This window comes from Mercenaria mercenaria, chromosome 19, assembly GCF_021730395.1.
Source record: "Mercenaria mercenaria strain notata chromosome 19, MADL_Memer_1, whole genome shotgun sequence".
NCBI classification, from domain to species: domain Eukaryota; kingdom Metazoa; phylum Mollusca; class Bivalvia; order Venerida; family Veneridae; genus Mercenaria; species Mercenaria mercenaria.
Genome location: NC_069379.1, coordinates 38,460,618 through 38,532,706, shown reverse-complemented (window position 1 = coordinate 38,532,706; position 72,089 = coordinate 38,460,618). Strand labels below are relative to the sequence as shown.

Below are 72,089 nucleotides of genomic sequence, written 5' to 3'. Positions count from 1 at the left end.
ATATTAAAAATAATACTATACAGTTATAATATTTAAGCTGTAGGGATATTATGAAAGTGTTAGTATATAAAACCCCTATAAAATATTAATCGGCAACTGTATTCACACAGTAAACAATACGCTAGTGTTCATGCCAGATGGATGCACGGTATGCACGGTATTAAAGCCGTGAATCAGGACGTTTCACGTAATAATCTATCCATATCATTATCAACAGTGTGAATTGGTAAAAAACTGAAATCATCTAAACTGTGATCAGTACTGTTGAAATGTGTAGTTAAACTACTAGAATATGCAGGATCGCTGAAATTGTTAAAGTCAAATTTATGACTGTTCATACGTTTAGAAACCGGTTGTCGTGTTTGACCCACATATTGCATGTTACACTTTTTACAAGTTATGACATAAATGACATTTGATGATGAGCAGTCTGTGTTAAATCTAAGTTTATACATAGAAGAATTTGGAGAACTAACGAATTCATCAGTTTCTACTATCTTGCTACAATGTGTACATCTAGGTCGGTAGCATTTGCTGGAACGGGCGCTGATGGGGGTAGGAGGCATTACAGAATATCTAGACTTTAAGATTTTTACCACGTTTATATGCTTACATGGGTTTAGAGGAATGCAACTGTTGGAGTGAGACATTTGGCGATAGTTTAAATAAATCCCGGTATTTATGTATGATACTGCCAAAGTTAGGGAGGGAGGGATTATATTCAGTAAGCAATATCAATCAGGTTGATATTGTGCTTTTTGTGCTTACTAAATTACTATATTACAAGACGAAGTAGAGAAAAACTAAAACCCAACATAGCTACATGACAAATTTTGAAGTATACATGTGAAGCATAAGCGAGATCATTACGTGAAACGTCCTGGATTCACCGTTTAAATACCGTGCACCCATCTGTTATATTACAATACGACAATGAAGATCCTATATCGCTCACCTGAATTTACAGCGCGAACAGTTATAAGAAGAAACAATGCTTAAAAAATCACCTGTTTTACAAAGTTGTCCATAAGGCCTTTTAGGAAGTTTTTACCTCAACAGCAGCCTAAAATAACAACATGTTTTAACTAATTCAATAGAGGGTCACCCAAGAAAAAAGTCTATGATTTTATTAAAATATATGGCCAGCGGTTTAAAGGAAGAATGTATATGAAGATCATGATATTTTTTTTTAGCTTTTGATGTAATATATTGTTTGACGAATCGCAATAACGTTTGTGTAAAATCTTTTTTTCCGGACAAATACGGCCTGGCAAAAAGATATTTTTAAAGGTTTCCACAATATACTCTTAGCGTAAAACGACCATGCCCTCTGTTTGCAAAACGTTTCGGCAATTCAAAATCATTATTTATGTGTAATTATTTCAAACCACACCCTTTTTGAAAATAAGACTCGGTTCAATACTGGCCGATAACCACGAATGTATTGAATCGCGAAATGTACGTTGTGTGGTTATTTTTTATCTTTTTTTAGAACTCATATCAACGATGTTTGGAAGTACCAGCAGTAACCTTATTATTATCATTATTAATCATCATTATTATTATTATCGTTATTATTATTATTATTATTATTATTATCATTATTGTTATTATCAATATTTTTATTATTATTATTATTACAATGTATTATTATTATTTATAAAGCGCCCTCTTCATCATAAACACGTTCAAAGGCGGTTTTCATATATCAAACGCAGCCACACAGAGCGCGACATTTATCATCTACTAGTACAGAGCGATCTGACCAGAGGGACAGAGTGAGATAAAGCCCCCAGAACAGATAGAGAGAAATCCTTTTTAGATACAGGCCTGTCAGGCTTACTTAGCCTAGCTCATTACGAATAGGCAGTCTGGGTCTTTAGCGTGCCTGATGTATAGCATCGACACACGCGAAGGACAAAATTCACTATTTAGACTCTTAATATATCAGTCACAATACACCGTATGCATTAACGGACGCCAAACGAATAGAAAAATTGACAGAAAGTTATCCGGTGACGAAAGGCATCCCCCGCTGCTGGTCGGTGCTCTCGCGACATCCGTTGCATGTTCGGTAGTAGTTCGGCCGTGAATCAGGTCCAACGGACAAGAACGAATGCGAACCTGACAAGAACGGATGCGAAGCGGTCAAGTACAGAACAGGGAAAGCACGAGTAACGAACAAAACGCATATCAGCACATTGCTACCGCACATCTAACGGACAACTTTGTCCGGTGGTGTACGTTCTACATTTTGAACATGCTCAAAACCTTCCACCGGATGGAACGAACATCGCCGGACAAGGAGCGCAGGCACCGCATGAGAAACGGGAAAAAAACGCATGCGAACTGACACGAACAGATTGAAAATTTTGTTATACGTTGGACGTCCGTTAACCCTACGCGATGTAGTGTGACTGAGACTTATGGCAGGTCAAAAGCATCATATTTATCAGTACTCAAATAACTCTTTGTACTAAACATAACCCGTATGTAAAAATATTTTACCAATTTTAAGTGATACGCAAAAATGTGGTTAATGTCATGTTAAATAAACAGAAATAGAAGCGTATTTTAAACATCAAAATTTTTAATGTCGAATACATTCTTTTGACATTGTTGCTGATTTATGCGCACCGGGTTTTGTATGTTTTAAAATGTTGACCATTTCTAAAAGCAACAAAATTGTAATTGAAAATTATCCAGTCGTAAAGTCATCATGCTACTGTGAAAACAATAATTTAGCCTTTTTTTTTGGGCATATTATATTTTGTTATGCAAAAACACCCGCTATATAAACATTTGTTTCGTGTATTAACGTCTGCAGAAGCCCTTGATTGGTGACCTCGATCTTCAGTCTCGGTCAACAACAAAGTCCTTGCGCTTCTGCATACGTTAATACAAAAACGTGTATTATCCATATAGTATTTATGCACTAATTAAACACGAAAATGGATTTTTATTATATCTTCCTCTAGACAGTCTACAAAATCAGCATCAACATATTGTAAAAGACGTTTCGGGGGTGCTATCTAGATCAGATAATACAGTTTTAATGTGATTGAATATATACAAATACGTTTAAAATAATATGATTATTTCGTGTTGCCACATGTAGATAGATCAACTGATTGTACCGTCTCAGCGAAACAGACATCTTTTTTCTTTTTGTTATTTATTTATTTTTCATTTCTCTCTTCCGCCCCCCCCCCCCCCCCACCCCCAGTTTATGTTTTTGCTTAGACAAAACAATTACGGCCTATACTACTTCATTGATATTATCGTCCATAATAAGATATAACTAACTTCATGCAAACATTTGTCTAGAAATGATACTTTTAATGTCCCATACCTATGTTAAGTCGCATGAATAGTGAGAAAACACATTGCACCTGCTGTAACCTAGTTCTAATTTTATACATACTATGTATAAAATTAGAACTAGTTAAATATAGGGTGGTTTTTCATATGTATTTAATTATTACAATCATAATTCGTATTTAAGAAATGGTCGCAATTTTTGTTGTAAATTTGATTACGTGAATATGAATGTAAATTTCTAAGTTGCTTTGACAAGAACATATTTTGCCAAAATTCATTAGAAACGCAAGCTTATAAAATTATTATTATCTCCCTTTGTCTAGCGTGGTTGCGCAACTAAGATTGAAGTAAAAGAAATTAATTCCGGAGCTACAATTTGTTTCAAAACTTGCCTTTTGTTTAAGTTACTTGAAATACTCCAATAAAATATCAAATGCAAATATAAAACTAGAAATTATAATGTTTTTTTTTTTTAATGCACTTTTTTAAACACTTTTATATTATACGGATATATAGGGACAAAATTCCATAAACAGTAATAAATCATACATTTCCAATTGGGGGGATCTAACTCTATGTAATGGGTCTTTTTGTTCCTTAAATAAATCTCTAACAGAGTATATGAAAACTGAAAAATGTCACAAGAACAGATTATTACAGATTATTCATAGGAAATGATAAATCACACATTTCTTTTTGTCCCTTACAGAAAAGTGGAATAGAATATATATGAAAACTGAAAAATGTCCGAAAATGTTCCTCAAACGTGAATGATCACCTTAACTCCGCTCTTTTACTGTAAGAAATTGATATTTTCCCATTGATTTCGTCTTTACGAAAATATTAATCTTTTTTATTTTTAGCTCAAATAGTCGAATGATAAGAAGGACTATTGCACTCATCCCAGCACCAGCGTTTACGTTTTCGTCAGTAAATATTTTTATAAAGTCCAAAATATTCTTCCTTATTTACTAAAGATATTCTATGGAAATTTGCAGTACCTCCTAATAATGCAAAACATTTATATATTACCTTAACAAATTATGTATCTCTATCTAAAGCATATTCGGAATTATGCTTAACGTAAAATTTTGGTTAGAATTGATAAAGATGAGAATCTTCTTCAAAACGTAAGAGTATTCGATCAGCAGAGCTTTTCTACTGGTTTGAGCGTAAATGTTACAAGTTTATACGTTTTTCCGACGTTCAATAAAATTTATCTAATTAGCTTACTAGTAATTTAAACCACGAACCATGAAAGAATTAACTATACGCAAATTTACATCACTGTCCGCTGTTTAGCATAACTGGAACTGTATCGTCTTTTGTATCATGTACTATCCATTTACTCGAAATGACTTTTATGTCCTGTGAATACTTTGTAAATAAGCGCTCTTCTCAGCGGCTTAACACAGTATCCCATGAGCTACATGTAAAAGCATTAAAGCCCTGCTCCCGTCCTACCTTTTAACCTTGAATTGCCGCTAAAAAACATGAAAATCCTGACTATGAACAGTGACGCCTGTTAAAATAGTGTCTATTTTATATAAAATTCTATATGAAATATCTGTGGTTTTGCGTGCTAAAGTGTGGCACGTGGCCGTTAACCTATTGTAATCATGGGTTGCATACACACAAAAGAATTTGAATAGCCGCGGAGCAGGGCTTTAAGCTTATATTTTACACACAACTAGCAATAACCGTAATCGACCTAGTTCTAATTATATTACAGATCAATGAAATTAAATTCAATAAGGAAACAATATGCTTCATGCATATTTAATCACCGCGAGTGTAATTTCTTAAATAACGTCAAAATAATTATTGATACTGAATTTATCGCTATAATGTGCATGTATAAATGTAAATATGAATATAAATTCCTTCAATATTGGTAAGATATTTTGATTAAGAACAAAAACAAAATTCATAAATATAAGTTTACAAACTGTTTTAAGTGGATCAGTGCTCTATATAATGCGCTTATCTACGTAATAATATCGAGGTCCGGTTTGTATGTTGGGCAAATATCCCGTTAAAGAACAAAGCTGAAAGCTCAAAATACGAAGGGCGAGTGCGGCTTCGGCCGCAATGTCTACATACGTGCCATTGACCTTTTTAGTGATCATATTGGTCTTTATCATGTAGCATTTCATACGCTGTGTGGAAGGTTGATTTTCGATACATGTATGTGTACGTGTATCCGGAGTATATCATGACAGTAGTACGCGTCTGCTGTACTTTCCAGAATAGTGTCATACTTAAAATATAAAATAAACTAGCTTTAGTCTTTACGTAATCAGAAATTTTCGCTAAAGTTTTACACCTGAGACACAATAATCTGAATATAGGGAAAAATTTTATCCGTACAATTAAGAACTATTCAAGAATTAATATTTGATGTCATATCGTATGAAATTGTATCTTTATATAATCCTACTTTAACATAGTTTCTTTCAATAAAATAAGTAATTGAAAACTTGTAGCATTAATATAAAACTGATTTGGCCCTTAATAATAACAGTAGTTGTTATAATGCACATAACTATAACATTAATTGCTATTACAACTTTACTTGTGGAAAACATGTGTAGTTACGCTGAGTGGATTTTGTCTTTTCGTACTTTTTCCTTTAAAGAACCGTCACATCCTATTGATTTATCTCTCGCGTGTTAACTGCATGAACATCTTTTGTTGTTTTTTGTTGTTGTTGGATTTAACGTCGCACCGGGTAGAACCACCGGCCTTCCGTAAGCCAGCTGGATGGCTTCCTCACATGAAGAATTCAACGTCAGTTTTTGAAGATGGGTAGCAGTCACATCATTACCACTTGTTGAAGTCAGCAATACGGTCTACAAGACTCCTGACGTTTAGACAACACTTTGTTTCTACAGTGTAAGGTAGTCGATTTGTATTATTATATATAAAAATATATTATATATATATATATATATATATATATATATAATACAAATCGACTACCTTACACTGTAGAAACAAAGTGTTGTCTAAACGTCAGGAGTCTTGTAAGGTAGTCGATTTGTATTATTATATATAAAAATATATTATATATATATATATATATATATATATATATATATATATATATATATATATATATATAATACAAATCGACTACCTTACACTGTAGAAACAAAGTGTTGTCTAAACGTCAGGAGTCTTGTAGACCGTATTGCTGACTTCAACAAGTGGTAATGATGTGACTGCTACCCATCTTCAAAAACTGGTAAAAGCTCAAGTAAAAACGTAAACACTATGTACGTAATGACAATGACTAGAAGATATAGGCGACCTTTTTAAAGTTAGTCAAACCATTCTGGGTCTTAACAGCAAGATGAGACGATGCTGCCTGCGTCTCCCGGTGACTGGAAATCACTGGTGTTCTCGTATGATTTTTGTAACACTGCCTAATGTTCGGCGATGGTAATTGTCTGTGACAAACCTTTCTCTTAATTTTACGCCAGATCCGCTCAAAACGGATGCGTGCTTTTCCAGTCTGCATCAAAGTTTTGAAAAGTTGGGACCAAAAGTATTGAGTAGGTAGTTTGTCTGGTTTCCTTGGTGATTGTGTACAGGTTGAGTAGCAAGAAACCTAGGGTCATAGATGCTCTGGAGCTAATGCCATCTAATCGTAATTAAGTACTGTACAAACTGATACATTTATTTGGAATCAGACACATCGCCTTTGCCAAATTCAAGTCACTGTAAATTTCTAACTACTAGTAGATGTTTGTTACTCTTAATGTTAATGCAAATAATATGTTATATATAATACTTACTATTATCGTATCAAGATACATAAAAATAGTTTTATTTACCTTGTTTGGAGTCTTTAAGTTGAAATCACGACTGGGCTGGCGACGAAATCACAAACAATTGGTATAATCGTTCGTCTGTACTATCACTCTGTATGGGCGGCGGCTGAATCCGCCAAAAGTAGTAAATATACAATCCATTCAAAAACAAGTCAGTCAGTGCAGTGCATTTCAACGCCGTCTAGTCTAAAATTCCATCCTGTCCAATATATTTGCATTCAACGCATTGTATATTGAAACCATTTAATGCAAAACTTCTTTCTATCATGGATCTAAACATGGAACGATGCATTGAAACACTTTTTACGATTCATGTAATCATCCAACAAAACATGATACCATGCAGCTCAATGTGCAGCCGTTTTATGGGTACGTGCAGTGTAAAAGAAAATTATCTGAAACCGCTTTGTGTAATTAAAAGCGTTGTATAAAAACTTGATTAAAGCTTGGTGCCGTCTAATGCATACTGAAACCGTGTTGTGTGATTGGGAACAACGTATCAACATTTGATGCCATACAGCCAATGTGAAGCCGTTTAACGAAACATGAGTACGTGCATTGTAAAAGGTTAATAAGACTATCAGTTCACAAGTTTGCCCTGTTATAAATATAAATTCTGGATCTTTTTTTTCATATTAATATCTTAAAATTTGTCCTAAGACCGACATATGGTAAAATGGTAACATTTAATTTTACACTGTTCATGCGATTAATCTGATTATTAAACAGGGACCTTATTGTCGTGAAACATATTTCTTCTTAGTCATCACTCACTGTAAATGCCGATTTACATTGTGTAGGAATCTTAAATCATTTGCTTAAAACAGGATGAAAATTGTAGCCGCATTTTGTTCTTTATAGTATATTTCTTGATTCAAATTATTTTACTTAACGAGAATTTCAAAACAATATTCAGCAAAAAGATAAAATGAAATAAAACTTTACGTTTTGTGCGTCTTTCTAACGTCACAGCACGTCTGACGTCATGTCTGTTTACGCGCGTCTGTTTCCCAACCTGAGGTTAAAATTAATTGCAAAATGCAAATATCAACGTAATTAAATATGCATAAAATAAAAAGAGAATTTGTTTGTTTTGAGTGAATATGGAATATATCTCACCTCGAAGTGAGGACATTTTTTTTTACATTTTCACTTGCGCTACGCGCTCGAGAAAATATTTGAAATTTTCTGCTTTCTTAGAGAGATATATAATTCAAATTCATTTAAAACAAACAACTATCCGCTATATATTACTACCCGTTTGGCTTGATTAAATCTTGCATAGCCTTTTATTTGTATTGACATATTCAAAACTATTTATATCCATGTATTAAATTTCACTTAATAGTATAAATAAATTTACGAACAAACAAACAGCCAATCATTGCATCTGCAAGTACAATGAGAATGTTATGGATCAACAAATTTGATAATTATGAATTGTTGCAACAGCATTTAGGATCATATGAATTTAAAATATGACAAAATAATTTACTGACATAATCTATTATATTGTCCAGAATCTAATAACTAATCATGAATTTGTTCGATGTCATCAGGTAGAGACGCTAATATCTAAATATCATAACATTACTTCCTTGAGTTCATATTCAAATATTAAAGTTCGTGTTTTGCGTTACGCTTTGCAAGATAATATATAAACTTGAAATGCTAGTAGTGATGGATAAGGTCCGTTGCACATGCTGGATACTAAAACCCGAATAAAGAATATTGAAATAAAAATGAACAAAAAGTAGTAAAAGAAATTTATAGCTGAAAAAAAAATCTGTTATCAGGTTATAGAGGCTGTAGCTGGGGCCGATCCGGGAGACAGTTTGTTCACTGACCTGGCTACAATGTCTTTTTTGACTAAAGTAGACATTTACCTTATTTAATATGTCCTTACGTTTTTGTCCGAACAAACTTTATTTGCACATAACTTCAATCCATTCTAGGTAGGGAATTTTATCTACTGCCTACCCTAAACAAGAAAATTTACCCTTCCAATGCCATCAGTTGTATCGTTATTGAAGAAACATATATTTTATCAATTGTGATCTAAATATAAAATAGAAACGTTTTGAATCTAATAGCTTCAAAATTTTATTTTTATACCTTTTTTTCAATTCAGTTTTATTATTGCACTTTATTTGTCATTAAAGCTACTCGCCCAACATGATATGAGCGTGACGTAGACACAGGTTAAGACTCAGCCAATCATTGCTTGCTGAAACCTCTAGAGCAGTCGTTGATTTATTCATAGGGATAAGTTCTTTATACATTTTTCCTATTTTCCTAAAACTGCTCCTTTTGAAATGATAAAAATCTTCTGCAGTTTTCAGCTCCTAATTCCTTAATGTAAGCATTTCAATAACTGCCATATATATATTTTTTTTATTTACATTATCATTTTTTCATTGTCACATTTTAATAATTTCTCTATACCAGTGGCAAAATCCTAAAGCGTATCAAATATAGTCGCCGGTTCCAGCCGGTCCAACCGGCGACTAATAAGCTTCTGTGCGTTATGGGATATCCTAGTTTAAATGCATTTAATCCTTAGTATTAAATGTCTTTAAACATGTATTCAGTACTAATGTTTAGTATTTTACAAGGTTTGAAGTGTCTGTATGCTAAAACAACGATTCTTGCTATAAATATGTAAAGAAATAATTGTATATAATTATATAATATAAATGTTATTCTAATGGATAATAGGGTTATTATAGCAGTAGCTTGATCTGGGATGCAGTATTCGACTCGAGTGGATTTTGCCAGGTCGGATCTCACGAGGCGCGCAAGCGCCGAGTATGATCCGCCATTGCAAAATCCACTCGAGCCGAATACAAAGTCCCAGAACCAGCTACTGTTATAATGACCCTTTTATTATATACCTTTACCATTTTGATTCTTGTTTTGTTCTTGAAAGAAATCTTCAATGCTTATCGATATTAAATGGAACTTAGTGAAGTTTTATGTGCGCTATTGATAGAACTGAATCAGGTCATGCATATTAATAAAAATAGTTCGGCAGCATACAATACGAAATGTACAATACGGAATGTTTGTCTGTCTGTTCATATTTATTGTGAAATACAAGCAGATTTATTACAGAATTGATACAGGTATATAATAAATGTAGTTATTATATACCTATATCAATTCTGTAAAAAAAATCGGCTAGTATTTCACAATTAAATATGAACAGACAGACTAAAATTCCGCATTGTACCTTTTAAATTCCGTATTGTACCTTCCGTATTGTATGCTGCCGGACTATTTTCATAAACATGCATGACCCGACACATTTCTATAAATAGTGCATATAAAAACTTCACTGAGTTCCATTTAACTTCGATAAACATTGAAGATTTCGTTCAAGAACAAAACAAGAATCAAAATGGTAAAGGTATATAATAAAAGGGTCATTATAACAGTAGTTAGATCATGGGACTTTGTATTCGGCTCTCGTGGATTTTGCAAGATCGGATCACACTCGGCGCTTGCGCGCCTCGTGAGATCCGATCTGGCAAAATCCACTCGAGCCGAATACTGCATCCAGATCAATCTACTGTTATAATAACCCTATTATCTTTATTAAATTGTTTTCCTTTTGAAGCACACTAGTAGGGTTAGATCTTGTTATTATACTTGTTTTCATTATAAGAAGCAACTTTGAAAGTACAGTAAGTTGATTTATCATTCCATGTTGTAAACTAGTAGAATACGTTAATATTCTTGTAAAACCGAACTTGTTTTAACGTTTTAACTAAATTGTCTTCTTTCAGTCCTGTTTTTGTTCGTTATCTATGTATTGATATGCACACAAGCAATGATATACTAATTGTCTTGACTGATGTTATATACATTTTATTCATGTTTTGCCAGTGAATTGTTGAAATATTAAGAGTGATATTTATCTGACTTATCTCTTTTCGCAGTGAAAAATATCAATGTGTTTTTTAGTGTTAAGGAACTAGTCAAACATAAAATGAAAGGAAAATGTGATTGTTTTACATGTAAGATCAAAATTTCTTTCATTCATGTTCTCCATATCTTACATATTCACTCGTAGCTATGTCAAGAAAACATTACATCTGGTGTTCACTCGTGAAAAATGTTTCAATCTTACACTGCAGGTTTTGTAAATGCACCTCTGGGAATACAATAAGCAGAGAAATTCTCAAGATTTACACTTTTATTTGGCAGAATTTTCTATCGACATTTAACCAACGATAAGGACCAAGAGTTCCGAATGCTAGTACACATATTAGAATACAACACATTATTATTGTGTTACGCCTTAGATTTATTGTATTCTTTATATGTGTTACGCATCAAATTTTAAGTTGTTTCTCTCTGTGTTACGCATAGAAAGATGTAGTTGGTATGTCTGAAAGGATGGTTATTCTTTCAGCCTGTACTGTATAGTACTTATGGCCGTTTGATATAGGCTCCTTGCTACAAGGGTTTCTTCCTTTTCTTTCTCCGCCTCATGGCTAAGGCCGCGGGGATACTAAGATCTATAAAAAGAATAAAAATCTTGTCAGCTCCCAATAACATTTATTTTTCTACGAAGCCAGAGTTTTTTTTTTTTTTTTTTTTTTTTTTTTTACAAACATCCATATAAATCACATACATAACATCAAACATACATTGAATCAATGCTCAATAAACTTTAGAAAATGATAAATAATTCACCAAGCCTAGAGATTAACTCTTTAATGAACCAAAAAATCATACTCTAAGTTTATCAACAAATAGTTTTAATATACACAAACAAAAATCCTACCATTCTGGTTTCTTACATTAAATCAACATTCATGCAACATAAATATCATGTATTCTAGTTTTTTTCTTATAAGCTTTGGAATGCCTAAAAGTTATGTTTTCAGTTTGCTTTAGTTTTTTTTTTAAATATACATCTAAATTTGTTTTCCTACGAAGAGTACTCAATGCCTAGAATACTATTCCAATGGACGAAAAACGCAAATTAAATAAGTTCTCAATGAAAGTACGCTTTAACTGATCGAGAATTAGAGTATACGTTTCTTTTCTCTATGTGAATAATAACTAGTTCAATTTCATTATAAAACATAATTTCTGTAATAAATCAACAGTAAAAAGAACCTACTAAATCTTACTCATAAACAAAAAAATACTTTGAAGTTTTCTGAATAGCGAAATGCATATGTATAAAACTAAACTTTAGAAGTACAAATCTTACACATGAACAAATATACTAATTAGTTGTGTGAATAGCTGGATAGATATAAAACAAACAATTCCAATACGCATGTGCCTAGCATTAAGATAAGATCTCTGTTAAAAATTAAAAGTTACCAATCCAGATTTTACAAAGTTGAAAAAAAATACAGAGTACAAAATTTGACTTACCTATAAAAAGAATAAAAATCTTGTCAGCTCCCAATAACATTTATTTTTCTACGAAGCCAGAGTTTTGGCTTTCTCGGGGTAGCTGATGTGCTTATAAAGGATTTGGAAACGGTTGATTTCTTCGAAATTATCCAATTAAAAATCTTATTACAAATTCAACTGACCAATGAAAAATACATACATAAAATCGGTTCGTCTCGGACTCTAAAACAGGATTTGGCAAGTAAGCAAATTAACTGCCATAAAACTGTCCGTAATACAAAAAAATGGTGTCTAAGCAAATCTTTGATGACACAATCTAATCCCTATTTACTGATTAAAAGTCATGTAACTAGTGTGCTAATTGTAAAAAATGTGTTTGATTAAAGTCACGTAACTAGTATGCTAATTGAAAAATGTGTTTGACATCTCAGTTAGATATTCTGTTCAAAGGTCCTTATGCGTAATCGCAGGTAATATATTATTAAAGGGATATAGCGTTAGACATCTTCAGGCAATAGATTTCCACCTTGCAAATACCGTTATTCAATTGTATATCTATCTTTTATTTGTTTAGATCTACCTTAACATGTTGTATGTCTGTACATGTTGAATTGCTTAGACTCCCTAATACATACAATCATTAGAAATCAAAATAAAAAGAATTTCATCAAATATTACAACAATTTACATCCGAATATGTATAGTTATTGAAATCAAAATTATTAAAGAATTTCATAGAAATATACCAAAAATTCACAGCAGAACACTACCTCTCCCCCTAAAATAACTTTATTCCTATAAAGTTGTAATAATCTTAACAGTCTATTCAACTCTGCTGTAATACTTAATGCCGTACATTTTGTTGACATCAGCTGTATCAATCAATTTTAGAACATTATGTTAAAATCAGCGGTACAATGGAGATTTTGAACAACAATCGTACTGTTCAATTTAGAACTCTATGTTGAAAGCAGCTGTAGTATGTACATAAACATGAACACTATGTTGAAATTAGCTGTAATATGTCAAATTTATTTTATATTTGAATCGTTCAACTTTGTCAGAGTTTATATGTTAAATGTTTTACAAAGTTATTTCAGAGTACTCATAGATACCCTATTATCAACCAGTGTGCTTTAAGCCACCTAACTAAAATATTACCATGACTATCGATACATAGCCACTTTGTTACAAGTAATATTCAGTTCAACACCCTACCTAGATGTTATTGTGGGAATAATACCATGACATTTTAGCCTTTCCAATAAGTAGAATTCCCTAATCTAGCATTTTGCTATTATTCAATTCTTAAAGAAACTTTTAAAATATAAACTTCAGACAAGAAACTTAAGTTATGCTACTAAAATATAAACATCTTTCAAAATGTAACTAATAAAATAATTGCTTATAAAGTCTACTCAATATACAACATTATGAATGTAAATTACATTATTATTACTTTTTTTTTAAGTTAACTACACGTCTGTTATTAACACCATGTTAGGTTACTTTTGCCAACTTACAATCTTAACTTTGATGAATGAGATACCTTAATTGTCATTTAAACGGAACAAACTATTTACAACTATTTACAACTATCCTTGTTCAGACATCCATCATTGTTACTTGTATATTAACATTTTATTTTGTATGCCAAAATATGGTAAATACTCAACTACTTAATCTATAAAGATTCATATATTATTTTGAATTATCACTTGAAAGTAAAGTTTCTATGTATAATTTCCTCTTTGTGAGCATTATCTATTTAAATTTTTCTTTGATAGTGTATATTTTCATGAACTTACATTTACACTTTGATATTTTTTTGTCAACTTTTCGTAATAATTCTATGTGCACACCCTTTCTTACTGGTTATTTATTTTACATACTTATTTCTTTAACTGTATTTTGTAATTTATCTGCATTACCAGTTAAGCTTGATATTTAATATCATTATGTGTTAATCTGATTTATTCTATGCCCTTACACTTGATATTCTGATCATGATGCCCTATTTCCATTGGTTTCTATTCAATTTGTAAAGTAAATTGCAGTACCAGATTTATATGACATTCAGCCTTAAGTACTTAAGCAATTTATACCTCACATATTTGAATTATAAACCAAATTTGCCTCAGAATTAATATAACTGGGCTCTTGGTAACATTTTCTAAATTACTACTATCCCATCTGGATCCGGTTAAGGTTCTTAAGACCTTACCTCTTACATTTTTTTGTTTGCGGTACCTTATATTATTGTTGTCCTGTTTCTACCATTAATTACTAACCATCCAGACAAACCTTTCCTGGGTTTACCTCTCTTGGGTTTTAGAATCTGGAATCAAAACTAACTTAAATATATAAAACCTAGCAATCATGAAGAAAGCCTAACAACTATTTTGAGCAAATTGTATCATCTCAATGCAAAACTGAAGATATAATATTTTAATGTTTGAGAAAATAGTGTTTCGTCGAAGAATTTTGAAAAGTGGTATTGGCCTACACCATAATTCTAGCACTTAAACTCAGAATTTTAAATTCTTAACTACTGATTCAACACAAAAACTATCTCAAAAAGCAAAACAAAACATCAACAAATTACAATATCAATAAACACGCATATCATACACAAGTATTAACTCAAAATATTGTCAGTGTTTTAATAACACATAAGCAGTCCTTCGTGAACTATTATAACCAGGAATTCCATCTGTGAAAGTCAGTTTAATTTTTGTAGCATCCTTGTGTCGTGACGTCACATCCGCACATTTCCTCCAGTGGGCTATCATCTCGTATTCTTTCTTGGGACTCGGCATGTTTTCCTCCAGCGGGATATCATGTTAATTATTTTTCTTGGGAATCTTAATATTATTTCGCTTGCAGATTTTTAGGTCTTCTTTATTGTTGATAAACATAACATACTGTTCGACAATGTGATTTCTGTCACATTTTCACTGGTCTCATTTATATGGGAAATTTAGCCGGTAGAGCAAATTTCAATAAGATAATTCATTCATATCGATTTGGTCCTTCGTTTCTATATTTCTCGCTTGGCAGTGAAGGTGATCAGGTCGATTCGGATCTGCACCATGTGTTACGCCTTAGATTTATTGTATTCTTTATATGTGTTACGCATCAAATTTTAAGTTGTTTCTCTCTGTGTTACGCATAGAAAGATGTAGTTGGTATGTCTGAAAGGATGGTTATTCTTTCAGCCTGTACTGTATAGTACTTATGGCCGTTTGATATAGGCTCCTTGCTACAAGGGTTTCTTCCTTTTCTTTCTCCGCCTCATGGCTAAGGCCGCGGGGATACTAAGATCTATAAAAAGAATAAAAATCTTGTCAGCTCCCAATAACATTTATTTTTCTACGAAGCCAGAGTTTTTTTTTTTTTTTTTTTTTTTTTTTTTACAAACATCCATATAAATCACATACATAACATCAAACATACATTGAATCAATGCTCAATAAACTTTAGAAAATGATAAATAATTCACCAAGCCTAGAGATTAACTCTTTAATGAACCAAAAAATCATACTCTAAGTTTATCAACAAATAGTTTTAATATACACAAACAAAAATCCTACCATTCTGGTTTCTTACATTAAATCAACATTCATGCAACATAAATATCATGTATTCTAGTTTTTTTCTTATAAGCTTTGGAATGCCTAAAAGTTATGTTTTCAGTTTGCTTTAGTTTTTTTTTTAAATATACATCTAAATTTGTTTTCCTACGAAGAGTACTCAATGCCTAGAATACTATTCCAATGGACGAAAAACGCAAATTAAATAAGTTCTCAATGAAAGTACGCTTTAACTGATCGAGAATTAGAGTATACGTTTCTTTTCTCTATGTGAATAATAACTAGTTCAATTTCATTATAAAACATAATTTCTGTAATAAATCAACAGTAAAAAGAACCTACTAAATCTTACTCATAAACAAAAAAATACTTTGAAGTTTTCTGAATAGCGAAATGCATATGTATAAAACTAAACTTTAGAAGTACAAATCTTACACATGAACAAATATACTAATTAGTTGTGTGAATAGCTGGATAGATATAAAACAAACAATTCCAATACGCATGTGCCTAGCATTAAGATAAGATCTCTGTTAAAAATTAAAAGTTACCAATCCAGATTTTACAAAGTTGAAAAAAATACAGAGTACAAAATTTGACTTACCTATAAAAAGAATAAAAATCTTGTCAGCTCCCAATAACATTTATTTTTCTACGAAGCCAGAGTTTTGGCTTTCTCGGGGTAGCTGATGTGCTTATAAAGGATTTGGAAACGGTTGATTTCTTCGAAATTATCCAATTAAAAATCTTATTACAAATTCAACTGACCAATGAAAAATACATACATAAAATCGGTTCGTCTCGGACTCTAAAACAGGATTTGGCAAGTAAGCAAATTAACTGCCATAAAACTGTCCGTAATACAAAAAAATGGTGTCTAAGTAAATCTTTGATGACACAATCTAATCCCTATTTACTGATTAAAAGTCATGTAACTAGTGTGCTAATTGTAAAAAATGTGTTTGATTAAAGTCACGTAACTAGTATGCTAATTGAAAAATGTGTTTGACATCTCAGTTAGATATTCTGTTCAAAGGTCCTTATGCGTAATCGCAGGTAATATATTATTAAAGGGATATAGCGTTAGACATCTTCAGGCAATAGATTTCCACCTTGCAAATACCGTTATTCAATTGTATATCTATCTTTTATTTGTTTAGATCTACCTTAACATGTTGTATGTCTGTACATGTTGAATTGCTTAGACTCCCTAATACATACAATCATTAGAAATCAAAATAAAAAGAATTTCATCAAATATAACAACAATTTACATCCGAATATGTATAGTTATTGAAATCAAAATTATTAAAGAATTTCATAGAAATATACCAAAAATTCACAGCAGAACAATTGTCATCTTACTCAGGGGTTCACAACACAATATCGTTTGTGTAAAACTATTACTTTGGAGGCAGTAAACAGTTTTCAGCTGTTAGTGTCGAATTGGCCAGGGTTAAATTTACAAATAAGGGGCAATTTACGGATTGAAGTGGATATTTGAAGTTTAAAATAATAATAATTGCTAGAATTGAAGTTTCAGCGGCTAGAATTGAGTTTCACTTATTTAAATAAAACCAGTTGAGTAGCCTTGATCTTGATAGTATGACGTAATGACTTGCAGGTGCATATACATGCTTCCTCTAAACTAGCTTAAAGTGGGGTTGTCATTTTAGCAGGGACCTCTGAAAATTGGAATAGTGAAAACACGGTACGGATGGCACATATATTTGAGCTTATTTTCAGATTTTACAGTGTTTACGAAGTATGAAACATAGTAGCAGTCGGGGCTATCATTTGCAGGGAATTTTCTACAGCGATTTGAAAATTGGAAAATTTAGCTTTTTTCGTCATCAGTTTCCGCGACCGAGAGAGCACAAATTCAGGTCTTGTAAACAGAAAACTAGATATTAGAGATGTATTGCAGATGGTTTGTAACGATAGACATGCAGTGATGTTAATGTTGCAATATCTTTATTTCAGGTGTGTGGTTACAGACTTTTGTGTGAGGTTTTGAAAGTTGGGTAGGCGACTGTAGGCCGAGAAGCACAGAAAACTGTTTACTGCCTCCTTTACAACAGAAATAAACAAATATTCTTTATATCTAGTTGAATACTACTATATTGACTTCCCTGATACTTATAATTACTCGAAGGTATGCTCTGGTTAATATTGTCTCAGCGTGATTTAATATAAATATCCAGTTAACTTTCAGAGAGAGAAAATATAGCTTCTCTGGTCCCAATCAGTTATAAAGACTAAAATGTCATTACTGATTTGTGAGACATGAAAACAGAGATTTGAGTATATATTTGCAAATGTTGAACCAGTACGAATGTGTAGTACAATTCGGGCTCGTATATAAAACAACATCGAAACTAATCTTATTGGGTTAGTGGACTTGCTGTGGCATGTGCGTGTTCGTTTGTACTGCTATGTGCTTTGCCGTAATTGGTCTGGTATATTGTGGTGGTGATTTAGTTCGTATAAATTGTCACTACTATATATATATATATATATAGTATATACATATATATAAGTTTAATTTGCAAGGAAGTAACAGCAGTAGACTTCTGTGTTTTTTTTTAATTATTTTAATTCTTCACAGCAAGCGCTTTCAATTGTACACATATCTTCAGGCAGTTTACATTTTGAAATAATACAATGACGTCACGTCATAACAAAAATTACGGGAAACGTCGTAAACAGACGTTGTGGCAAACTTCAAGAAAAATGTATAATACACTCAAGAATACCATGTGTACATGCACACAAAACTTAGCAGAAACAGATATTGTACCATTTAAAAAGGGGAGTTAATAACTGTTGTTAAAATATATTTATGCTCGATATATAAGTTAAGAAATAATATCAAGTTGATTACTTAAAAAGTAATAATAGATTCAAAATCAATTATGGATACTGTAAAAAGAAAGAATTACTCTAATAACCCACTTGTTCTTTATGACAAAAGTGGTATAATCAACTATAGAAAACGCATCAAAAATTAAAGGGAGGTAATAAAATTTAAAGATAAAACTGTATTACAGGAAAGAAAAGAGATACAAATTGAATTCAAAGAACAAAGCAATGGTAGAACGTTAAGTGTACACAGTTGATAATATTAATTTTTAAACAATTATGACCAGTATTATTCTCTGTGTTAAGATAAATGAGCAAGCATATATAAAAAGGAGATTCGAATTCTCGCTAAGCAAGCGGGCCTGAACAACTATTGACAAATGCTATAAAGTTCCGGTTTCAAAATATTTATAAAATGTAGTTCCTTCCACTGGCACCAGATCAGAAAGAAAATGCCTCCGTACGTGTTATACCCTACCCCTAGGTATTCTATAGGAACCATGGTCATGAACAGGAAAGTGCACTAACCCGTTTCAATCGTACATTTCTCAACTTAAACGCGCAGTTCGGTGAATGGGTAACTAGTATATTGAACAAGCGATAATTTATCTTCCATCGTGCACCAGTCACATTGTCTCAATATTCCATATTGCTGAGATTATCAACATATTTTATGCTTTCGTCAACGTTACAGAAAAAACTTGCTTGAACTTCCCTAATGAACATCCGGTCTAGAAGTCACGGCAGTGCGCACATGTTTGGCGAAACGTAAACAAACAAAAACAGATTTTAAAAAAAAAATCACAATTTTACACTAAAACTCGAAATGATGAATGAAATTCATCTTGTATATGATCTTTAATTTGAAATCGTACATTGGTCTGCATCTATTCTTTATATTTTATTCATTTTGCACATTTTGCTGCATTTTCACATTTTAGCGAACACGTGTAGTAAAATGACAATTGACATACATTTCTACAACAGCCAATCAGAATGGTTTAGTAATCTAGAAAGGAACTTCACCAGGGAAGTTCAAGCAAGTTTTTTGTGTGTAATGTTGAAATTACTATAAACTACGTCTTGTTTTTTTAAGATAAGATGTATTGAAAAAATGTGACCGGTACACAATGGAAGATAAATTACCACTTGTTTGATATCCATAGTACACATTTACCCCACTGCGTGTTTTAGGTATGAAATACGCGATTGAAACGGGTTAGAATATTTCCCGTTCACGACCATGGTACGTTCTTATAGAATACCTAGGGGTAGGGTATAACACGTACGGAGGCATTTTCTTTCTGATCTTGTGCCAGTGGTTCCTTCTCATCACTGTTAGTCAGATTTTTGTAAAGAGGGAATATTTTAAACTTCCCACCAAAGCATTCATGGATATGTTTATTTACTTTCAGAATACGTAGTTCATCGTTATTAGTTTAGGCAATTAGTTTGAAAGCGCTTGCAGTGAAGAATTAAAATAATTGAAAAAAAAACAACAACAACAAAACAGCAGAAGTCTACTGCTGTTAATTCCTTGCAAATTGAACTTTTATATGTTTTATAACTGCACAAGGTATATATATATATATATATATATATATATATATATATGCGAAACTGGCCCCTGCCACAAGTTGACATCATATATATATATGATATTATGTTAAAGTGAGACGTCGACTTGATGTCAGATTATGTCAAAAAGCTATGTTACATGTAATATGTCAAAGTACATTGTGATATTATCTAGAGAGCGTGTTATTGTGCTAAAAAGGCTAGTACAGTGCAACCTCTCAAGAGAGGCCCTCTCTATAACAAAAACCTCTCCACAACAGCATCATCAAAATTTCCCATAGCTGAAATTTATTATCAATTTAACCTTTATAGAGCAAAACCTCTCAACAGAGGTCCATATCTGCATCTCCCAAAGGGTGTTGCTCTGCAGACAAAACAAGATGACATAGCTTTGTAACATAATAAATCATTGATTTGACACCACACTTTGGCATGATAACATGCCTAGTTAACATAATAAGATACTATTTGAACAAGTTGACATCACTTTCTGAACATAATAGGACTCAGGTTTGACAAGTTAGCACAAAACTTTGACAAGATAACATCATTTTTAACACAATAACTACTCGTAAGCAAGAATCCTCAGTTCTATAAACATTATAAATAGTCAGTTGAATATAAATGCCTTTAAAATGCATCTGTCTATTTTATTTAAAAAACGTACCGGGCCAAATGCGAAACTGGCCCCTGCCACTTAAGAAGGTCAACCCAAGAAATGGCTCGGGTTGTGTTATCTCAGAAAACTGAAAAGAAAAAAAGACGGTTTATGTGGTGTTGTGTAATTATAAGATCTGTATGATATACATGAACAAAAAGTAAAACATGAAGGATATTCAAGTATTTTTGCACGTACATAATACAACTTATTGGAATTTCCAACATCTATTTTTAACGTAAAACTAAATTTAGATATTAACTAGAAAACAAAAACCCATGATTATTTATATAGTAAGCTATTTGATATCAAATTTAATTATGCAACATGCTTTTTAACTATCAAAAGTATTTGAAATCGCTGTCAATATTTCTTGAATGCCAAGTTATAACAACACTTGGTAAGATATAGAGAAATTTATAGAAAAGATAATATTCAAATGATAAAACATGTTATCAGCTCATTACGTAATATTGCTCTATATATAGTGCCTTTCATTCCAGTAAAACTGAGGTCCGTTGTGTATGTTGGATAAAGACTCCGCCCAAACAAAGAATTACAAACAAACTAAATTTACTTTACCATGGGCGACTGTGGCCGTGGCTTTGCCACGACCACAATATCCACATGCACGTCATTGACCTTTTTCATTACTTAGGCAAGTTCTCAAATATTAATATTAAAAGTATGTTTTTAGATATGTCCTGAACATGTCGTAAAACCAAGAAGTATAAATATTTTTTCGGGTATGTCACCGGTCACCGCGTCATGTTTTTCAAAAAAAAAAAAAAAAAAATTAGCAAACGTACGAATCAGATTATTTCATGTAATTCACCTTATGGTATGAAATAGATCCTTCTCTCAAAATGCATAAAGTGAATAACCAAAACTATTGTCAGAATGTAGTAAAGTACATGTAGCTATTTAGATATTAAAATGTTCCAGCATCAAAGTAATGACTTTTTCATATATTTTAAGATGTTTAAATGGTTTTAAAAGACCTGCAAAAGACATAGAATGTCTAATCAGCATGTCTTGAGAACATTTTCCATTTTTACAAGTTAAAAGATTCACATGCATTATTATTTAGATTAATTTACAAAGAGTCGTTGGGAAAAGTGAATTACAATGTACTTATGATCTCACAGAAATAATTTAACCGTACATTAACCTACTTTACTTAAATGCCTGTCTATACCTAACCTTGCCAAACTTTATTAATATACATCAGACCCTTGGATTCTATACCAAGTTTGGTCGCGACCGACTAGGGTATGTGCGGTGTTGTTGTTGTTTTTCACTGATACACTCTATAATATGACACTTGACATGGATTTGTCTGGAAATAGGTTTTTCCATCCATTCTAGGTCCACCACCAAGTTGATTGATTATTTAAGTTTTATAAGGGTCCATCCTCCCTTGTATAGCGTTTAAGCTATGTAGAGTATAGACCCCTCCACCACCAAGTAAGAAACTTTACCATTTTATTCCATCAGTAGTATCGGTTTTGTAGAAACAAATTTTAATTACCTGTGTTCTAAATATAAAATAGAACGGTTTTTATATCTTCCATTGTTTACTATCTTTTACAGTTCATTTTTTCATATTTGACTTTATTTGCCATTAAAGCTACTCAACCATTTTATACGAGAAAGTTGTCGTAATGGTTTGCCGTAAAATGTGTTTAAAACATTAAAAAGATGATATGGTTGGTAAAGGTAAGTGATAGACATTGGTAAAGTGGGCAAAGGTAAGTGTTAGATATTGGTAGAGTGGGTAAAGATAAGTGTTAGAGGTAGGTAAAGTGGGTAAAGGTAAATGATACTAGATATTGGTTAAGTTGGTAAAGGTAAGTGTTGTGAATTCCCGTCTGCACTATATTATTGGTTATTTAATTGCTCATTTAAATAATCATATGTCAAATAGTTTGTGCCACCTAGTCTCTTTCACAGCACCAACATTTTATGAAAAATGCTCTCTATAATTTTATGTGAACGAGTCGCTTTATAGACACTCATTGAAAATAAGCTGTTATGTCACTCTTGAAATTTTGCATATGGTGATCGTTCGTAAAAGATGATTCAAATTCACACTGAAACAAACAAGTAGTCTATATATCTAATTGAATACTACTAAAAAGACTTCCTTGTTAAAGACAGTTGTACAATTTCGCACAGTATGTACCTGGTTCCTAGGTTACGTATACAAAACACGAAGGAACACAATAGTTTCGACTGATTTAATCCTCAATGTTAGGCTTGATATAAAAAGGAACGCACAAATGTCATTGGTTATCTATCCCACGCTATTGTTCAGTATACAGATCACAGAGCAACACAGAAATATCGCATAATGTCTTAGGTCAAATGTTCTAAACCTATTTTTCAGGGTATCTGCCTAACGCTAAGGTTAAGTTTTATAAAAAGTAGACCAACACAACATTTTCTGTGGGTATATACTTCTCTCTTACACAAAGTATACACAACATAGAGAAACTCACCAATTTAATGTCGTAACTACCCCTTTCAAAGGTTAAGTATGTAATTCGAAGAGAACAACAACGCTATCGCATAGTAACTATCTCAGTTTTACGTTAAGTATTGCTCTTTCCATTATTCTATGATCTGTTGCTTAACTTAGCCCAATGGTCCTTTTTGGTAGATGATATCAAAAAACATAATATCTTCTCCGGAATTTCAAACAAGGCATCAGACTTATTACTGGTTCGGACCCTATTGGAAATAAGTGATTAGTTTTACTTTAATGGGTCAGCACTAGCGTTAAGATCGTATTATTTTTTATGTCATAAACTATAAAATATACTTGACTAAATCTTCCATTAATTGATCCGCATAATTATATTTAGACTTTGTAATACATTTTAATCAAAACAGTTTTAAATATTGATTATGATATATATATAATTTTATTGTATATGTTATATATAATGTTTAATGATCTTATGCCTGAATGAATTTGAACTGATCTGAAATGGTACCAAGTTTGTTTCAAGTGTCACTTGATTATAGTTTAGGAATTGTGTTGTGATTTTTAAAAAGAATCATTATATTTCTAATAGATCAGCAACACAATTATTTTCTGTAAAGTCAATTATAAATTAAAAGAATTTTGCATTGGAGTAATTTGTCAAATGAAATTATTTATGTTTTTATGACAGATTTCAACACTTTATTGTTATCTCAACCTTGAAACATTTTATATGTATTACACTTTGATAGTCCAGAATGTGCTAAAAGGTTTCTTATTGTATTTATGATAAGTTATGATTATCTGGACACTCTTAACTTTAAGACTACCTGTCTGATCAGATGCTGAGTTCTGTCAAAACCTGTTGTTGATCTTTTTAATCTTTTGTAATTTTATTACCGTACACGCTTTCTGAAATTTGATAGGGTCATAATGTTAATGACAGTAACAATAAGGGAAAGTCTTATTAGTAAGTCTAGTCTTATTGGTCATTATATAAACATTAATTTATTTTGAAGAAAAACAAATCTTTGGGAAATATATAATTTCACATGGATTTCCAAGGTTTTCCATTAGAGCACTAAAACATTTTAATACTAAAATGTTTTATCGAATGTCCGTGTGAAAAGTGTTCATTGTTGGCTTTAATCTGGAACTGTATTTTATCATTTGTATATAATAAGTAGGGTTTTAGTGCCTTTAACATCCAACATATTCTTCGGCATTGCAATTGTACAAATTGACCTTTAGTAACATATGAGCTTGCGATTCTTCATACCAGGCAAAATACAAGTGTTTAAAATCAAACAATATAATCTATAAACTATAAAGATGTGAAGTGTGCAAAAACTGGAAGTTTTTTGTCTTAGTTCTTGTGTCGTAAAAGGAAATTAAGCAACTCTCCCAAGTACACGAAAGGAGTTTTTTAAAAATTACAGCTAGTAGCAAGTGTTACATGGTACTCATGTGTTAAAATGGTCTTTGAAAATAGGAAGATTTAAAGAGTGGGACACTTTTCCTTTCTATATCACAATTACATAAACTTCCTTTTAACAAGAAGTGGTTATTGTTTCAGGACATATTTCTAAATAAGATATTGAAACAGCGTGAGTTACTTAAGATGGATGAGTAGCCAATACCGCAAATGCGCAAAACAATGATACATGGTTTTAAAGCTAGATATGTTATATATCGAACTTAACTTATCTTCTTTCACTGCTACGTCTGTCATATCTGCTTAGGCCCGCCCGCTTAGCTTAGCAGGGAGAGCGTTGGTCTACGGATCGCGGGGTAGCGAGTTCAATCCCCGGGCGGGGTGAATGATCTCCGTGATGATTTGATAAAAGACATTGTATCTGAAATCATTCGTCCTCCACATCTGATAATTCATGTGGGGAAGTTTGCAGTTACTTGCGGAGAACAGATTTGTACTGGTACAGAATCAAGGAACACTGGTTAGGTTAACTGACCGCCGTTACATGACTGAAATATTGTTGAAAAATGGTGTTAAATCCAAAACAAACAAACAAACATACCTGATTAGCCAGTCTACTAAAAAAACGTATTCGATTTGTTGTGTTACAGAATGAGTTAACTGTTCTATTTGTTGTGGGTCTAGTGAGTTTTTCAAATGTAAGTCACTTCAAGCATTTAAACTAAATACAGTTCATTAATATTGTACAAGTACTAAGCTGTTCTCCACAAACACGACCAATTTCTCCGCATGAATCTGAGGTAGAGAACAAATGGTTTAAGATACAATGTCTTCAAATTAAATCCTAAAAGCATGCGTCTCGTCCACAGATCGAACTTTCGTCGCACCAGTCTATATATACGTGCTTTTCGCATTGAGCTTAGCGTCCGGGATCCTAATTAACCGTCTTTTCATTTTGTCATATACACATGTCTAACAAATTCTTGAACAAATGTACAATTTAGTTCACAGTTTATATCAAGCTCTTAGGCGGCTAAGTATATCAGATATCCTTCTTACCTTCAGGTTTCTAATAAAAAGTATACAGCAAACAACAACACGAATGATATCAGACATGCTCTTAGGTTAAGTATGTTCAAATCTAGTGCAACACTAAAGTTGCGCGTGTTCCTACCATGGGTTTTGTTAAGTATACGGAACAAGAGCAATGCAGCAATTTCACAAGATGTATACTTTGCCCTCAGGTTAAGTGCATAAAATTTATTGCAACAAAAGATAATACGTAAGGGTAGACTTCTTGGAAGCACAGAACACTAAAAACAAAGCCCCAGAACCACACATTTGCAAAGTAGGCCCACAGCAAAAAGAAGCTGTAATGGAAAAATATTTCAGACTGGTTGCTTCAAACATCCAACAGTTGATTTATGCTAAATATAGGAGGGGAAGGAAATGGTAAGGGGCAAAATGGGGCCGAGGGCAGTGGGGAGGGAATCCGAAGGTGAAAGTTGAATAAGGACTCATAAGCAAAGGGAAAGCCACATTCCTTAATAACAGTCATACTACAACGTAAACAAAAATCGCGCAAACACTCATGTACCAAAGATAAACACACAACCACACCCAACTGAGTAACATAGAAAAACGAACATGCAACACATAAGAAAAAGTAGGGTTAAAGCTACTCGTCCACAGTTTGAGTGAACTTTTCGACATGTTCATTTCCACAAAGTTTGGCATAAAACGTATAATGATAAAGTAGACGAAATTAAATTTCAGATATTGGTAAAAATGCAAGTAGAAAATAATATTCTGCAATATTTTAAAAGCGATGCAACGGTTACCTACCTTCTGCGCACTATTTATGGTTATTTATAAGTGTGTGTTTCCGACATCTTATGTCAGTACGTTTGTACCACAAGTCAATGAATATTACTCACATTCTTTGGATTTTTGTACAGAAATCATTTTGCCTTAAGTATGTGGGCTAGTCCCTTTACGCAATATATACAAGGCCTATAGTAATGCAACTTTTCCCCGTTTGATCATCTGTATCCTCTTCTTTTCGCGTCTCCACCTGTTTTTGTCCTCTTTTTTAATGAATCGTCTGTTTCTTTTTTTTCGCTGGTTTTGCTGTTTTTCAGAAGAGTTTGCACTGTTGACAGGAGGCTGAGAAGAGTGCTGTGCATCGTCGTGTCTGCCCCTGTCTGTACGGCCTCTGCGTAAGTTTTTTTCTTTGTGCCTGGGGCTGGTAAGTTTTTTGATGTGTCTTCAGTGTTAACATTCGATGAAATTTTGTTAAAGTTCTGCGTGTTTGCTCTAATAACAATGATGGATCCACCGAATTTCAAATAATGCCATTCTTCAATAAAAGAAAATTTACATTTATTTCCCCTAACGGCCGTGATATTTATCTAGATTTTTATATAGAAGCTGTGACACAAGAAATTCTTAAAGCCAGTCCCAAAAGGCGTAACTACAGTAACACTTCTATAGACGAAATGAACTCATTACTTTCACTCAGCGAAGATGACTCTATCGTGATTAAAAAAGCAGACAAATCTAATATGATTGTTATAATGAACAAAGCTGACTCTATTCTGGAAGTTGAACGTCAATTAAACGATGAATAATATTACACTAAACTAGACCATAACCCGGCAGAAGAAATTAAGCTGAATATTCAGAATTGTATAAATAAAATCAGTGAATCAAACAGTGTCATAAGTGAGGAACTTGACATATTTCCAGAAAACATACGAACGCCACAGTTTTATGTTTTACCAAAAATACATAAAGACTACAATGAAAATTTGCCGATCGGATACCCAGGTAGACCAATAGTTTCCGCATGCAACAGTTACACAGATAATGTTCCAAAATATGTTGATTTTATACTGCAGCCACATATGAAATCCCTACCGTCTTATATTAAAGACACTTCGGACTTTTTGCGAAAATTGAAATCTGTGCCAAAATTGTCGAAAAAATCATTGCTTGTAACTTTGGATGTCACTTCACTGTATACAAATAGACCACATGCTGATGGAATAGACGCGTGTCGACACTACCTAGATAAAGAAAATAATAATAGTAAACTATCGACGGATGAAATATGCAGCCTCATTAAATTAACTCTCGAAAACAATCATTTTCAATTTAATGGTATGCGTATGCCTCTTTATTTATGGGTAAATTAGAGACTGATTTTCTTGAAGGTTATCATCTTAAACCTACTGCTTGGCTCCGTTTCTTAGATGACATTTTCATGATATGGGATCACTCTCTCGCAGACTTGAAGGGTTGCATAAAAAAGCTGAATGCATATCATCCAACAATAAAGTTTATTTACAACGTATCTGAAAACAAAGTGTCATTCTTAGACGTAACAGTGTTGGAAAATGAAAATAATACTATATCTACGGACATTCACATCAAGTCTACAGATGTTCATCAATACCTGGAATACAGTTCATGTCATCCAAATAAATGTTAAGAAGGCATACCGTTCAGTCAGGCGAAGCGATATCGACGACGGTAAATTTCAAGAATCTCTTGACAATTTAGAACAGTATTTCAAGAACTGGAATTATCCCGACAACATTATTAAGGCCGCATTTGAAAACGTATCAACTTCTACTTCTACACACTCTAATCAACAAAAATACAGACATAAACAATAGCCAGTTAATACCATTTGTGATCCCATATAACGCGTCCTTTCCGCATCTTGTGCTTACAATAAACAAATACTGGGATCTTTTGAAATTGTCCAACAATAACAGTGTACAACATTTACACAACTATAAACCTGTTCTAGCTTACGAACGACCCCAAAACCTACAGGATTATCTTATTCATCCGTCGCTCAACAAAAAATCTTTGGATTGTAAAACAAGTAGATGTAACAGTTGTGACAGTATTATTGAAAGTGATACATTTACGAGTACAAATACAGGGAAAACTTTCAAAATATTTTTCGGTGGAAACTGCATGTCTAGTGACGTTATTTATTTAATCACATGTAAAAGTTGTAAAGTACAATATGTCGGACAAACGCATCACCTTGTGTCGAAACAGATGAACAGTCATAAATTTGATATCAGAAGTATATGTGACCCAAGTTTTTCATTAAATGTTGCTCTTCATTTCAATTCTACTGAACATTCAATGGAAGACTTTTCCTTTATGCCGACTGACTTAGTGCGCGATAACTTGGAGAGACGTATTGCATACATAAATTAGATACGTTACTTCCTAATGGTATGAATGCAAAGTCACTTTAAAAATTCTTTGAGTAACTTTTATGAGAATTTAAATGTCTCACATCATGCGTATGATGATCATTAGATTTTATTTGATCTTATGTTTTTACAACTATATACAACATGTTTTGTAAGCTTTCTGTATATTCTTAACACTATCAAAATTGTTCAGTTTTAATTTTTAACATGTTTATATTCTCAATTTATTGTAAATATAAATAATTTTTTGGCGACGTTATACAAAAAAATAAAAATGCATCTTAATTATTACCTCCCTTTATTATATATAAAAGTTTTATAAATACCGTCTGCAAATTTTGTTTGGAACTTAAGGACGCTCGCTAGAGTTTCGTTTTTTTTCTCAATAATAGATTTTAATGAAATGTTTTGTATTAAAAGATCATGTTATGGTGTATTGAAAAATGAAATAAAAATACTAGGTCACCAGCTTTGTTTCAATTTAATTTGCCCCTAGATATGGTGCTATTTTAAACATTTTTCAAAATTCCTGTAATCCTAAAATATATTTCAGTAAAGTACAATAATCAGCATAAATTTGATTATCTAAGCATTTTTATAACGGAAAACAACATATTTATTTGAAACATGCTCAGAGAAATCAAAAGAACATGATTTTGTAAAGAAAGGAATACTTGTTCAGCAGACCCAAGGGCTATTTTTGCATATTTTTGTCTGTTTTAAGTTGGTACTTCTGCTATGTTATCGAGTTTCACATAATAGAATTTAATCAAACTCTGCATATACTTTTGGTTATGTCTACCTAATCTAAAACAAAAAAGAAATTGATAGGTCACCGTATTAGATTTCGCTTAAATCAAATTACGACAAGGTGGGGGTGTGGCGGGCATTTATACAACGCAGGTTGGTACGAAATACTCTTTCAGTGTATGAGCAAATGACTTAGAAATATATATATAAAATTATCAAACGGCAGATTTCTTAATAAGCAGCTTTTAAGGTGTTTCTGAAGCATTTCGATGGCATAGAAGGATGAAAGTTTTCGCACTTTTTTTAACAAAACCTATAGTTTACGAATGTACGGTACGGGTACGGTACGGGATTAGAAACAGCTGTGACTCAATGCAGAGTTTGAGCGCTGGTATTAATAAAAGACTCCAGTATATGTCGGATTGAAGCGGTTTGAACTAAAAGTACTGTAAATGTATATATTTTGTAACCATGGTGATACTTACCCTAACATTTAGTCAGTATATTATACATTTTGTACATTAAGGTAACTTGACAGGGAAAACCAAGATGGCGTCACGAAATTAGGGTTGGTCACATTATTTACTCTTATAGGACGATATGCTGCTACAGGGGTCTAAAGATGCAGTTTAATCATTAAACACACACATAAACACTTGTAAAAATGCATTTAATTTATTAAAATATATAATCAAATGTTCTGAAACTCACCATGAAATCTAGTCAATTTTTGTGCGCTTTTTGTGGAAAAGTTATGTATCCAAACTGAAAATAATTTATATCCTCATATCTTTGAATGTGTCCTTCAGGTGCTCCACCTATGAACAAAATAACTTATCCTCTGGGTTTTATGCTATTCGCTCTGGAATTTCATCAGTAAATTATAAATTTCTATATTTTACACCCTAAAAAGTTGAAACCTGCCTGCAGTATGAGGGTCGTTAAAAAAATTCAAAGTACATGTAAGTTTACTTTGTCCTTATTTCTGAGACTTTACATCCTCACATATTAAGGGTTTTGAGTGAAGTGTTCATTTCTTAGTAATTCTACATTGTTTGTATTTAAATTTTGTAAAACGTTTTCAATCTTTTCAATCTATGTCCTAGTTCAAATGTGTTTGCTACTGTTTGAATAACCCTCAATGTCAAAACTTTACTGACTTGCATGGAAATCTCATGGAAAGCGTGGATCTTAGGCCATACTAAATTAATGTATGTTTAATATAATTGATAAAGTACATTTTCTTGATTTTCTGTTGCCTCCCAAAAAAATACAGAGACAGTTTAGGTAAGGATTTCTTCATTTGAACATGAAAGGGTCATAAAACATAATGTAATATACCCAAAATCAGCTATGTTTAGGTACATTTTCCATTCATAGGACCGGGTGAGTTTTACAATAAACATATTTTTGGAATTGCATGGCCCCTTGTTACTGAATTATTTGCAACAAAATATTGAAATTTATAATTTATTGATGAAATTCCAGAGCAAATAGCATAAAACTCAGAGGATAAGTTCTTTTGTTCATAGGTGGAGCATCTGAAGGACATATTCAAACATATGATGATATAAATTATTTTCAGTTTGGATAAATAACTTTACCGCAAAATGCGCACAAAAATTGACTAGTTTTCATGGTGAGTTTCAGAACATTTGATTTTATAATTTTATAAATTAAATGCATTTTTACAATTGTTTATGTGTGCGTTAAATGATTAAAATGCATCTTTAGACCTCTATAGCAGCATATTGTCTATAGGGGTAAATAATGTGACCAACCCTAATTTCGTGACTCCATCTTGGTTGTTCATGTCAAGTTACCTTAAATGCATGCGAACATACAATAATTTGCGAATTTTTGCCGTACGCGACATATCACTTCCGGGCATGCACAGAAGACCGCACCAACTCTGATGTGAGCTACATCGATTAGAAACAAAACCAAATTGGCACGGTGTTGTGGTAAATATCGACCCGTCCGGAAAAACTGTTGCGAGTGCCTTTAATTTGATTAATTCTGACATATATCATATTTGCTAAATAAATTAGCGCGTAATATTATAAAAATTTAGATTACCTACTTCTATATGTACACTTTCATTTTTATAGTTTAATTATCTTGTTAATAATTTAATGTCATTCCATATAACCTATACTGTGTTGGTGCGCCGTAAAACCCAAATAAATTGATATATATATATATATATATATATATATATATATATATATATATATATATATATATATATATATATATATATATATATATATATATATATATATATATATATAACAAAGTTTGCCTTTATCATGGCATTATGATTTTTAAGATGAATCTCTGTTACCTTTAAAACTTTTATATTTGAATTTCAACTGTTATTTCCACTTCTTTGAAAATCATCAGACAGCTTATCAAATTTCAAATTTCCATCAAAATTTATTATTTACACACATTTAATGTATTAGTCAGTATATGATTGCCTTGATTTTTATCCGTTTACATGTGAATAAAATATGTATAAAGATCCCTTGGAAGCATAGACTGACTCAACAAAAATATTTAAAATTTTTGCAAGTATGTCAGTCTACCACCAGCAAGTAAAACAATGAAATGAAATTTTCTAAAGTCCATGGGCAAAATTTTCATGTATCAATTTACCACAGGATACGCTATACACTAAATCACTCTAGAAAAGTTTTTTATACCCCAACATTTATAGCGTGGCTGCTGCCGGTTGTGTGTACGTATGTTGCCTGGTCTGATTTACTTCAAATGTTCACAGATGAATAAGATTGTTGATTGTGCAGATGAATACAAAGGAAGGAACTTTTGCTTTGACTAATTTTACCGCTCTTTTTATAACTCTTTGATTGTTTTGTTATACAGAATATAGAGTGCAATCTTTGTTGTACAACTCCTCAGACTCAATTGGAAGAATATGCTACATACTTTCACAGATGAAGAGCAAGGGAAGGGACTTTTGCTTTGACTGTTTTCCCGCAGATATGCCCTTTGATAGTTTTGTTATACAGAATATAGAAAAAAATTGTGTGTTCAACTTCTCTAACAATATTGAAAGGATATGCTTGGACGTTTTACAGATGAAGGACCTTGCTGAAAAAATGACCATAAATATTGGGATTTTTCTGTTGTTTTTTTTTTTGTTTTTGTTTTTTTTTTCCTTTTTTATTCCGGAAAAATGACCCTTTCTTAATTACACAAAATAGGCAATAGTGAAGAGATCTGGTGTGTTCAACTCCTCATAAACTTTTTAAAGGAATGGATGCAAAGTTGCTCAGGTGCACAATCTTATCTGAATATGATTTGCTTCTTTTAGTCGGCTCGTACATCTTTTATGTGAAGATGGTCTGTACTCAAAACTTTGCTCTTTAATATAAAGGATGGCACAGTATGTAGGGGCATCCGTGTCCTATGGACAGTTTTCGGGAATAATTGTTTGTTTTCGGTACCCCGACCTACCCTAAATTTTTGGCCCGACCTAAAATGTTTTTATGGCCTTGGAGTATATTTTTTTCAACCTTTTAACAAGAAGTTTGTATGCTTTAAATATGGCCGGTGATGTTAGAAATCAATTTACTGATGCTCTAAAGGCATAACCCCCTTATTTGTATTCATTTTGACACAAAAATAATTTCCGAAAAGTCTCCCTTAATAAAGTAAAATTCAAACACAAAAACTCCGACTTACCTACCCTTATTTTTTTGAGCATACTGCCGGAAACAAAGAATTTTTTCGGCCTAATTGTATGATATACGAGAATAGATGATAACAAACAAAATATGACAAACCACCATTTCCAACATCTATTTTTAACGTAAAGCTAAATTTAGATGTTAAACGATAAACAAAAACTCATAATTATTTATATGATAAGTAACTTCGTATCTGATACAATTATGCAGCGTGTTTTATAAGCATTAAAAGTATATAAAATGGTTGTCAGTATTTCATTCATACCAAGTTACGCAACATTTATTAAGATATATAGTGAAAATAATTGAAAAGAGAATATTCAATTTATAAAACATGTTAACTGCACATTACATCACATTACTCTATATATAGTACGTTTCTTTGCAAGTGAAGTGAGGTCCGGAGTGTATGTTGGATATATGAAGTCTGGGTTCTTGAAAGGCTAGGTTCTTGGTAGATTCAACCAAGCCGAATCTACTACACCGGCGCACAGAACTCATGGTATAGACCTGTGATGTGGCATGTCAACAAAATCCGTATATTATGTCCACAATATCCACATGCACGACATTGACCTTTTTAATAATTCTTATGTATTTTTAGGTAGTTAGGATTTTATGAATATGTTGAAAGGCCAAATGATATAAATCCATACTCAAGACAGAAACTTGAAAATTTTATTCTATAATTGAGCGATCTCTTAGTAGCCTACAGACGGTTTGTAAATGACACTCAAGTTTCATTATTTCCAATGTTATCAACATTCGTATACATATTTTAATGTTATTGTCTTGTAAGACATTATACTAGGCAAAAAATAATTACAGTTTGGATACTGAACCAAAACAACAAATACACATGCATACTAAGTTACATTAACACGATTGTAGTGATAATTCTATATCGCTCACCTAAATTTACAGCGCGAACTGTTATAAGAAGAAACAATGCTTTTAAAAAATCTCCTGTTTTACAAAGGTTTGCATAAGGTCTTTTAGGAAGTTTTCCCCAACAGGTTTTAAGAAATTCAATAGCGGGTCACCCAAGAAAAAACTCTATGATTTTATTAAAATATATGGCCAGCAGTTTAAAGGAAGAATGTATATGAAAATCATGATATTTTCTAGCTTTTGATGTAATATATTGTTTGGCGAATCGCAATAATTTGAACCACGAAACATTTGTGTAAAATCTTTTGTTTTCTGGCAAAAAGATATTTTTTAAAGATTTCCACAACATACTCTTAGCGTAAAACGACCATGCCCTCTGTTTGTATAACGTTTCGGCAAATCAAAATCATTAACTATGTGCAATTATTTCAAACCACTCCCTTTTTGAAAATAAGAGTCGGTTCAATTCTGGTCGATAACCATGATTGTATTGAATCGCGAAATGTACGTTGTGTAGTTATTTTTTAAATTTATTTTTAGAATTCATATCAACGATGTTTGGAAATATCAGCAGTAACCTTATTATTTTATCATTAATGATTATTATTATTATTATTATTATTAGCATCATTGTCATTATTGTTCAAAGGCGCTTTTCACATATCAGACCATATTGCATGTGGTGAGGATGAAGAACGCGAATAAGTAGATTAATATGTATGAATAAGCAAACGATTTCGATATTTTACTCAAAATGTCTTGATTTCAAAGGCGCTTATTATAAGACTAAACAGTTTTTTTCTGACGCATAGCACAAAACATTATGCAACCTTGATCATCAGACTTTAGTTTTACACCCATTCTCTCTTTTTAAAGATTGAGAATTACCATTTCGTCTTTGTCATACAGATATCAGAAGAACTCTGTAACGTTTTCCAGGAACTTCGTAACAGTTAATATGAACTAAGGCAAAGCCTCAAAGCGAACTCAAAGAAATCGGATTTATCTAAAAATATTATGCATCATTTATTTGTCACAAAGAAACTATTCACTAGTTACAAGAATTTAGGAGAACCTATTCGCTTGAAAAAAAAAATGAAAGTCTACATTTAGTGTCACCATGCCTATGACAGTGAATATCATACGTTGCAAAATTTATGGGAGCCGGTGTCACGGTGACGTCATTACCACGTTGCCGTTTCTTTCTGCTTCTTAATGACATTTTTTCCATTTTCTGGCCGATGCTTGATCTTTTAAATGCAAATAATTTTTTTTCAAACAACTGGAAATCATTCTTTCATTATTGTTGAGTGATGAATATTTTTTAGCAATTGAATGAAGTTCTGTATTCATTCCGGAAAGAAGTACTTCCTGTGAGCACCAGTCCGCTAGGGTGCGCTTTTTTAAAACTTCCGACGAAACTTTTCAAATCCATCACCAAGTGTGAAAGTATACTTGCGTTACCGTAAAGCTCGATTCTCGAGCAGGCTCTTCGGGCCTGCTCTTCGAGCTCGCTATCAGAAGAAAACATGCCAGGTTATCAGAAGAACTCCGTCCTTCGTGTAACACTTCCTCTCCCGTGATGTAGTCCAGTGAGGATAAATGCACAGTCTAGTCAGAATTGGTCCAGAGCTAAAAGGCTTAATACCAGACGCACACTTTGTTTTCTTGTATTGTATTCTTGTTTTGTTAATTGATATTTTTTCTATACAAATTTGAATAAACATTTCATACTTAGCACGAGTTTATATGATATCGGAATAGTAAAAATCATATTCAACAAAGATTTCTCAGCTTGCTTTGAAATTTAAAAAATCTCAGAATTTGTTTATTTCTCGGTGAGGAAAGTCCGTGACAGGTAGCTCAGTTGGTTAGAGTACCCCAGACATCTAATTACAATGTCATGGGGAGGTCTCAGGTTCGAATCCTGACCTTGCACTTGTTATTCCTTCTCTTGAGAAGGAATATTATAGTTCAATAAGTCACAATGACATCGGTTCGACATTGGCAAACGTATTTGGCCAACATCAAAATGATATCGGCCCGATATTGGTAGATCATGTCGTTGTTGCGAAATAGTATGACACGTAGTGCTTCAAAGTCTTTGTAAGTTTTCTTCTAATATACACTTTATAAATTCTCAGAGTAATTTACTTGAGAACAGATTTGTATTGCATCATGTGTATGATGGTTATTTGATTTTATTGATATTATATTTTTCAAAACTATATACTACATGTTTTATACAGTTAGGCCCCTACGTAAGTTTTCTGTATATTTTTAACACTATTAAAATTGTTCAATAAGAATTTTAAACATATTTATATTTTATTTTTATTGTAAATATAAATATTTCTACGGCGGCATTCTACATAAAATAAAAATGCATCTTAATTATAACCTCCCTTTATTACATATAAAATTTTGATAATTTTATATGTAATAAAGGGAGGTCTATGAATTTTGTTTGGAACCTTAAGTTTGATTAATTCTGGCATACATCATATTTGCTTAATAAATTAGCACACATAAACTATTAGATTACTTTTTCACGTTTATCAATAATATTTTGAAAAATATAGCTATATTAGAGAATCTAATATCGGCCCGATGTCCATCCGACTTACGAAATAGTTACACTGATTGGTGTCAATCTACCGATTTCAATATTTTGCGGCAGTTCAACGGTCCGATCACGGCGATATATGATCATTCTGTGTCGATTCGCCGTAAAACCTAACTCACTCACTCACAACGGCCCGACGTCGGCCCTACATCGGCACATTTTGCCGACATTCCGACATTATACCTATATCGGGCCGATATAGTCATGCTGGCTGGGGTACTGTAGCTTCTAAATGATATTAATATCATATCACTCCTTGATTAATTAGTTTAAAAAAAATATTATCACTAAAACAAAAAAGAATATATATACATTTACTAGAAAACAGAATGGTTCCGTTTTGTGAAAGATTGACAATATTTATGAAAAAAACTTGAGCGACCCGTGTTTTCGAAAAAGAAACTGGAAAGCCAATGCCTGACCAAGATGTGCAATTTTCAATACAAAATGTTTATCCTAATGCTATCCTGTTGGGACGTTGTTGTTGTAGTTTTGGATTTTAACACTGTTTTTTTAAACAGTATTTCAGATTTGTAACGGCGGACAGTTAATCTAACCAGTGTTTTTAGATTATGTACCAGTACAAACCTGTTCTCCGTAAGTATTAAACTGTCGACTTCCCCACATGAATTAGAGGTGGATGATGAATGAGACACAATGTTTGTTTTTTTCATCACGGAGAACATACGTCGCACCTGAGGATTGGACTTATGACCCTGCAACTCGTGTTTTCCCTATTGAGCTAAGAAGGCAGGTGATCCATTGAGACGGGAGTCGGAAATATATCCTATGTAGTTTAATTTCCCCCGTTTTTGAAACATTACCCTGATCTATCACTCCAAAATTATTATCCGTATTTTGAAAACAATGGCAATTAAACTGTTGCCACCATCAACATGTTACATGTTTTTACATACAATTTTTTTAAATATATATATCTTAATATATAGTAATAATAAGTTAATAGTGTGTGGTATATATAGTAGCTGTTTCAGTCTCCTATAGTTTTCTAATAGAATGGTTTTGCATATGATTTTATGTTCCTATAAATTGTAAGTGTGAATTGTATTTTAAAATGAGAGCTAAATAGAGTATATATATGTACTTACTCGGTCACTTACTTAACATACGTACATTCATGTAATCACACAGTCTCTTATTTAACACCCATACATGTATTATGTACTCACTTGGTCACTTACTCAACATCTGTATACTCATAAACTCACTCAGTCACTTACTCAACATATGTACGCAACACCTGTACATGTATCCATGTACCCACTCGCTCAGTTACTCAACATTCGTGCATTCATGTACTCACTCAACACCCGTACATATATTATGTACTTACTCGGTCACTTACTCAACATCTGTACACTCCTGTTCCCACTCGGTTACTTACTCAATTTGCGTACAATTATGTACTTAATCGGTAAGTTACTCAACTTCGTGCATTCATGTACTCACTCAAAATCTATACATGTATTCATGCACTCACTTGGTCAGTTAATACAGCAGTACATGTGTTATGTACTTGCTCAGTCAGTTGCACCACATTTATACATTCATGTACTCTCTTAACTTGCTCATTTGATTTGCAACTCTCAGCTTTTAGCTAGTTTCACCTTGAACAGAGATTTTATTCATACTAGTTTTATAAAAGCACATTTGAATATGTATATTGTCTCTTGTAGTTCTAGTAAGAACGGTCATTTACAAAACAATTGTTTTATGCTGTATGTAAATTTATATGTTTGTAAATGAATGAGACGTAAATAAACTATGTGGCAAATAACAATACCTACAATATAATAAATAAACTATAAAACTGTTAGCAGTCGGACTAATCTGACGCATACAGTTTGTTTTATATTGTGACGGTCAAACTGTAATATAAAAAAAATTGACCAGTGATTTATATAAGGAGTCGTGTTTTAATGAATCTTATTTACCATAATTTTATCATTTGATCAGAGTCAAATTTTCAGTTATTTGCTGCTTTGAAATTGTTAACCGTTGGCAATTTTATTTGTACAAACCAGGAACTTGAAAGCTTAAAAAAATATACGCTATATTCTGTTCTGTCCTCTGTTCTTTTATGTTTTGACATTTATATAACACATTTTGACCTAACAATCACCACTGTTTCTATTTGTTCCGTGTTTTGTCACAGTTGTTACTGGAGAAAGGAAATATGATGGTTTCTAGACGAATCAAACTCTATGATTGCATACTTACATTAAATCCCCTTAATTGTCATATTAAATACTGAGACTGTATTCTAGAGATAAAGGAAGTATACAATTCATGATTCAGAACATATAAGATGAGGTTTGAGTACACTGTCAGATAAAGATCTCGAACCCACAACCCAGAGATAGGTAGATGAACGTTTTTGCCTATGCACATGCGACTTGGTGATGATTTATTTATTTATTTACATTTAGGTCACAGCATAATTAACAAATGTATATCTTGCATTGTTTTTCGTTAGATATATCTCTGTTTAATAGGTTCAGGCACCGAAAATTAACTTACCGAAACATACAGAGTATTTATGAGTGCTAGGTCAATACTTGCGGCGAATATATTGGTGCATTTTATTTGTTTTATTGCATATATAGACAAAACGTTCAAAGATTCTAAATTAAATAATTGTTGATAAAATAATGACAGGACATTAATATGCAAGTCAGTATAGTTTTATTATTGAACTTATATGCTTTCAATGAAATTTAATACACATTATTGAATATATATATCTGACATTTTCTAAACTGTAAAAATCAGGAGATATAATTGTATGCTACTTCTCAGAGAAAATTGAAAGTCTTGCAGTTCTTCATAGTTTTCTGCTGCTGGGGACCTGGGGACATGGGGACCCCATTTACATGAAATACAGGAAAAACTGTCAGTAAGAGTCAGAGAGAGTTATAAATAGCATGCTTCTGGGGACCTGGGGACCTGGGGACCCTGATTTGCAAGGTATACAGAAAATTTGTTCTAGAAGTATTTGTAATAGATTGAATTAAAAGGTACCCAATGTATCAAAAAGTAAATTATATACTAACTATACTAAATAAATAGAAATTAAAAGTGAACTTAGATGATCAGATCTGTGGACCTGGGGGCATGGGGACCCTATATTGAAAGGTATATAGAAATACTCCATAAGTGGATCTATTTATAACAGTGATTAGTATATCTATTGTAAAATATCTCATGTACTAACTATAGTTATTTAGTTATTTACATACATTGAAATATATGAACATCAAAACTAATTTGGGGATGGGGATGAAACATATATAGGGCAAGCTTAAATTTGGTGTGGTCTTACACGAAGTTCTAGCCTGATTTAGAGTCAATTTTGGAGTGGAGCCACTGGAATGGAGTCTATTTTGGAGCTAATTTTGGAATGAAGTCAATTTTGGAGTGGAGTCATTGGAGTGATTTCTCAGGACTGGAGTCACTAAACAGTTGTCTCTTAATGAAACGGTCTTGATTGATACAATGGGTCTTAAGACAAATGGTCTCTAAACAGTCCTACCAAAATGTCAGAGAAGGTTACTAAAATCTAGTAGAGGCTTTTCAGCTAGGCAAATAATCTGTAGCTGTTAGTATCTCATAAATCTCTATGGTCTGCTGTGCTGAGCGACATCCTCACATTAATTGCCTGCTATTTGACCTTATCTTACATAAATTACTGACCACATGTTTTATGCCTTTTTACTAATCAGAGCAGAAACAGGATCCAGTATTTTATGAAAGACTTATGTTTTTTTTATATTTCTAACAGGTGAGTAATTATATATTTTTTGTATTTATCAATTATATTCTTAAAACAAAATGTATCTGGCTAAACAATTGGCAGTACAGTTATTTTCGAGGAAGTTTTTTTAATTAATATAAAATAAAACTAAGAAAACAATAGTCTCTACCTGTTTCGCCAGAGGGAATTATAGTTTTACTACTTCCATAAGTGTGCAAAAATGGATAATGCAATAGCTTAACTTGTTTGATGAAACTTTCTATACTTAATAAAAAAACATCAGGTGATAATTCATGCCATTTTGTTTTTTTTGTAACGAAATTTCGGATACTGCTTTGTAAAGTTAATTTATGCTAATTTTAAAACTTTCTATTGTATTACTTTTATTATGGTACTGTATATAAGTAAGTTTTATACAAATATATGTATTATCCATAGGGATTGTTTTTGATAACTTTTTATTATTACTCTTTGTGACAACGTTTCGGCCCAGAGCCTTTATCAAGTTACATGCACAAGTCTTAGATTACATATTTTGCAATTATTCTAAATAACAAATGCATAAGATAAGTAACGTTATATGGAATCAATTAACGTAAACAGTATTATCGACGTACATCGATCTGCGATCCGACATACTTTCTACTTAAAAAAGCCCGCGCTACTTATAGAAATAGGTTTCCACAAGAAAACGCTTATGTAGAAATTCTAAAATTTGATAAAGGGAGGTAATAAATCAATGATGTATATGAATTATTTATTTGAAAAACTGTATCTATTTAAGTAAGTCTTTAATCTTTGTTAAATATAATGATTATAATATGAAAATGATAATTTACATGAAAAATAAGATAAAGAGGACCTGTGTTTTTGTATTGATAAACCGGTATATGTATCAAATGTAAAAGTCTGTTACTTACGAATAAAAGTATTGTTGTTGACAACGGAAAGAGTCGCAAGTTTAGCTCTATACGTACGAGATCTGAAATTGTGTAACATTAAAATTATTCTTTGATATTACATAAATAAATAATGTCATCGATATTTAACAACAATAGGAAGTTAGTACTGTGTGTTGTAACCATTATACTGTCGTGTATACCATCACTTTTAACAACTGGAATATTTAACCTCATAGTTATTACTAACTCCATCAGCATTTTATTGAAATCTGAGTGGAAAAATGCCCATATATACCATAGGGATATCATTTTGTTTAAACATACTACATTAATCTTTCGGTAATCGACACCAAACTTATTACACAGTACGTACGTCTGGAACACAAACATACATAAACAGTGTCTTATATTTTTAGTTTTATACTTTGATTATTTTTTTAAGTTAAGTATTTATGTGTTTAATGTTTGATATGCATAATTATAGTCAAACCTTTTACAAATATCACCTAACAATAAGGCAAAAAACTGGCCTTTGAACCGAGGTGACTTGCATTTTAAAGTATCCTTGCTCTATTATCTCAATGTAGTTTTCTTACAGGTTGACCTTTAGCAATATAAGAACAATGGTCTTTCTTGAGATTGCACAACATTGACCGTTTGTCCTTCCAAAATACCAGTAGCATCAGTATATGACTGCATATAGTGGTAAAGGTGTTTATAGTATCAATATTCCTTGCTGCGTATTCAGAAGCTGTTCTCCTAAGGAGGAGGTGAAGAAAACAGCAGCAACAACAATACCCTCTAAGTAAATACACTCACCAACATAATCGTCAACATATAACACTTGCGTTATAATTTCCTTGTTCCTTTTAAACTGTGAGTTTCACGCCTCTAGGCGGGATAAAATGATGTTTGTTGTGTTTCATTCATTGTACATCTTAGTCTTTCCTCATCAAAAAGTGTCATATAGAGCCCACATTCCTGATTATACATTTATCAGAATAATGGTCTTGAAAACATCTGAGCTAAGTTTGAAACTCAGTCATTTCGGATGAACAACTACGTAAGTCTGAATTTAAGCACAACCTTGCAATACATTTCATTCCATATACCGAAACATAGAGGTCTATTTCGCATATGGGTCATGATCAGTCAATAATTAGGTCACTAAATACAACAATAATACTCTCACTAGTAAGACAATGTTTTTTCTTCAACATTCATGAAACCCATCAGATTGTCTGTTTGCCTAGGGTCTACAACAAAGACACAAGCATCGTTATATCATCTCCTGTTCTATCAATACTACGTACACTGCTTTGTTTGGCGCGGAGTTTCCTTTTGCTGAACCTTGCAGCAACTTTCGTACTTGTTGTACTTAGTAACTGAGTTTTTCTCACGGCAATTTCTGTTAGCGCTCTGTCGTATTCTATAAATAGAACATACCGCAGATACACCATAATGCAACGCGCGAACTGCGGACAAGGGAGCATTGTTTATATATTGCATGTATGCTAAACTTTTACATTAACCTTTCAGAAAACTTCGAAGAGAATTAAAAAAGTAAACTACGGAAAATTACACTTTGCCTGCATAAAAATCCTTGAAAAACCTGTTAACAAATCAATAAGCATATATATTGAAATGAACGTCATATTATTTGAGCGTTTCGCTAGACCGGGGCCATTCAAAAGATGTGTTCAAATAAAAAATCTTTTAAAAGGTACAGTGCATTGCATGCAAATTGCTCAATATTCTGCAAATAACATTAATAAAATATAGCATCAGAAGGACAGGCTTAAAGTCTTTATCACAAATATACAATATTTTCGGATTCGAAACACCGAAAAAAAGTACTTCACTTCATATATTTGGTTCACACAGCACCACATGCAAACTTGGTGCTGATCCTAAATGAGGTGCTTGAAATGTCAGCTGTGATCATGGTCCATTAAACACTTCCTGACAGGAGTTTGGTAGAACTGTATGGTGTTGCATCAGATTAGCATCATGTTGTATCAAATCACATCTTAATGTCATTGCTAAAAGTCAAATATCTGCATGTCACACTAAGGTGTCATTTGTAACATATCATTAATCGATGCATTTTACAGAGATGTTAATTGTTTCAAAGAAGAACTAGATCTAGGGGGCCAAAAACAGTGTATGAAATATTGCCCACTTTCAGTTATACATATTCGAAATTTTAAATGAACGTCATATTATTTGAGCGTTTCGCTAGACCGGGGCCATTCAAAAGATGTGTTCAAATAAAAAATCTTTTAAAAGGTACAGTGCATTGCATGCAAATTGCTCAATATTCTGCAAATAACATTAATAAAATATAGCATCAGAAGGACAGGCTTAAAGTCTTTATCACAAATATACAATATTTTCGGATTCGAAACACCGAAAAAAAGTACTTCACTTCATATATTTGGTTCACACAGCACCACATGCAAACTTGGTGCTGATCCTAAATGAGGTGCTTGAAATGTCAGCTGTGATCATGGTCCATTAAACACTTCCTGACAGGAGTTTGGTAGAACTGTATGGTGTTGCATCAGATTAGCACCATGTTGTATCAAATCACATCTTAATGTCATTGCTAAAAGTCAAATATCTGCATGTCACACTAAGGTGTCATTTGTAACATATCATTAATCGATGCATTTTACAGAGATGTTAATTGTTTCAAAGAAGAACTAGATCTAGGGGGCCAAAAACAGTGTATGAAATATTGCCCACTTTCAGTTATACATATTCGAAATTTTAATAGGATTACTAGGATGTGATCATGTGATATATTTACATTTTACAAAATACACGTACAGAATGGTGATAAATGTTTAAACATGAGGCACACAGCAAATAAATATAATAATATTGATGAATGACCGTAACTGGGATGTGTCACAAAGAAAAATAATAGAACAACATCATCCTTTCATATACTGACAATTCGATGTATTATTACTGACATGGATTTAAAAAATTCAAAACTGTGCTGTCCACATTTTTAAGAATTTGGCAAAATATATTTCTTTGCATTGGAAGAACTGTTCAGTATCTAGGCCTAGTATATAGATCGTTTGATATGCATCAACTTGAAAATGCATAAGGAAATAAATGCAAAATCTGTGATTTACTAATGTACAGGAAAAGCACTGATTGTTTGTCCGCATATTGAGACCTGTGCTATTTTTAGATAGCAGACATTGTCGGTGACGTCACAAATCCTTACAGTCGAGAGAGCATATGTAGAGGAATGTAACACTTATAATATTTATTTACAAATTAACTTGCTCTTGTTTTGTTAAAAGTACATAATGTTTTTACGAGGGGTGTATTTGTGAAACACTTCTTGGTTTAAAAAAAAAGAAAGATTTCATGCCGTTGTAGATCTGGTTCAACAGACACGGATTATGTTTGACCCCCTAGATTATCAAATATAAAATGTTTTACAACTTTGAAATTGAAATTTATATCATTTTTGCAGATTGCTCAGGCGCTTTCCCCCAAGACGTGTGTTTCTGTGTAAAGCTGGTTGCAGTTCGAACTACTGACTCAGTATTTGTTCAAGTCCAATGGAAATTGGACCATATATTTTACATTCAACAAATTTCATAACGGTTAATAGGGCCCATTTTCAATCGGCGTTTAAACACTGAAATTAAGACTTATATTACCTTACTTAAAACCCATAAATACTAAATTTGTCATATTTTTGGTCAAGAGCAACTTTATACAAATAAAATTTTTGCTGAGCTGTCTGTTGTTCCAGAATGCACGCATGTCAAAGTTCCATTAAAATCTTTGCTGATTTTACAATGAAATGAAAATGTAGACTTTTAAAAGTCTTAATACAGACCCAAGGAGGGAATCCTGTTCGTGCCAGTTGTAATGTCATCTGTCGCGCTTGGAGGTCGACAAACGACAATGCAAAGTGACATCGCGGCAATGCGATATGACAACGCCACAATACGATACGACACACGTCAATGCGAAACCACACTCGACAATGCGATACGACGGATGACCTTGTGAGTGAATATATGTCGCGATATCATATTGTATTGTCGTCGGGAGGAACTGTTACACGAGACTCGGTTACTGAGTATATCGATCATGTTACAGAGTTAGGATGCTGCTGCTACAGTTTTCCCGGATATGATTTGATTAAAAGATATTTCAACCATATTTTATGCTCATTTGTATCGATAAAAACCCCCTTCAGGCATGCACTTATAATTCGAGAAAGAAAAATTACTGCAGGTCTAATTTTTCTTGGGTTTATAAAATGTTACAGTTTAGCATGATATGTTACAGTGGTGGGGTGCTACTTCTGGATGTGTTACAGAGTTAGGATGATACTTTTTAGAATATGTTAAGACAATGTACAACACCAGAATAGTAAATAAAATTTAAACATCATTAATAATGCGTTTATTTTTGTAAGCTGTAACAAATATATTAATATACCAAGTGCATTTTTTTTCGAAATTTCAAATAGTATCTGTTTATACTAAAATGACAGCATTACAATTTGCACAAACAGGGTTCCGTAGCGTACCCGAGCTACCATAATCTTGTAAATTATTCTTTAAAAGATTATGGAATTAATGTCTTAATATCTCTGGTCTGTATTCATTCAATCTTTGTCCGATTGGTCCCGCAACGCAATAAAAGGATAATATTTATTTTTTCTAGGCCTGAATTTGAAAACTAAAGTTTTTTTTGTTTGACTGAATGGCTGAACCTATCTTATTCTACTGCTCAGAGATATGGGTGTATATATACCAAAAATTTGTTTGAAAATTTAATGAAATTCTGCAAAAAACACCCTTTGTGTTCAACCCCAGACTACTAATGTCGCTGTTCTTGGTGAATTAGGAAGATATCCTTTGTCTATACTATGCAGAAAGAATGTTGAAGTACTGGCTGATGAAAAACAGAGGTTCGCTGATGTACCATGTATTTACTATGCAGGGTAATGATATTGATTTCTCAAGATGTTTTAATTGGGATAAACATGTAAAATCACTTTTAAATGATTTATGTTTTAACAGTCTGTGGAACAATGATCAAATATAAATTATTTTCCAATGTTACAGAGTCGTCGCAGTGTCAGAAGTACAGTAGATAAAGGAAAAAAAGCCAATATGAGACAGGATTTAAATGTATTGATAAGGATTTGATTAAGGGGAAGAATGTTATTTTTTAATGTTGTCAAAACAATTTCAGGGAAAATTTTGGAACGTTTAGCTGGCCGGCATTCTCCAGTTCTCTTCACACCCACCCCCTCCCACACCTGCCAACATTGAGACCGCCCCTACGCCAATGATCACATGCTTTCGTCTTTCAGCATATAGCCTAAGGCCCTTGCTATCGAAACAGGAAGATATGCAGGTACTTATATAGCTAATAAAATTTGTAGAAATTGTAATCACAATTGTTGTAGAATCAGAATGTCACCTTTTGATGACTTGCTGCAAATATTCCAATATTTTATCAAAGTATATACTAAATGTTTCATGGACTAACATGCAGAAATTCAACAGGTTAATGACATCAAAAAATAGAAAGACTCTAATAAATATTTGTAAATATATCTACGAATCATATAAATTAAGGACAGAAACAGTATAGTTAAGACCATTGTGAATATGTTTTGTTATACATAGAAGTGTTATGTTTACTCATGTGCATATAGTTATTTATTTGTATTATATATGTTCAGAATTGTTATGTCGATATTGCTAATAAAGTTTGTTGTTGTTAGAAAATTATCGGATTGTATTGTCTGCATTGAGTCTGGCGTAAAACGAGGCCTGTCTTCGGCAATCAGATACTCATCTACATTATTGTTTCGTCATAGTATCTCTAGACGGGCGTTTTTAAAGAGGGGATCTCCGTGAACATAGTTGTTTTCGGCTAGTTTCACTGCTGTCCCTGAGGACAGCAAATCGATTCGGTGTGGTGAAATCTCAAACTCCCCGCAGTGATTACCTCCCCTTACAGCAGGTGCGTATAATGAACGCAAGGGAAGATAACCGCTGTGAGGAGCTTGGTGAAATCTGCCAGAACTTTACGACTGTTACTATCATTAAATGTCTGTGTTTTATTGTCATTATGGTTTGAAATTCTTTGGTCACTTTTGACATAGCTCGACATTTATGGTTTTTTACACAGGTGGAAGTAACGTATCTAGGACACAGTATGGGTCCATGAGCCATATAGCTTAACTTGTAACTTTTCAATTTATTACAATGATAATATTTCCTGAGAAAAAATGTTAAAACGTCATTTTGAAATTTTTTGCCCCTGTAACAGTGAGCCATTAAAAAGGTGAATTTGCGTTTTGACATGTGCATTTATTTATGACTGGATACTGTTTTATTTTGAAAACACATTGTTCAATTCTTTGTAAACGGCCATCAAGTTAATTAATCAGATCAAGAAAAAAAAAAGTATCTTCCAATCAGTATTGGGTACTTGTGGACTATTTGAAGAATAAGTAGACTATTGCTGAGTTTTTGCATTTGTATTTGGGTCACAGTCTGTACTGCTTATCTGTTGGACACTGACATTGACACTGACAGGGGAATATTCTGTAGTATATATACGTGGAAGGAATGATCCTTGTCGTGTTTTTGTTGGAGCCGCGGGCTCCAGACAGTAGTACGGTCGTAAAGAAAGGGTGCGAAAGTGTGATCAAGTTCCATAGTTATAGTATTTGATTGGGTCGATGATAGACGCCATGAAATCCTTAGCCGAACCGGCATTAAAAGCGGTAAATAGCTTATATTTCATTTTCTCGAGAATGAAATTTGATGTTAAAATTAAACTTTTTCTATTTGACAGAATGGTTGAGCCAATTTTATTATACTCTGCATCATATTTTAGCATTCATAACACAGATGTTTTAGATAGAATTCAAATGAATCTTGGGGTTAAACCGTCTACTCCAAATATGGCCGTTTTAGAAAAAAAAGATACTCTTAAAATATCTTATGTAAAGAGGGTGTATTGAATTATTGGATGAAAATAAGTAAAGATACAGGATCGCTTGTGCATAAGATTTTTCAACTTCAATACGAAAAATTATATAATGAAAGATGTACTTTTTGGGCAAAAATGCCTTTTTTATTGATAGTCTCGGATACATACGGCTACATATGGCATAACGTTCATGAAAACATCACTTTTGATATATTGAGATCACTTTAAGAGTGGAGTGGAGTGGTATTGTTCATAGTATGACCAAACTAGATTTTTATGTAAAATTTAAAACAGAATTTAGATATGAAAAGTATCTTGATTTTATTACAATTGATTATCTGAGAAAACTATTCACTTGTTTCGAATTATTAGCACATTCACTAGCTATCGGAACTGGAAGATATAAGATATTTATAAAAAGGTTCCATCCAAAAATATGTTCATGGACAATTCAGATAGTCATTTCACAGAAACCTACCGTTGCCTAACGTTCATTATTTTCCCTGCCCAAAACATGATATATAAACCAATTAATTAATTACTACATAGGACATGAAGCAAATGAGCATATCAGAAAACATACGAGTAAAAGAACTATAGTTTTGATAATGCTGAAAATATGTTTGGATGGAATCTTTTTATTTGTTAGCAATTTATAACTATAATCTGCCAAAACAATAATAGAATAATAGACAAATTGAAAAACAATAGACAACAGTAATGGATCAAACATATAAAGTAAAAACCAACGACCATCAGAAGCAAAAACATCAGTGGGAGTTAAAGATATTATATAAAATCATCCGGAAGCATAGTACGTATATATCATGTACATATCCATACATGTATACTGTTAAAGGCTTGCAGTTAGGAAGGACCTTGTTCTCGGAACGTGGCGTTTCTTCTTGGACACTTATCCTTCTTTTTAATATGAATATAATATAGTCTTCAACAAGAGGCATACATACATGTTTAAGATGTTTTGATGATATGAAATACTGAGTCTAACTCAAACAATAAACATTTGAGCCGTGCCATGGGAAAACCAACATCCGCGCAGTCTGGTCAGGATCCATACTGTTCGCTAACAGATTCTCTAATTGCAATAGGCTTTGAAAGCGAACAGCATGGAGCCTGACCAGACTGCGCGGATGCGCAGGCTGGTCTGGATCCACGCTGGCCGCAAACCCACTATGTTGGTTTTCTCATGGCACGGCTCATTTATTATCTTCTTTCTACCACCTATCTAAAGTGTAAAACAGAACTGATTTTGCTAGAATTTATTAAAATCAAAATGTTATATACAACAGCATGTCGTAATTAATATACCTCCATACCATTTCGAAATAAAATGAATCATTTGAACAAAATTTATATAAAACAAAAATATCGATCTGTTATTATAATACTGTCACGTGTACTGAGCGTTTTATATCAATTCTTTCTTGAGCTATCTGCTTCTGATTGTTATAAAATTTGTATAATAAATTCTTCTCAAGCTGCCTTGCTTCTGATTATTTTGGCAAAAGATTTTGTCTGAAACATTAACTAAAAATCTATACAAAAACTAATAAATTAAATATGTGGACCTTATCATATAAAACTCTAGCTGGTATCAAACAGCCTATATCTTTGATCTTAGTCTAGCTATATTTCAAACCAAACACGTTTCAACAACTTATCGCGAACCACTCGACCTAGGATGAGCATATGGATCGCAGACCCCTGCAAATATGAGCATACGCCGCAAGCTTGAGACTAATATTTCTTATACCCACCCATGTCCAAATCTTAACTCTGTTCCAAACCAAAATGTCTATATAACCTTAAACTGCTGATTCAGACTTGAAACCTAACACCGTTCCGTTTTAAACCTCCGTTTCAAACCTTGTCTCAAACACTACCAAGGCACAACACAATAAACTTAAACCATCAGCTTATATTGCGAGCAGGACCAATGGAATAAATTTTTTATCAAGAAGACCCAGCAAGCATGAACCGAAGCCGAAAATATAAGGGTACCTCACCCAGATTATCTTAAAGTTCAAGTATCAATTTTGGCTTAATTGTTATTTTTCAGCAAGTTCTCTTCGATCTTTACCCTTTTAAATCTGTCGACGATCTGACAAAACTAGATGCGCAGTGTATATTTATATGACCGTATGACGTCACTTATACGAATGTACCTGCGACTTTTACATAGGCCTCTGTATTCAAATAGTTACATGTAAATACTTACACCGGGACATTGTCGTGTACTTTGAGGTATTGATAATATCTAAATCATAAACTACTTACATTTTAATGTTTTAAACTTGTTAAGACTTTTGAAATTTTGTAAGTTTGTGAAGTAAATCAGTCGAACTTTTCCGGTTTGATTTAATAGGCATATACAAGTATTACTATAAGTGACAGTTAAATATAAATGCATGATATCGTCATGCTGAATGTCATGAAAAAACTGAATTGCTAAAGATATAATCATGTGTCCGCAAATAAAACAGAACATACCCGAGATCAATGGTTATTGCAAAGTAGATGCTGCCTTCAAACAACTAGTGTATATCGTATTAAACATACAAATTAAAGCACGGAACTTTCAGAATACTATGCAATAAATGTGGAGCAAACTCTATCCACTTGAGCTTTTATGTTCTAAAAGACTACTACATAAGTCAAATGAGAGATCTACACGCAAAATAAATAACGATATATGCACTGATTGTGGGAAATACCACGCTCCTGAAAACTGAAAACAATTAGTGGTGAAAGCGAACTGCTTTATTGCGCGTTGAGACCCCTCCCACCCCACCCCACTTCATTTTCACCCATCGCGTGTGGAAAAATTGCACCATTTACCACTGAGATCATATCAAACAGAAGACTAAAATTTCATATAGGTAAATAAAACAAAAACGTTGATCACACATTCTAGAAATGATAGTGTATGCACTAGAACATAATGCACATTATCAAACATACATGAACACTTATATTCATCATGAAACTTGAAACCAATACAACTAACATTGTGCATGTTTACTAATTGAAGCCTACAAGCCAAGCAACGGTCATTGCAATAAAATCTAGAGTACCAAATAATGGGTACAGCATGGTATAATTACAAACAGAACAGAACAAAACATCTTTTGTTCTCTCTCAGAAGAGGCAATATTAAGTGGCATTATCGTACTGTAGCCCTGTCTTTTTTTCTGAATAAAGTGATATGTGTCTTATATTTATTATATTCAACTAGTTATTTCCTATGACAATAGAAATAAGGATTCCCCGATTAAGAATTGTTGTAAAATGAATCAAATTTCTTACTTCCTTAGAGACGACCTGGTATAAAAAATAACATTTAGTGCTGTGTACATGTAATACATTAGCTTCGCTCTCCCAGAGATTTCCTATAATTCTTTTTTGTATTATTTTTCTCGCACGGTTACAAACACGTGATTATCAATTCAACAATCCACTGCTATTGAATCATAAAAAACAAAGACAAATATCAAACAGGGAATGCCACGTACCAAAAGCGCAGCCTTATGTTGCCACAGCTTACATTTACGAGCACGATTATGTTTATATGTATATGTTTGTCGCCTCACTTATTATACGTGTACGTTATTCCATACCGTTTATCATTATAATATGGCCTGCGAGAAATAACTAAACTGAATTAAAAACATCAGTTATCTTAGTAGATCACGCTAGTAATGAAAACAGTAAAAAGAAGCAAGTTATTTCTTATATATTGAACTAGTCTAAACAGTGCTTTAAGGGTCTTCCAGACAAAAGCCATACATTCTTGCGCAGCATCTTGTAAGCTCAATATATCATACTGACAAAACTACTATGTGTTATTTTCCGTTAACTTGAGTCGTTTTGTCAATGTACTCCAGACACAAGGCATCTGCTTTGCCCCGTCGTCTTTTTTTCCCCAGCGCAATGCCACTTCCTGTCGCACTGTGATGAGCATGTCTTCCAAATGATCCTTCTTATGGTACTTTTCAAACACGTTTATACATTCTGTGATAAACCAGGAACCGATGCTAGGTCTCCGAAACGATCTGTAGCCTATCGAGGAAAGTATAGTAAATGTAATTTACAATAGTAATTTCTTTAACCATACATAAGTATAAATGCTTTTTGATTTTGTATGCAACTCGAAGGTTCTGTATAACGTTTATCTGATTATACAGACAGACATAACTAAGGCGGTGAAATATTTATTGGCTGTGAAAGACATTTTGTTGCCTCTATTTTCTTTATTATAGCATTGACTGTAATCTGGGTAGAACCAGTGTCTTTACAAAAACCACGTTTGTGACTTTCTAAAACGAATATTTAAATTCTTACATTTACAAAGCCTCCCCCTACCACACCCCCAGAAAAAAAAGAAAAGCAGGGAGGGTCAGTAACTCCAAGTGATCGACACTGAAAATGTTCTAATTAGAAGAAGATAAATGAGTTGAATAAGTGACATGTCAATGGGTCATCCAACAGGCGTGCGCAAGATCGATAGATATAAATAATTGAGCCATGCCATGGGAAAACCAACATAGTGGGTATGCGACCAGCATGGATCCAGACCAGCCTGCGCATCCGCGCAGTCTGGTCAGGATCCATGCTGTTCGCTAACAGTTTCTCCAATTCCAATAGGCTTTAAAAGCGAACAGCATGGAGCCTGACGCGCAGGCTGGTCTGGATCCATGCTGGTCGCAAACCCACTATGTTGGTTTTCTCATGGCACGGCTCATATGTGTCTTGCCTCATATGATGTCCGGGAGTGACACCTTTGGTCTTCCTGAACATTAAAGCTGGACAATCAACATTACTTTTGGAAGCAACGTAAAGAAAAAAAACCAAACAACTCAATGTGCATCATACCCAATGTTGTTGCATAAGCCAGTAATGTGTCGGCATCAGCTGGGATGTGAATAATTTCATCAGCTTCATCTTTGGTATCGTTCTGTCCAGCTTCCGGTCTATTCTCATCATCTGCATCATCTGTTTCTTGTGAATCCTGTTGCGCAGATCCTCTACATGCCTGGATGAAGAAAACTTTAGGTCTACCTGAAAACAAACAATTTAAGTTTAAATGAATTACTGTGAAATCATCAATATTTGTTGAAGACATATTTTCGTAGATTCCGTTGTTGCGTAAATCCGTAAAACGGTTTAGCTAATCATGTTGTACATACAGAAACAGTAACAAGTAAATAAGCTTTAATGAAACAACAAATACCTACCTGCAAATTTAGGCATATTTTTGTTGTTGAAAAATTGCCGGATATACTCTACTGATATAGTGCCATTCTTCGTCTTTATACCACCCTACAATAAACAAAATGCATTGGAAACTCTCTTTTAACGGTCTAGAATTATACAGTCGAAACACTGGCAACAGACCAGAAAGTAAAAATGCTAATGTAAGTGATATACTCTAGCTCTATGTATAGAATGATGACCATGGTCATGAACGGGAAAATATACTACAGGGGGTAGGACGTAAATGGTGTCTTTCGGTGGTTTAAGTGAGAAAAGTGTGTCTACTGGGTAAATATGGCGGATTTTATTGACAAATCATCACCCTTGGGCGAATATTTTGTCAAGTAAGTGAGTTTTTCTTTTACTTTGGAAACATTGCATGCGTGCATTACGTGAACACGCTATTTATCTCCACCCGACAATTTACCCCGAGTCTGTACATTGCGCCGTAAAACAGTTATTGAACGCTTTATACGGAGATAGATAGTTCAAGTCCTGTTCAAGTCCACTTTTCCTACAATATTTGTGAAAAACAGTACAAGTTCGACCAAATTTACGACAGCCAGTGCTTTAGAATGATTAATTCTTACTTACGACTGCATAACACAGGTGCAAGAACCTTTTATTGCCGATTTATTATTGTTTAAGCCGATTGCAGTATCTTACGTGGAACTTTAAAACAATTTGGTCTGTATTCGGGTCACTATGTACTGTGCAAGAGTTAGTAGTATGACACCACTCTAATGTACAAGCGCTAGGAAAGTCACCACAAAACATATCCATAGTCGAACCGTTTTCAGTTGTGACGTTTTATATTTGCAAGCTAGCATAAGACAAGTTAACAAAGGGTAATTTATTGTGTTGTACTGAATTCCATAAAGTGTGCATAAATGTAAGTACATGCTAAATGCAATCAGTAATTATCGGGTGGAGATAAATAGCGTGGTCACAGAATGCAAGCAAGTAAAGGAAAAACTCACTTACTTGACAAAATATCCGCCCTAGGGTGATGATCTGTCAACAAAATCCGCCATATTTACCCAATAGACACAATAGTCTCACTTACACCACCGAAAGACACCATTTACGTCCTACCCCCTGTACTAGCTCATTTCTCACCTAAACGAGCAGTTTGACAAAAGGTACTGTGCATATTGGACACTGTGTAATTTATCTTCCATTGTGCACCAGCGACACTTTTACAATGTTTCTTATCACAGAGACACACTATTTTTGTCAATGTTATAGAAAAACTTTCAAACATTTCGCTAGTCAATTTCCTACCCAGACTACATGCCTTGTGTACATGTAGGCGAAACGTAAACAAAACGAGAGTACTCTGTGCAGTATACATACCTATACGATAAAACACGAAATGATGAATGAAAGTCGTATTATAAATTATTCTGAATGTGCATTCACACAATGGTATACATATGTCTTGTTATTAGCCTAAAAAATCACAATGCACGTTACATACATTTTTCACATTAACCAGTAAGAATATCTGTTATTTTCAAATGTCAAATATGCGCTACAGTATACTTAATAATACACAAACATTATTGTTCAAACTAAAAAGTGTTTTGTTGCTGACTGTGGATAGGAATCCAGAAACGGATCACTATGTTTTCATTTGCCAAAGACAAACAACCTGTGTCTATCATTTTTTTTATCTTGATGGGTTGTATTTAGTGGAGAGAGAAGGGGTAGTAAAGCAGCCCGAGACAGTGTTGTTTCTGATGCAGTTCTATAGAAAATATATGAGCCATGCCATGGGAAAACCAACATAGTGGCTTTGCGACCAGCATGGATCCAGACCAGCCTGCGCATCCGCGCAGTCTGGTCAGGATCCATGCTGTTCGCTAACGGTTTCTCTAATTACAATAGGCTTTGAAAGCGAACAGCATGGATCCTGACCAGACTGCGCGGATGCGCTGGCTGGTCTGGATCCATGCTGGTCGCAAAGCCACTATGTTGGTTTTCCCATGGCACGGCTCATATGTGACAGAAAAAAAAACCCTCTTAGAAGCTACATTACCCTACCTTCCTATTCATTGTTTATATTTTAACAGTAGGTAAGAATTTGTAATACAAATTAGGTCTAGCTATGTGTGTGAACACTGGACATCATAAATTTTATATAATACAAGGAATAGGTTAAGTTCATTTATTTTATGCTAACTAATGAAATACTGTATTATATCAGTTAAATATTTTCATATCTCATCACTCACACTGTGAAAATATGAAATCTATATTTTCACACTAAAATCTTATGTAATCTTCCTATAGGAAATTTTGGGTATTTTCATATCCGGGATAGTACCTTGTACTAATTATATGTATATAATTATATGTATTTGCATTTTGATATTTTGATTAACGTTTTCCCGCCATTTGACGTTACGTTATCAGTTTTACGTCACGTCCGTTGTTTATATTTGTATGTGTATTATCCTGATGAAGGCGTTAGCCGAAACGTTGATGAGATAAAAAAAACTATACATAATACGTGTTGTTGTTGAAATACCTATCATATTTTCACACTGTGAGAGATATAGCTCCGCCCCCTCAATGCATTGTGTATGAATTTTAAATTATTTGCTTAAAACAGGATGAAAACTGTAGTCGCACTTTGTTCTTTATAGTATATTTCTCGATTCAAATTATTTTACTTAAAGAGAATTTCATACCGTTATGCAGCAAAAAATAAAATAAAATGGAACTTTATGTTGCATGCGTCTTTATAACGTCACAGCACGTCTGACGTCATGTCTGTTTACGCGCGTCGGTTTCCCGCGCTGAGATTAAAACAGTTGCAAAATGCACATCTCAACGTAATTGAGCATAAAATAAAAAGAAAATTTGTTTGTTTTTCGTGAATATGGAATATATCTCACCTCGAAGTGAGAAAATTTTCACATTTTCACTCGCGCTACGCGCTCGTGAAAATATTTGAAATTTTCTCACTTCTCAGTGAGATATATTCCATATTCACTCAAAACAAACAAATATCCTCTATATACATCTCATTTACATTTCTTTAAATTTTCGGAAAGAAGAGATAGTATCCTTCTATCCTTCTATGTCATCGATATACTGGTTTTTATGCACATATGTACCTATTAAAACAATATGTGTATATTCAATACTAGTTAATAGCGACATATTTTTTAAACTACAAGTAATGGTAAATTCTATCAAGCTTATCAAATGCCATTCTAGCCTTACACACTTATCAAATGCTTATTTCAAGCTAACAAACCTATCAAATGCTTATTTCAAGCTAACAAACCAATCAAATGCTTATTTCAAGCTAAGAAACCAATCAAATGCTTATTTCAAGCTAAGAAACCTATCAAATGCTTATTTCAAGCTAACAAACCAATCAAATGCTTATTTCAAGCTAAGAAACCTATCAAATGCTTATTTCAAGCTAACAAACCTATCAAATGCTTATTTCAAGCTAACAAACCAATCAAATGCTATTTTCAAGCTAAGAAACCTATCAAATGCTTATTTCAAGCTAAGAAACCTATCAAATGCTTATTTCAAGCTAACAAACCTATCAAATGCTTATTTCAAGCTAACAAACCAATCAAATGCTTATTTCAAGCTAACAAACCTATCAAATGCTTATTTCAAGCTAACAAACCTATCAAATGCTTATTTCAAGCTAACAAACTTATCAAATGCTTATTTCAAGCTAACAAACCAATCAAATGCTTATTTCAAGCTTGCAAATTTATCACATCCTTATTCACGGTGTAAATCCATAACGGATACCTCTTAAGGCAATTTACCGTGCCCAGCACCTCGAAGCGTAGGCAACGGAGCCTCGCAACTAAAACAAGCGAGTTGTCAAGAAATACAGACGTAGTAAGTAAAAGTTTGCTGTTGGTTCACAATAAATGTTTGGGAGTGTGCCTTCAGGGAACTTGTTATATATATTTCTTATGAATGTATGGCTAAAAATGAACCTTCAACAATTCAATTTCATAAAATAGTGAAAACAACTGACAGGTGTAAGCTGGAGTGGCCGTGAACACGCAGATGTTTCCACATTATTTCAATACATGTCACGTTTTCGTCAAGGACATTGGTTCGGACACCCTCTTCCCGGTATACATACTTTACTCGTAATAATATACGATCCGTGCTGTCATTTGAAGAGATACAGCAACACGCAAATTGAATCCAAACAAAATGGCAACGGCACCGGAGTCCTTTAAAAAAATTGCACCGCAGTCCTTTAAGCATGTGATGTTCACTTTAGTGAGCTTAACTGCTAGTACAAGTGTGTTAATATTGATGGTATTTATGTATTTTATATTAAAAATTGTGGACATTTTGCTCATATAATAATTTTAATAATTTTTATTATAATTTTTGGTTTCTTTTGAAACATGCACTGAAGTTTTTGCTCCAAACATTTGACAGTTTATAAAGACAAATAGCCAGTTTCTCCTCTTAAACATAATGCATTTTACAAACGTGGATGACGTCAGAAAAGTCGCATACATAAGCAGTGCATAATGAGGAAAACTTTGTGCACTAACTGGAGTTTTATTTTGTTTCAGTGTGTCGACTGACTAAGATTATTCAAATGATAAGTCTTTCGAAAATATTTGTTTCAAAGGCTTTCCCTTTCTGACTGTTTTCTGTTGCATTGTTTTTGCGCTACCAACAAGTTCCTACACATATGAATATATACACATATGAATATATACTCAATATCTCTTTGTCTCATCTTGTTATAATCACGTCACTATTTAAATTTTATATGTGGTCATTATCACCACCTCTGTCATTTATACGCAACAGGAGACGTGTATTTCATATAATTTTATATGTTTTCACAAATGGTGTTTTGTATGTAATAACTAGTGAGAAACCTCGTGGTGGCGAGATAGTTCCTCGAAAAATGAGCTACAAAGCCTGTCATTTTATAATTATAACCAGTAGGGGAAACTTCCCGTTCGGGAAATCAATTTATGGCTTTTCTCTACTTCCCGAACTGGAAACTTCTTACTGAATATAGTAACTTGTTTCTCGTTAAGGTAGCGAAAACATAATATTTTGATTTGCTTCCATCACAAGGCCCGGTCATAAGAGTATACATAGTGTCATTAAATGTGATATGCCAATTTAAAGTTAGATACTTTATCTACATTTTTACCGTTCAGATTTTTTTTAAATGTCAAAACAAAATTGTTATTTAACTTATATATTTTTTTATTTCAAATCTTCCCGAACCGGAAATGTAACTACCCAATCGGAAAACAGATATGTATGTTTACATTGAATCTGTATTCAGTCATAATTATGACCCCTTTTCCACTTATATTTTGTTATTTGCTTAACTTAAGTACTCTTTGAAAGACGAATAATTCAATATAAATCTATAATGGGAAAAGTTACGTTAAATTTTTGAAAAACAGTAATTTCATTGTTATGTTTTTTTCTTAGGATACTTGGTTCAAATGCAGCGACTGGGTTTTGCATTTTTCTTTTCTTAGGTTACGTACTGCTATTTTCTCGTTCTAAACTGTTTATTTTTTCAGTATTACTTTTTTTGGGTTTATGCAACCACAGACTGGACTTCCGTTCTAAATTAAAACAATGTTTATTGTTAGGGAATGAGAAATATATATTGTTCTAGGACGTATATTTCAGTTTATTATATACCTATATAAATTCTGTCAAAAATACAGCTTGCATTTTACAAGGAAATACGAACAGGCTGAAAAAAATCCCGTATTGTACCTTCCAAAAATCCCGTATTGTACCTTCCGTATTGTATGTTGCCAGACTACTTTCATTAATATGCGTGAGCTGACACAGCGCACACAAAAACATAACTCATTTCATTTTAACATCAACAAACATATAAGATTTCGTTCGATTACAAATAAAAAAACAAAAAGGTGGCGATATTCCCTGGGTTTCTCGTTCCTTCTTTGGTTGGACAGTATGGTGGTATTGTTGTCCAACTTTGTGTCATCTTTTCGATATTATGACTAAGTAATTATGTTTTCTGTCTAATCAAGTATTTGGGATTTTCATGTTTATGAATTGAACACATGTTTTAGTTATGAACAAATGTTTAAAAATAAACACGTCTGGCATTGCCAGACATTTTTAATCAACTTGATGTTTTCGTGTTCAATTCAACACTAGCTCATTTGCCCCTTGTATGACACAAATAAACAAAGAGGGAACTCTTCACCTGGGCAATAGGAAAATATAAAAGGGTCATTTCAACAGTAGCTAGATCTGGGATTTTTTATTCGGCTCTCGTGGATTTTGCAAGAACGGATCACACTCGGCGCATGCGCGCCTCGTGAGATCCGATCTGGCAAAATCCACGAGAGCCGAATACAGCGTCCCAAATCGAACTACTGTTATAATAATCCTATTATATGTTAGAGTTTGGACACACCTAAATAGCGTTTGTATAATACATGAATTCATACTTGAAAACAGCTACTGAAGCAAATATGTTGTGAGTTAGAAAAACTATAGAATTGTAAGACGAGTTTCTCTTTATACAGGACGCATTTAAAGTATTAAGTACTTGCTATTTATATCAAAATCAGCATTTTTTTCAGGAACACGTATGTTAGCAGTTTTTCCGTACATCATTTAATGCCAAGTCAATATGATATTATGTGTACGAACTTTCTTTGTGAGTGAAGTAGTAGAATAAAAAGCTTAGAGCCGATTTTATACATCATGCAACACGGAACAGCTTAAAGGAGTCCTGTGTCACACAACTTAAAAGGAGTCCGGCGACATATATTTTGTACAATTTGCATTTGCCAAAAGGACTCCCGTGCTTTGGGAGTGCTTATGAAAATACCGGTACCTTATAACATACGCTTTTTCCTCGTTTTATGGAGCACTTGTCTGAATGGTAATTTTGGACTGTGCATGGAACTAATTTTTAACTCTTTTACACTGTATAAAGAAATACTTATACTGCAACTAGCATACTTTTATCGAAATATTTGTCATGGTTTACAAAATACACCGTGATCTGGGCAATTTATTTTCGATACAGCACGTTGTCTTGCCCTTCATTGCATTCAATACATATCATACTACAAAAAAAAAACGTATCAAAAGTTCCGTGAGACATGGCGAGAGTCTTAATAAATCATACTAACGTCATTTTACCTTTCTTTATAAACACTTTTTCACCGGAGTCCATCATACCTTGTTTGTTTTGAGCTGTGAGGCTCCTATGCCCTGCGCTTCGAGGTACTGGGCACGGTAAAATGCGCTACGAGGTATCTTTTACGGATTGACACCGTGTTTTTTAATTTTATAAACTAATCAAATACTTATTTCAAGATGATCAAATGGAATTATGAAAGTTGTATAATACCATCTTACTAACATTTCAAAAGGACGCCCAACTACATAATGTAAGTAACACTATATTAGATATGAAAATATCTGTTACTTGTTATAGATTTATACCTACCTCATTTCCATGACTCATAATTACACAAATAAAGCAGTAATAATGTGTTTCAAAGGAATCATTCAGCCTTCTTCGTACGTCGTTAAGAACTACGTCCACTTGTTCTGTACTTAAATCTTGTGTTACATGCTTTCTAGGATCGAACACTTCGAAACGTAACTTGTTACCGCCGAAAAAACCTTTCAGCTTTTCTACATCCTTTTCTCTGCCTAATGAAATTGCAAAGGTTGAAATAAGTAATCATGATAATACATAAAAATGTATCTTTGTTACTCTACTGGGGTGAAATTCTTTGTGATGAACTATATAGAGATTCGTTTCCCAACCTTTAAAAATGTGCTGACAAAATCGTTTTAGAACAACCGACACCGAGAAGTGTAGTAAGCATTTAATGTTTAGGGAAGAAAGCATTTAATGTTAATGGATAAAAATAGCACCGCTCATAACATCACAGAATGAACGGAAACAGCAGCCAAGTGGTAACATTATCGATGAAACTAGGGGTCGTGAGTTCAAGCCCCATGTATGAGTGTTTCACACTTGTAAGACAAAGAACCAGAGAAGCTTCTGGAACGGGAGTCTTCTATATCTTGCACAATCATCCAACTAAAATTCCTCCAGTTGTCTGGAGGTGTCACCCATATTTGTTTCCAGCGGATACTATAACAAGTGTACAATTAGAGGAAAAAAGAAACAGATTAATTCTAATAATTGTTATTTTTCTCACCTTTTCTTTTTTCATCGGAGTTTAGAATGAGTAGAATACCATTTTTCCCCGAGTTGTCATAGTAACTTTGTCCTTCGTCGTCCATGTAATATGGGAGATCTGAGCTATCTACCTCTGAAAAGTCAACACATACATCATATCTTGCGTCAAGTATAAGGCCAGACTATACAAGACAGGTATGAGTGTACGGCCGCACCGAACAGACTGTAAATGTCTTAACTCTTATACTGTAGATTTCCCGAAGCTTTGAAAATTTAAAGTTTGAGCAAGTTCTGCATTATGGAATAAACTTTGATCTGATCACGCAAAACTACATTAGTACACAGAATGGCTTTGATTAAATAATATCAGTTATTTATTCAATATTTCAAATACAAATATTTTAACACAAGATTACTTCTTGTAATTAGTTATTATGTATAAGTTTTTATACAAGGTACAAGATTGCTTTTGAGATACTGACTCCATGTACATATCTTCCGACTCTTTAAACATTACTACTGTCAAACATGTCCGTACAGACCATCCTTAGGTAATGAAAAAGGTGGTCTGTTTTGACAGGTTGTCTGGCATCACATGTAAATTTACGTTGTTTATGGTTAACCAGGAAGAAAAAAAACAGTGACCTGTATCTGCAGGTTTTGTAGTACCTAGTGGTCTTTATTGGGAGATTGCCTTTAGAAAAGAGTTGACTGCATATAAAGTTCAGTGAAACAGTGTATCGGTCGTTATATGACTTTCAATAATTTTACATAGATAAACGCACCCAACATAAAATACTTTAAATAGTGATACGGAAAACAATAAGTATTTTAAAGAACTTATCAAACCTGTGCGCCCCCGTTTAGATGGTACTGCTGTATCTGAAAGAAAACACTTTACATTGCACAACGAATTAAGAATTGTCACGCCATATACAGAAATAACTTTAAGGGAACTTAGGAAAAAGGAGGTGTTCCAAATGATTGCTTTAATTGATATTAGAATAATTCATTAATTCGGTATTTTGTAAAGCTATTTTCACGCAATCATTTCTTGTGAAGTCTGTGTTGAAAAGACCATGAAGAGTATTGTGAATGCACGCCTGAAATGGTACATGGAGACTAACAACCTGTTCGCAACGCAACAAGCTGGCTTCAGACAATTCCGCACCACTGAGGACCAGACCACCTATCTATCGCAAGAGATAGAGGACGCCTTCCAAGAGCAGAAAGTCGTGCTTACAGCATTGATTGATCTGTAGCGAGCGTTTGACAAAGTCTGGACTGATGGACTTCTCGTCAAACTGATGAGGAGTGGAGCAGGAGGTCACATGCTGAGGTGGATTAAGTCATACCTCTACAACAGGAGAGCAAGAGTCAGCTTAGAACATGCCAGCAGGAGGAAGTTCCTGTTGTGTCATGGTGTCCCACAAGGCGGAGTCTTATCCCCTACAATCTTCCTGCTTTTCATCAATGATCTGGTGTCTGAACTACCGAAAGGAGTTAAGGCTGCACTCTACGCTGACGATCTGGTGTTATGGTGTAAGAAAGAACATGCCACTACAGCCACGTACAGGATGCAAGAAGCCATCAACAAGCTTGGGCGGAAGATTGGTGTGTCTCGATCAATACAGAGAAATCGTCCACCACACTATTCTCCCTGTCGTCAAAGCAGAGGGCGGGTAAATCAAGATGGGAAATACTTTGCTGATTGAAGCAGACGAGGCAAAATATCTCGGAGTGACCTTTGACAAACGGCTAACCTGGAAACCCCACATTAGTCAAGCAGAAGGGAAGGCCCGTAGGAAGCTTGCCATGATGCGCAAACTTGCTGGAACAACGTGGGGAGCAAATGAGCAAATACTCAAGACAGTACATCAGGGAACAGTGAGACTCCATTTAGAGTACAGCAGAAGTAGTATCAGAGGGACATGGATATGAAAACATTAGACTGAAAATCCAGATGTATAGACTGACGTGTGAATTTAAAATTTGTTTAAAGAACAACGTTTAAACAGCGTGAGGATGTAAATATTTTTAGAAGATATAGTATGCCATATGGGGTTAATCCACGAGAGCTGATGCTGCTGCTGCTGCTGCTGCTGCTGCTGCTGCTGATGCTACCACTACTGTTTCCTTGAGTAAATGAGTACAATGAGGAGGTAAATTGCGTAATTATGAGGTAAAATGAGTAAATGAGGAGGTAACATAAGTAATGAGGAGGTAAAATGAGTAATTAGGAGGGCGCTGTTGGCGCTCATAAATGCGCTTTTGGCGCTTTCTGCACCAGTCTTTAAATACCTCGCAAGGAGATATCTGCTACTAAAATTTAAGGTCGTAGAAATGAATCGATTTATTAAATAGTTTGACATTCCTTCATAATTATATATATATATATGCCTCCCTTACAACGATGCAGTCCTCCCTTACAACTATAAAGGCTTCACTCACATATATACAGACTTCCCTCACAATTATGCAGACCTCCCTCACGCCTACCTCACAACTATATAGACTTCCCTCACATCTATACAGTCCTCCCTCACGCCGATTTCTTAACTATACAGACTTCCCTCACAACTACGCAGACCTCCCTCTAGGCTTACTCACAACTATACAGACTTCCCTCACATCTATACAGTCCTCCCTCACGCCTTCCTCACAAACAGACTTCCCTCACAACAATGCAGACTTCCCTCACAACAATACAGACTTCCCTCACAACAATGCAAACCTCCCTCACATCAATGCAGACTTCCCTCACAACTATACAGACTTCCCTCACAACTATACAGATCTCCCTCAAAACTATTTATAACTCCCTCACAACTATTCAGAACTCCCTCACAACTATTCAGATCTCCCTCACGACAATACAGACTTCCCTCACAACAATATAGACTTCCCTCACAACAATACAGACTTCCCTCACAACAATACAAACCTCCCTCACAACAATGCAGACTTCCCTCACAACAATATAGACTTTCCTCACAACAATACAGACTTCCCTCACAACAATACATACTTCCCTCACAACTATTCAGACTTCCCTCACAACTATACAGACTTCCCTCACAACAATACACGTGTATGCTAAAATGTGTATAACAGCACAATCTGTCAGTATTAAAATGAATGCACATATGACTCCTCCTCATTCGTAATTTGGACGCCGAGTGCGCTGTTTAAGTGCGATATTTGTCTCAAAGTGATTGGAGGACGGAATAATTTAACCGGCCGCGGAGATGAGCACATGCGACGTTTGTGGCAAGATTTTCAGCAGACGAGATAACATGTTACGTCATAAGAAGACGATGCACGACGATGAAAGCGGTGAATCGGTCAAGGCATGAAGGGGGCAATTAGCCGGATATGCCTCCGTGGTCCACTCGAATGTAGTCCATATCAATATATAGTGCAATTTTCCCGCCTAGTAAAGGCCATTTTCATGCCAGATATAAGCTTTATTGATGCTTGATTTTAAAAAGGAACGTCCGCAGATGATTTTAAGCTACGTTATATGCTTCAAAAGTTGATTTGAAGCTGCCTTGTAAAATGAAAGTGAAAGTAGGTATTTCCTGATGTCTACCTACGCAATATTAGCGTTTTCATCACGTGTCTCAGTCACGTGACCATGGTTTCACTGCATTATGGTCAACCCCATATTTTTTGAGTATATTTTGATTGCCTAAAGACAGACCTTCAAGACAAGGGTAGTCTCGCAGTAAGTGAAAGGCTAGAAATCTTGATAAAAATATGTTATAAGTTGTTAATTTTATATAGAAAGTAGTAGCGGAGGCATTTAATACCTTCATACCTAAAATGAAAAATTCGCACTTCGTGAAAATTGCTTCAACCGATGTAAAACTGGTAATTTTTGATCAGAATTGAGCAATAAGCACCATTTTAAGACAAACGTGGCATATCATTTGCATATTTTTGGCAAATTTGAGATTTTTTTCGGAAAGTAGGCAAAATTCTGATTTTTAAGGTGATTCCCCACATCTCAGTTTTGCATCAGCGACACCATTTTAGGTAAGAATGACAGAAATCGATTATTTTTCGTGTACTTCTAGCTGTTTCTTGCAAACGAATTATAAAAATAAGAAAAGTAAGGCCGTATGATACTATATTTAATGAAACATTGGCATTATCTATGCCCCTGACACGTTTTTTTGCAGGTGTGGACTGTCTGTCTGAATGGGGCATAATTCCGACAGTAGCCATTCTTTCAAACTGAAAGTTGGCAAAATTGTTGACAATTGACTTACGTACAATAATTGACTGCAACAGAACGATTTTGAAAACTTTGGCATTTCTCAATACAGGGGAAATGGACGTCTCGGATGATGAGAGCGATAATGAATTCTCAAACACAAATGATTATAGAGAGGATGATGATGATACCTCCTCCGACGAAACAGAGCATCCGTGGAGTATCATTATAGACCAAACGTTTGAAAAGTTGCAACCGGAATACATTGAAAGAGTTCAAAGCTATATGGAGGTCTCATGATAGATACCGCTAGGAATCGCGTTTTTCGCGATATGAGAGACAAATATAGGAAAACGATAGCGAAAGCCTTTGCTAACGATATGCTATGGTACCGTGATCTTAAAGAAGATCCTATTTATAGAGCCATTAAGGAAACGGCATCCGATCTGGAGTTGATGGATGGGTACCCTATTGAGGATGTGTGGAAGTACGCGATTAGCAAAAGGAAGTACCTGTTTGAAAATGTTCTAAAAACATACGAACCCCCAGAAATAACGGAAACAGCACCAGTTCGACAGGATGGAGCTGGAGTTGGAGCTGGAAAAGTGCTACAGATAGACGTCGAGGGGCCGGCGCAGAGGGTCGAGCGTTGGGCAGAAAGCGAACTGTTAAGGTTAAAAAATCAGCCCCGAATATGCATTATTGGAAAACGTTATTAATGTGGTTGAAAAAGAAAAGACAATTAAACTGTAAACATGACTTTGTTTTATCTAGCAATTACTATTATTGAATGAGGAGGAGGTGATTTCTTGCTATGTCTACAAGAAAATAAATAAAATTGACTATAATATGAAAAATGAAAATAAAGTAACACCAAAATTACAAAGTTTGTTGACTTTTTTTCACCAGTTATCTAAGAAGAGATTATGTTCCGCCTTACCGCACACAGTGTAATTAAAACCGATTGAAAGCTCTTAAACAGTCGATAAGATCGTTATCATACCGTTACCATTTATTTCATTCGCATGTATTGATATAACAATTATTGGGTTCAATATTTGTTTTCATTTAATATTTCTTTTTTATATAAAGTATGATTGTATACGATTAAGAATTTCATTTATGATAGGACAATAGAAAATAGATTAAGAAATGATAATAAGTCCGGAATGTTGGGTTGGCTTTAGGGCATTAACCGGGGTGACCTTGACCCAATGACTCATCGGCAGGTCAGGCTGCTCCTATTGTTTAGTATTAGGGTTGGGCTATGACGTCATGGGAGTTTCCGACCTCACAGGCTGTTATACGATACCCGCCCCATTGTTCTTGCGCGGTCATGGATGATGTCATGGGGTCACGTGATAGCCTCGGAGCCTCGGAGGCAAATTCCGAAATCGGCCGCACTATACTACTTATAAGCTACTACATGTAGAGTGATTTTAAAATACTGAACTTGTAGTGTATGCTCATAATCTGTCTCGTTTTACTTTGGTAATATCAGTTCTTGAAAAAAAAGCCGAAAAAAAAAAAAACCAGGTGGACGAATCATTTTCATTTTATGATTACAAATATTTCAATAAATTTACATACATAAATGTTCTATACCTTAAATACATTTATAAACAACAATCATTATTAATTTTATTAAATATATAAAAGTCAGAGCTTCCCATACCTGTACGTGCCTTTTTAGCAGACGGTCCAGCGGTATCTGCAATAAGGAATATTTACTTTGGAAAAAAAGAACTAAGTATTATAAGGAAATGATCAGAAGTGTTAAAAGTACAGAATGCATGAAATGCACATTTCATAAAACGACTGATATTTGATGACGGTATGATTCAAAATAATGTTTGAAACAAGAAACAAAAAAATGATATGAAATTCAGAAGTAGTGCCAACGAACTTGGATATACTCAGTCCATCGGGGATCCACTTAACATTTCTAACCTAGTGTTAATTGAAAAAAAAATTGAAACAGACAAGTGAGAATGTAACTGTTAAAAGGCGAGTAGTCAAATCGTTAACATGAATAGCGAGATGAATAAGATAAGTTACACCACAAATGAAAACAGAAAGAGTCCTCGCCTCCATTGAAACAATATGTTTGTTAAGTGACTTCTGTGGAATATGGCACCATGTCAAAAGCACGTCGCACTCTCTTAACCAAATTTATACAGTCATTCTGAGACGTTTTGCAGTCTCTAATATTTGGGCGTATAATGGGACTTTAAGGATGCGTAGAGCTTATATATACTTATATATACTATCTTTGAATCAGATTTTCCTAACCAAACCACGACTTTATATGCCGTTTAGTTACATACAGTTGATATTAGTGCTGTATGGTCGTACAAAAACCCTTTATTTTGAAATACTAAATGTCTGCAGTTGACACTCGACGTATGAAATAGAATATATAGTTTTATATAAGACTCTACCATTTACAGTCTCCTGCACTGGAGGTGGTTGAAGTGGTGTTTGCCTTAAAGCTGACTGATCTGCATCTGTGGTGGTCTGATGGCTACTTCTTTCTACAGAAAAAAGGTGAAGAAATCATGCCTGATGCTGTTATAATTATATGTTATGCAGTAATGTTAAGTTTAACCTAGCTGCTTTGGCTTTGTTAACGAAGATTTTAATGACGCTGACTCCACGTTTTTATTTTTTTATTTACATCTTGCAACGCAAATACACAAGAAAGCTGAACGAGCAGCGTATAACAAGACCTAGACTAGCCACTAGACTGATAGTTTGTCACAAAATTTCAACTTTTGTATTTTTTCTCTTATTTTATGTGATAGTGACAAATGCAAGTCTATTTTAGAGATTTTCGCAGAGAAGTGGTTGTCATATTATCATGATGTTGGACATAGAATATAGACTGGCTACATTCACAATTTTGTATGGATAATACACGTTTTATTGTGTATTAACGTCTGCAGAAGCCCGCGGGATTGTTTGTGACCAAGACCGAAGGTCGAGGTCACAAACATATCCGAAGGGCTTCTGCAGACGTTAATACACAAAACAAACGTGTATTGTCGCTATTCTTGCATAAAAATATATTTCACGACGATTTATGTATTGTTTTCATATGTGATGACTTGACGATTCCCGTACATTTTTTATTTACCATTCCAGTTGTTCTTGGAAACGGTAAACATGTTTTAAATATCCGTATCGAGGGCCCGGACATAAACAACACTATCAAAAGCACATCCTGAAGGATTTTAAGCGATTTTTTTATCTCTCATTATAACAAACATAAACTTACCAATAATTGTTCATATCATTTCACAATTTGGTGGACTCGATCACAATTTCAAGAATAATAACTTTACATTCGAGTTATATTGAGTACGGACACGCAGTTGGAGTACGGATGAGTACGAACGTAGTGTCAAGTTTCCAAGCTGTTTATATAAATTCTTCGAGAAATTAGATAAAAACATACTGACTGATACTTACCAAAATCATAAATATGATACCTAAAAACAAAGAATCCTACAGGTAAACACGCGATTCTTTAACATTCACGGTTGTCTACAAAATTTGAATTGACGCAGAGTTCTAAAAGGGGAGTAAACAAAGGAAGAAACGAGTACCGCCAATGTTTGGGGCAGCGTATTTGGCGTTAGTTACTGATACAGTAAAACATTCTATGGTTTAGATTGCATCTTTAATGCTTCAAGAAGAGGTTTTTATGAAAGAAAAAAGACGCAGATACCAGTTGTCAATCTGCGCAGAATTACATATACGTCCCTGGGAAAGCATTTCAAAAATAAAAATCGGGTATTAACAGCACGTGAATTGCCTTGTTTGCACACGGTTTTTCTCCCGTTAATACATGGGCGGATCCAGTGAAAAAAGTAGTTTTTATGCAAGAATAAAGATAAAAATTAAAAGATATATGTCATAGTCTAGGAGCTAGTCTAAACAAGACCATCCTTGTTTGAGCCTGAAAAGTAAGCATTCTATGTTTTTTTTGTAAAGCAAGATTTAAAAAAAGCAAAACCAAAATGAATAAATAAAAAAGAAACACCTTTAGATATAAATCAATCAGATGTAAATGTTTGTCTTATACGTAATATATTCTCGCGGTAACTCATGTTCAACCTATTTCTGTTATACAGATTGTTTTAGTTTCCTTATTTTGGTTTTCTTTTCTTTGTGTTATTTGATTAAATTTATATTACCTGTCCCTGTATTTAAGAGTTCATTTATGTCTGTTTCTGCCTTTTCTACCAACATTTTTATATCAATATTACCACTGTCTTCGCAAATCTTTTTCAGAACATCATACTTTCCTGGTTTTAAATGTTCTTTAGATGCTAAAGCATCGAACTTGGCTAGTAAAGTTTTCTTTGATTGAAGCAAGCTGCGGGGTACATATCCTTTAAAATGTTCAACGAAACTGTCGTATTCTTCTCCCTGGCTGCCAAGTTCATCTGATATTGTTGTAAGCAATAGTTTATGACGTTTGGTTACTGGATCTAGAGCCATTGCAACAGAAATATAGGTCACTGTTAAGTTTTTTTTTACATCACAAAATTACTTCCTTGATATATACAAATTTTCTCTAAAATATGTCACTGTTGAATTTTGTTATAAAAGCTTTTCAGTCACAGTATACTAAATACTCCTTTTATCCTGATGTAACATTTGTAAACCTTAAGCGTGAATATAAACATTTAACAGTTGAAAGGCCACAGTATAATATGATATCTCTTTGTTCATAGTAGCGTTATGAGTTTTCAATGTTAACTTCCTTGAATTGATCGTTAGATTATACCCCAGTCACACATACGGCGCGGATAGCTACGTCTAGCCACGGATAGAAACATAGTAATCCGTATCGCTCCGTATCAATCTTTACCTGAGCCGTACCTTAAAGTAGTAACCCGTATCAATTCGTACCAATCCGTACGGCTCAGGTACGGATCGATACGGATTACTACGTTTCTATCCGTAGCTAAACGTTGCTATCCGCGCCGTATGTGTGACTGTGGTATTACACAATGCATGTTTAAACATTGAGACCTGCTGACGTTTTACATGTACAATATCGTAATTGACGTGCTTATTCGCAATTTTCGTGGCCTTCTTCAGACATAATTTGTTTACGGGAATGACTTACTCAACTTTTTTGGTCGATTACCAAAAGAATATAGCATTTCTGATCGTAATTTACAAATTAACTTGGTTTTGTTTCGTTATAAGTACTGTACATGATGGGTTTTTTCGGCCGGGGGAGATGTATTTGTGATTGTTTTCGCTTTAAAGACTTCTTGGTTTGAAGGGAAAACCAGAAAGAATTTATTGTTTCATGTCGTTTTAGAC

The 72,089-nt window shown here is 33.6% G+C and overlaps 1 protein-coding gene across 3 annotated transcripts; it reads right to left on the bottom strand.

Moving 5' to 3' along the window:
* Nucleotides 1–49,357: 49,357 nt before the first annotated feature.
* LOC123542671 (caspase-14-like) lies at nt 49,358–71,544 on the bottom strand. Of its 3 annotated transcripts, XM_045328619.2 has the most exons (9): nt 70,946–71,544; nt 69,188–69,280; nt 68,422–68,457; nt 63,377–63,409; nt 62,547–62,660; nt 61,820–62,028; nt 54,309–54,393; nt 53,947–54,132; nt 49,358–53,133 (listed from the first exon to the last, which is right to left on the bottom strand). In XM_045328619.2, exons 1-9 carry the CDS (start codon nt 71,250–71,252, stop codon nt 52,910–52,912), a joined length of 1,287 nt encoding a protein of 428 aa, XP_045184554.2. In that variant the 5' UTR covers nt 71,253–71,544; the 3' UTR covers nt 49,358–52,909. The 3 variants fall into 3 exon arrangements, with proteins under 3 accessions (XP_045184554.2, XP_045184555.2, XP_045184556.2); XM_045328620.2 differs by lacking the exon at nt 63,377–63,409; XM_045328621.2 differs by lacking the exons at nt 63,377–63,409; nt 68,422–68,457; nt 69,188–69,280 and having other exon boundaries at nt 70,946–71,543.
* Between the last annotated feature and the right edge of the window lie 545 nt (nt 71,545–72,089).

What these genes read in the sequence shown, in the direction of transcription:
- LOC123542671 (XM_045328619.2), bottom strand. Translation starts at nt 71,252, where the DNA reads ATGGCTCTAGATCCAGTAACCAAACGTCATAAACTATTGCTTACAACA. An exon ending in ACTCTTAAATACAGGGACAG is followed by an intron (nt 69,281 to 70,945) that starts GTAATATAAATT and finishes TTTTTTCTGTAG; the next exon opens with AAAGAAGTAGCCATCAGACC. An exon ending in ATCTAAACGGGGGCGCACAG is followed by an intron (nt 62,661 to 63,376) that starts GTTTGATAAGTT and finishes TTGACTTTTCAG; the next exon opens with AGGTAGATAGCTCAGATCTC.